This window comes from Eupeodes corollae, chromosome 1, assembly GCF_945859685.1.
Source record: "Eupeodes corollae chromosome 1, idEupCoro1.1, whole genome shotgun sequence".
Classification (NCBI taxonomy): Eukaryota; Metazoa; Arthropoda; class Insecta; order Diptera; family Syrphidae; genus Eupeodes; species Eupeodes corollae.
In genome coordinates, this window is record NC_079147.1 from 154679205 (window position 1) to 154735240 (window position 56036).

A 56036-nucleotide genomic window follows, 5' to 3' on the forward strand; every position below is an offset into this window, starting at 1 on the left:
TGACCACATTGCGATCGACGCACGACACTTCTCCAGTATCCATGATATCCGAACATTCCGAGAGGCCAACATTGACTCGGACCACTATTTCGTTGTAGCCAAGGTACGGCTACGGATATCCCGATCCAAGCCAAAACAAGGAAGTAATGTGAGAAGATTCGACGTTAGACGGCTACAATCGCAAGAGACTGCCATGTCCTTTTCCGATCGAGTCTCTAATAACCTCTTAAGGAGGCCTATGCTTCCTGCATTAAGCGTTGAAAACCAGTGGCAACATTGCCTTGCAGCCATCAGAGATGCCGCCTCTGAAGTACTAGGTTTCACACGGCCACCACAGCGAAACCCCTGGTTTGACGACGAATGCCGGCAAGCTCACGCAGCGAAACAAGAGGCATACAAAACGGCGCTGCACAAAAGGACTAGAGCTGCTCGCGAGCTCTACGAGCAGAAGAGGAGAGAGGAACACCGGCTTCTTAGACGGAAAAAAAGAGAGCATGAGAAGCGCGCGATCGAGGAGATAGAGGGATGTCACAACAGGAATGAGGTTCGTAAATTTTACCAAAAGGAAAAAAAAACCTCCCAAGGGTACCAGCCACGAACCGAAGCCTGTAAAGACGATCAAGGGAACATCGTAGTAGAACCACAGTCGATGCTGAGAATATGGAAAGATCACTTCTCCAAATTATATAACGGCGATGACGAACCGAATTCCGCTGTAAGGGAGATAGAACCACTCAACCTCGGCGACGCAGATCAACAATTCCGCCTACCCGACCTTGACGAAGTGAAGACAACTATATCTAAACTTAAGTCAAACAAAGCTGCTGGAGCTGACGGCATCGCTGCCGAACTATTCAAAGCAGCAGGCGATGACTTTGTAGGGAGCATGCACCAACCCATCTGCAAAATATGGTCGGAAGAAAGCATGCCCGATGAGTGGAATCTCAGAATAGTGTGCCCGATACATAAGAAAGGAGACCCTCTAAACTGCGCCAACTACAGAGGCATCAGTCTCCTTAACATTGCGTATAAGATCCTCTCTGCCGTCTGAAGCCATTCGTCAACAACCTGATTGGTCCTTATCAGTGTGGCTTCAGACCAGGAAAGTCCACTATCGACCAAATATTCACACTACGGCAGATCTTGGAAAAAACAAAGGAGCTTCAAATTGATACCCACCATCTCTTTATCGATTTTAAAGCCACGTATGACAGCATCTATAGGGAAGAGCTCTACCGAGCAATGTCTAGTTTTGGCATCTCTGTCAAACTTATCCGTTTGTGCAGAACGACGATGGAGAATGCACGCTGCTCTATCAAGGTCGGAAAAGATTTTACCGATGCATTTGATGTCGAAAAAGGTTTTAGACAAGGCGATGCACTGTCATGCGACTTCTTCAACATCGTTCTGGAAAGAATTGTGCAAAACTCAACCGTCAACTCTAAAGGCACAATCTTCCAAAGGTCCATCTAATTACTCGGATACGCAGATGATATTGACATAATTAGAAGATCAAAGCGTGATGTCAGTGGAGCGTTTTTGAGCATTGCGACGGAAGCGAAGAAGATGGGTTTAGTGGTCAATGAGGGCAAGACCAAGTATATGCTGCCATCAAAAAAGGACACTGAACGACGACGTCTTGGACAAAACGTCACCATGGACAGCTATAACTTTGAGGTAGTTAAGGACTTTGTCTACCTAGGCACCGCTATTAATGCAGACAACGACACCAGCGCTGAAATCAAACGAAGAATAACTCTTGCAAATCGCTGCTTCTTTGGACTTAGAAGGCAATTGAGAAGTAAAGTCCTCTCTCGAGCATGTAAAATCACCATCTATAAGACACTCATCATCCCGGTTCTCATTTATGGCGCTGAGGCCTGGACCCTGTCAAAGAAAGATGAGAGCGTCTTAGGATGCTTCGAGAGAAAAATTCTTCGGGTGATTTTTGGTCCCGTACGCATAGATGGAGAATGGAGGAGAAGATATAACGACGAACTGTACGGGCTGTACAGCGACACTGACCTAGTTAGCAGAATTAAAGTCCAACGGCTTAGATGGCTAGGTCATGTAGAGCGGATGGACATCAACGCTCCAGCCCGGAAGGTCTTCGAATCCAATCCCGAGGGACGGCGCAGTAGAGGAAGACCGCGACTCAGGTGGCGCACCCAGGTGGGAGAGGACCTCAACCAACCGAGGGACCGAGCTGGCTGGAGACGCTTGTTGGTTGAGGCCCAGGTCCGCCCCGGACTGTAGCGCCACCTTAAGTAAGTAAGTAAGATCCTTTAGTTAATTGCAGAGTATATCGAAAGTTCTGCGGCTCATTTTGAAATGTTTTTTCATCAATACAAAATTTGACAGCCGAAAAGTGTAAAGGTTCGCTGTGAACGATTTTCGGGCTTCGAAAACTTTTTACCGAAAACCCGGTTTTGGGTTTGTTGTGAAAAGCCTATTAGATTTATTTTCAAATAAATACAAAATTCCCTTCCTAAATAAAAGGTTTCCAATTCAAGTTCTCTATGAATATGGGTCTTAATTGGAAACGTAATATACAAGAAAGAGTTTAAAGAGCTACCTTAGCTCTCTTTTTTTGTTTACAAAAAAGCTATTTATAATAAATAGGGCCTGCTACAGCGAATTATAGGCTTTTCAAATCAAACCCATAACCCGGTTTTCGCAAAATTATCGTTTTTGACTGAAAACTCAAGTTTTCCCATACATTATTCGAGTTTTCGTAAGCAACCAGTTTTATATAAAACATCCTTAAAACTTTTAGCAATTCAAAGATGAACTAAACAAACAAACCTTTCGAATCATTCAGCGCTCAAAATAAAAATTTCACTTCGATATTTTGAAATTTTGTTCAAAACAACCACAACTACAGTTTCAATTTAAATAAAATAGTACAGTTAATTAAACTTACAATTTGGCTGTGGTAAGTAAAATTGTTTATAATATTTCTTATAATTAAAATTACAGTTTTTTTCAATTCTTATTTCCAGAGCACAGAAAAATACAAATCAGAAGAAACTAATTTGAAAACAAAATACAAGTTAGTTCATATAGTCTAAAAAAAATCAAAAAATTGTGTTTTTAACATTCAAATTGTGTTCAGCTTTTATTTTATATATTAATATCAATTTCAGATCAGAATACGTTTAATTTATACAAATACTAATTAAAGGATTAAACTTTTACTCACAAATCGATGACAGTCGATGTTGGAAGAGTTGAAATGTCAAACGAAAATGTGTAAGTATTCAGTGTGAACGATTTTCAGGCTTCCTAAAACTTTTTGCCAAAAACTCGGTTTTGTGTTTGATGTGAAAAGCCTATTACGCATTGTTTATACAAATAAAAATAAATTAGATGGGGCAATAGGCCGTAGAGAACTAGGGCCTAGTGACTTACAAGTCGCAGCCAATGCTGTGTGCGAGTAATGTTGTCAGGCATGAAGGTGACCTACAGTTTTAAGCCGAATCAAAACGGCTAATTTGGGAAAGCACTTTTCATGACAAGAATTACTCTTGGATAATTTGTCAAATCCTCGCAAGACGAAGTACCCGTGAAAAAAATTAGATGGCACAGCCAGGGATCCAACTCGAGATCTGGCATGACAGTCTAACGCACTAACCACGGGCACGCACATGCCACGGGTACTACGCATTGTTTATACCCTACGGTAGTTAAACCGATTTTACTGTACAGTGTGTCACTATGGCGAATTGCCTTAGAGAAAGCTATAAATTGTGAAGAGTATATGTATACTTTTTGTTTATAAAATGTTTGTTTACCTTTCTCCATTGTCGATAAATTATTTTTACTCAAGAGTCGGAGCCACCAAATAACAGTTTTGAAAATACGTACTCAAGGGATGTGTTGAAAAAGTATTGTTTTTTTTAATGTAAAGTTGAATACGAGTTCAAGTTAATGTGTACATGCAGGTCCAGTCAGAATAGAGTTTAGTATGAATTGAAAATTGAAATGACATAAAAGTGCCTGTCCACATTAAATTTGTAATGTTAGGCGCAACCAGTGAGACAGGTAGATTATATGTGAGTCAAAAAGAGAGAGATGGGTAGATTACAGCCCAAATGCAAACAATATTCTTGGATTCAACATGAAAGATTTTGTATTGTATGTGTGAAAAATAGATATATTTCAAGGGCGTGAGATAGGGATGTGCAGATTGATTTTCTCTTCATCGTATGTATGTAGACAGGCACTAAAAGCCAAAATAGCCAAAAGAAGGGTGTGAAGGGAGATTTTGTCCTTCCCCGTTAGCCCGTCTTGCCTACAAGCTCCCAGTTGCTGGCAACTCAATTTACCTGTGTGAAAGGGGACAAATTAAAGCGAAACATTCAGCGTCACTATTTAACTTTCTCTTCTCAAAATAAACTTACCTACATTGCTAACTGACGCGAAGCGAATCAGGGCGAATCATTCACAATGATAACAAAAATGACAAATAAAAAAATTCCGCGTCGGCGAATGTGCCACTTTCGCGTTGGTTTAGGAGAGCCTTTAAACCCGACCAATGATGAAAGTTTTGTTTTCGCATCAAATGTTTTACTTTGGTTTTGGGCGAGTCCTAACACACATCACGCGTCAATAAATTTAGAGATAGCACTGTGATTATTGATGATTTTTGGGTGATGTCAAGTAGTCAACGGTTCGAAAATTTACGTTGACAGTCTAATCGTAGATTAATATTTTAAACCAATTTATCTTTATTCTAGTACTACGAACGCATCCCCAAATAATAAAATCCTGCCAAACAAAATATTTCTGGAACTGGATGAAGTGTCATTCTATTCCAAGCATTCCAAAACTTTATCTGCACTATTTATATGCACTATTTTGACTGACTTATTTATCCGCACTATTTATTTGTTGTTGTTTAGTGCGTAAGATGTTGCTGTGCTGCGTATAAATTTACCAATAAAAACGCCTAAAATAAAAAAAGACCAACGTTCAGTATAAGCAGATCGGTTTGTACTACCCCGTCTGCGGCACTGCCGCAAGTTTTGTTTGGGGTGTTAAGATGCTTTCTTGAAACCGTTATAAAAACAACATCCTTAAAGGCAACCACAGGCAATGAGTTATGGAACGCATTTTTTGGCAAAAATTGCTTGAATGCGAATCAAACCGAACGGACGACGCTTATAACACTAAATTTACTTAACCCAATATGACATTTAACCGACGAACAATTTATGTCTAATGAAATTTCTTGGGCAGAATTTGTCAGAAGGGGAATTTATTTTATTCTCTCGTGAGTGCAGTATTGGAACAACAATAATTGGTGACAATTGACAATTGGCAGTTTTGGTCAAAGTTGGGAAAAGACCTAATAACTGTGTGGCCAAAATGTTCACACGACTTGAAGGGGATTTTTTGTATTTATTTTATAGTTGTATGTTTCTAACCAATCAAAATGAGTTGACTTTACTATTGAATGTGTCAAAAAATTGATATAACTTTCAAGTTCAAAAATACAAAGAATTTGGGGTTTTTGACAGTTGACATTATTATTATGTGTAATATTTAATTGCTTAATTTTAATTGCAACTTGTAATTATGTTTAAAAAATTCCCCACATTTTTACGTTGAAATTTAGCCTATTTTAGGCATACGCTTTTATTTTTAGTTTTATTTTTTAAAGCCAACATGAATCTACTTAAAAAAGTTAAACTTGAGTAAACTAACAAAAACTGCACTCATGTAAACGCCGAAAACATCTATTCTTAATTCCGAAATAAATTCACCCTGTATGAGAAAAAACATCCGCTGTAAGCAAACGCTTCAAATCGATTGTTTTCTAAACATTGTTCCGAATGTCACTTTGGCAAAGAAGAAAAAAGCAGAATCAAGCAAAATAACAAGCAAAGCGTCACACAAAAGGGATTTCCATTGCATAATTTGTTTATATTTTTTTAAAAATTCACTCTAAATATTGTCCCATAAACAAACTCCTACCCATTTCTATTGTTATTTCTCAATTGCCGGCAATTGTTTATTAATAAATTAAAAAAACATCCCACGCGGTAAAGCTTGCAGCAAAACCAAAATCAAACTTGAATATGCAATTTTCTTTGTTGATGTGTGAATCGTCGTCGTCAGTTTTATAAATTTGGAGCAAATCGCGAGTATTTTTTTTTTTCGTGTTAAATTTAAACAAGCTTTAAATGAAAACATATGAAATGCATAATCCTGTGATCAAATTGAATCTCCAAATACACACGCTCCCCGAAGAAATGTAAGAAAATCCCTCTAAAGGTTTTATTTTTTGGTGCCGAATTTTGTGTAAGTGGCGGGAGTGCAAATTAAAAAAAAAAAGCTTTGAAGTCATCAGAATTTTACAAAATCCTCTTCGATTGAAAAAGTAACCTGTAATGGCTGGATACAGGTGTGTAAGTTACTTCGACTTGTGCCGGCTGTGCACCTCAAGCGCCGATTCCAAAATAAGCATTTTCTCAATCGAGGGAAAACGCAAAAATTTAAGCAAAAAGATTTCCGAGTGCACCACAATAGATGTAAGTACATATAAAGAGCTTTGCAGTCAGTAACTAGTTGTTGTTATCCTTGTAAATTTTATACTTATAAGAAATAAAAACCCACTTAAATAGACTTTTTAAAAGATTTAAATAATGTTTATCTTTTATGTTTATGGTTTTGTATGCCAGCAACAAATTTTCTAAGTTTTGCAGTTAAATGTGCCTGTGTCGTTTTGAGATTATACTTTAGGTAGTCCGAGAGTGATTTTATTTGATAGAAAGTGGAAAACATATGGGCTAGTTCAGACTCTTAGGTTTTTTGCAAATCTATTATCTCAGGGTGATACGAATAAATTGGAGGGCCTAAGAAACATCGGGTTCTTCGAAATACATAGAGGAGTTGCTTAAAAACTAAGCGTCTCCTTTCATTTGATATGAATAACATTTCAAATTGAGCGCCTCGTCTTCAAAACATGTGATGTTCTCAAAAAAAGGTTTAGAAAGAGCATTTTGGTCGTCCTATTACCCATCAATGAGATATACATTAATACGAGTATGTCGTTGGAAAGCTTAGGTCTAATACATCACTTTTTTGTATGGACACAAAGCTGTGACCCATGAGTCTAGGGCAGCTTGATTTGATGAATAGACCCCAAAATCAAGGAACTTTTATACCAACTCAAATTCGTCTTTGTAAAGGTTTTTCCAATAAGGATTTTAAAATCTTTTTTTGAATAAAAAGAAAACCTTACTAGATATTAAAAAAAAAAATGTATTAAAGAAGAATGACACAATTTTTGCTTTTGCAGCGGTCTATGCGTTGGACCCAATTATCAATGACTTGGTCACACACGGCCGCTATTTTTCGTTCAATATTATCTCTGCACTCTTTAAACTTAAGTAGCCCAAAAAATAGTCTAGAGCACGAAGGAAGCGGTGAATCGACTAGCAAATTTCTTGATAATACGGCCATCGAACATACTCTTCAATAAATGCGATTGTAAGGTGTCATTTGTGGCTTGTTGCACCAAACTGTTGAAACCACATATTCTCCAAGTTAATTTTTTTTCAATTCGGGACAAAAATAATCGGGAATCATGGGGTGATAATGTTGGCTTCGGCGAAAAAATATGAGCGAATAGCGCCGAACGCGGTTAAACCGCAACAAACAGTTATTTTTTGTAGATGAAGTGTTGATTCATGAAGAAAATGTGAATTTTTCCTTATTGACGAACCTATTGAGGCAAAAGTAAAGACAAAATTAACATTGCGATAAAATTCAACATTTAGGCGATTTCTTCGCCAGAACCCAATCGGAGAATATGTATCGTTTTAAGTGGTCCATTGGTCTTAATTTTTGAGTCAAGTTGATCTTCGTTGGGTGTAAATAAAGATTCTTAAGCAAAATTCGTCTCAATGTGGTTTGAGAAAGCCGTGGAATTGACTGATTTTTATCGTTTGCAGTAAATTTTTTTGACACTTTGACACTCCATTTGTTAGCTCTTTAGAGAAAGTAAATCTCTCCGCCAATTCAACGCTGACAGTGAGTGTTATGACTCCACCTATACTTGAGCGAGTTAACGATTCTATGGGGCAAATCTTTTCTGGCACTCGTACTGTGGCAAGAGTCCTAAGAGATCTAAACACACATAAATCCGCTGGTCCGGATGGTATCCCCGCTATTGTTCTGAAGAGGTGTTTTTCAACGCTGGCAAAACCACTGCTTTTTTATCTGTCCTACTCCTAGGTCTCGTTCAGAGGGGATGGAAAACCGCATTTGTCCAGCCTATTCCCAAAAAAGGCGAATCTTTCTCACCCTCTAATTACCGACCGATTGTACTTACGTCCCATCATTCCAAGGTAATGGAAACGCTGATCAATTTTCAGCTTAAGAAATATCTCGAGGATCGAAAGCTTCTTAATGACCGACAATACGGCTTTCGTAGCAATAGGGCCACTGGTGATCTCATGGTTCATCTCAACGAACAGTGGAAAAAATCTTTACATTGTTTTGGAGAAAGTAAGATTATTGCACTTGATATTTCAAAAGTTTTTGATAGGGTTTGGCATCAGGCTCTCTTATAAAAAATGCGTTCTTCCGGTTTTCAGGAACCCCTTTTTCATTGGATTAGTAATTACCTTTCGAATCGTTCAATACAAGTGTATTGGTTGGATTCAAATCTGAAAACCGCAAACTAAATGCTGGTGTGCCCAAGGGCTCTGTTCTATCTCCAAAACTCTTTCTCATTTTCATTTGCAACTTCTAATCCAATACATTGTTTCGCTGACGATAATACTCTTAGCTTTTCATATTCGTTTTCAGATTCACATCCGTCTTCTTCGGATGTGGAACTGAAACGACAAAATATGATGAGCTAAACAGCATTGTACAATGGGGAATAGGAAACCGCGTGGAATTTAATTCTTCGAAAACCCAATGCTGTCTTGTATCGTTAAAGCAAGATATACCCTCTTTGCCATTATCCATAGATGGCATTTGCATCGAGGAGACTGAACATCTCCATATTCTCGGTATGTGTATCACCAACCACCTTTTGTGGAACGATCACATACGCGATGTAGTCAAAAATGCCACAAGATATTTGGATTTTCTAAGTCGATGCCAGAAGTTTTTCTCCCCCTTTGATCTGGCTGTTATCTACAAGACTTATATACGTCCAAGGCTTGAGTATACCTCCCATATCTGGGCTGGTGCTCCTGCAACTTACTTAAGCCTCTTGGACAGTATTGAACGTAGAGCATTTAGATTAATTCGTAATATTACCATCATAAGACCATTTACGTCGCTTTTACAGTTATTTTAATGGTTTATGCTCTAGAAAAATAGCCAGTTCCATTCCTCCCCTTAAACAGATCAACCGTAACACTCGTGCTTCTAGAAATGCTCATTAATATACCCTCGAGCCCAACTTCGGTCGTACTGTCAAGTACAGAGATTCGTTCTTTACCCGTACTATGCGAATGGGGAATGCCTTGCCACACTCTGTCTTTCCCAGCCATTGCAGTATTTAGAAATTCAAAACCAATGTGCACCGACATCTCTTTTCAACCCCTCTCTCCCTTTCCTAGTGCTCACACTGTGTCTACATAATAAGGGTAGGATTATTCCTTTGAGTGTGCGCTTATTATAAAAAACAAACAAAAAAACTCAAATTTGTCATTACCTGTCTACAAGGGCGAGAACTACGATGAACATTTAGGAGTTAACGCACTTAAAGTTGCAGTCCGAATTGTTAGAAAATTTGTATACATTGTAGACGTTAGTCGTTCGTTGACAAAGTCAATTCATCGAAGAGTGAAAAAGTGCTTTCACAAGGTGCTTTAACAAGTTGCTATAAGAAAACCCTTTATATTCAAATGTGCAAAGCATTTTTATTATTTATTATTGCTTACTTAGGTAAGTCTACCAATGAAGCTAAAAATCTTGTTCTGATATTGGAAAAACAATTAAGTTGGAAACCTAATATTCTGGAAAGAGTTAAAAAAGCTACAGTAACTCTTTTCCTTTGCAAGAAAGCCATAGGAAGCAAATGGGGTTTTCAACCTCGCATAACCTATTCGCTACACACATCGGTCATCCGACCAATTCTTATGTACGAGTTTGCAGTATGGTGGACTGCACTGGAGAAAGTGACATACTATGACAAACTCAGCAGAGTCCAACGCACTGCTTGTCTCTGCATAAGCGGGGCATTGAGAACCACACCCTCAGCAGCGTTAGACACTCTTCTCCACCTGACACCCCTCGACATCTTCAACAAACAAAGGGCAGCGAGTACAGCTATAAGACTCAACGCCTCATCTAAATGGACCTGTTTGGTAATATACCATAGACTACACAATTCTAAAACCACAATGTGGAAAAAACTTCCAAGTATTCATTCCATCCAGAAATGAATGGGACGACAAAAAACTCCTAGATGACAAAAGCATCCATTTTTATACAGATGGATCCAAGACAAATGAGGGAGTTGGTAGTGGTGTGTACTCAGAAAAGCTTGATCTAAGCATCTCATTCCGCCTCCATAATCATTGTAGCGTCTTATAGGCGGAAATTTTAGCGAAAAAAAGAGGTTCTCTCCTGGCTAAGAGAAACCGTGATATCAACTTCTGATATTCGCATCTTCTCTAACAGTCAGGCTGCTATTAAATCTCTTGACGGTGTCTCAACCAAATCGTAAACGGCCCTCGATTGTCGATCGTCTCTTATGGAGAGGACGCAGCAATTTAACATTCACCTTTGTTGGGTGCCGGGCCACAGAGACATCACAGGAAATTGTAGAGCCGATGAATTCGCTAAAAATTGAACCGTCATGCCTATTTAACCTGGGTGGAGATAGGTATACCGATAGCTACATGTAAACTTCTGCTAAAAGAAACAGCTTTTGCGATAACACACTCTAGGTGGCACAATTTACCAACATACGCAGCCACAAAACTCATATGGCCTTCACTGGACATAAAGCGCTCTAAAGACTTGTCATCTCAAAGCAGACTTCATATTGGCTCCCTAATAGGTGTCCTTACGTTACACTGTCTTATACACGCAATACGACTAAGTGTAGCCTCAAATGACTGCTGCAGGAGCTGTATGGACGAGGAAGAAGAGGAAACAATCTCTCACCTTCTCTGCACTTGCCCTGCTCTTTCACTAAGACGCAAACTTCATCTGTGAGACTACTCTTTTAATAATCCCAGTGAACTAGCTAAAAAAGATATCAAATATCTTCTTCGCTTTATAAAAAGCTCAAAATAGCACGACTAGTTAGAAGTAATTCTCTAGATTCATGTGGTATCACAATGGGGCTTTTCTTTTGGACTAAGTGCGTGGATTCTGAATCCGCAGCCACTTTAACCTAACCTAACCTAGGTAAGCCAACACCCATTGTTTAAGACAACAAACATTTCTCGTAAATTGGTACACTTCATACTGTGTAATCTTTTTCATATGTCTCGACACAGGTTTCATATATTTATGGCCATTTTGGAAAGGGTTTCAGCCTGAGAACATAGTTCGCTTTAAAAAAAATGATTCTTCTAGCCTGATCAGCGAATTTAGTCTCTATAAATATTCATATGAATTATCTGGAGATACGAGCTCGTAAGAGCACCTCAACCTAAAGATATACTCGTAGCCCTAGTGACACAAGAACGGAATCTCCTTTTTTACGATTTTGGACTTTGTGTGCGACCTTTTCTAAAAAATACCATTCTATATTGTGACAAAAAATTGTACATGTAAGTAAGGTAGTTACCTTATCAGTGTACCAGTTGATGGCATTTGTTTCCAATCTCATACCGGCTCCATTGCAACCTAACTTGTTTTACATTTTTTTTCTGAAGTTACACCTTTTGATTCTGCCATCTGTTAGAATTTACCGCATTAAATTTCTGACGGAATAATTTTGAAGTTTCATCTAGATTATTGTAAACTAAACTTGATAATGTTTATCAGTTCATTACGAAAAACATTCATTAAATGATATTTATTATGATTCGTATTAACAAAATTGGTTTCAAACAATATATTCCGTGGTCTCTGGTTTTGAATTCATAGATTACTTCAGCTTTAAAATGTTCATGTTTCGTTACCACGTAGTCCATCAAAGTATAAGAATTTTGGAAACCTTCTGTTGGTTCCAATGCAATTTGTTCAAAAGAAACATTTGAAAAGATATCACAAATCCGCTTTTTGTACGTACTGATTGAAAACCAAGCAATTTTGAAATCATCCATTATACTACAAAACACAACTCAACAATACCTAGCAATGTTGCTGGATAAAAATTAATACTCCCCCATTACGAGAGGACTATACTTTTTTATCTGACAAAAGTTTCTTAGCTTTATTTAAGAGTCCTTTATGCTTGACGTTAAATGATTTTTTAACACTATCATTTCCAATTGGTTTAAATTTGTTTTCATTCCGCAAAGGAACTTTACCTAAGATATCAATTGCTAATACACATAATTTTATGGCCGGAATAAGAAGATTTTAACGTTTGCTTACTTACTTAAGGTGGCGCTACAGTCCAGGCGGACCTGGGCCTCAACCAACATGCGTCTACAGCCAGCTCGGTCCTTAGCAAGCTGTCTCCAGTTTCAAACCCCAAGTTAGTTGAGGTCTTCACCCATTTGCGTGCGCCACCTAAGTCGCGATCTTCCTCTACTAGAGTGTTGATGTCCATTTGCTCTACATGACCCAGCCATCTAAGCCGTTGGACTTTTCTGTTAACTAGATCATTGTCACTGTACAGCCCGTACAGTTCGTCGTTATATCTTCTACTCCATTCTCCATCTATATAAACGGGACCAAAAATGAACCGAAGAATTTTTCTCTCGAAGCATACTTAGATGCTCTCATCTTTCTGACAGGCTCCATGCCTCAGCGCCATAAATGAGAACCTGGTTGATGACTGTCTTATAAATGTTGATTTTAGATGCTCGAGAGAGGACTTGAGGACTACTCAATTGCCTTCTAAGTCCAAAGAAGCAGCGATTTGCAAGAGTTATTTTTCGTTTGATTTCAACGCTAGTGTCGTTGTCTGTGTTAATGCCTAGGTACAAAAAGTCCTCAACTACCTCAAAGTAAAGCTTTCCATGGTGATGTTTTGTCCAAGACGTCGTTGTACAATGTCCTTTTTTGATGACAACATATACTTGGTCTTGACCTCATTGACCAATAAACCCATCTTCTTCGCTTCCGTCGCAATGCTCAAAAACGCTCCACTGACATCACGCTTTGATCTTCTAATTATGTCAATATCATCTGCGTATCTGAGTAATTAGATGGACCTTTGGAAGATTGTGCCTCTAGTGTTGATGGTTGAGTTTTGCAGAATTCTTTCCAGAACGATATTAAAAACGTCGCATGACAGTGCATCGCTTTGTCTAAAACCTTTTTTGACATCAAATGCATCGGTAAAATCTTTTCCGACCTTCATAGAGCAGCGTGCATTCTGCACAAACGGATAAGTTTGACAGGGATGCCAAAAATAGACATTGCCCTGTAGAGCTCTTCCCTATAGATGCTGTCAAACGCGGCTTTAAAATCGATAAATAGGTGGTGGGTATCGATTTGAAGTTCCTGGTTTTTTTTTCAAGATCTGCCGCAGTATGAATATCTGGTCGATAGCGGACTTTCCTGGTCACATTGATAAGGACCTATCATGTTGTTGACGAACGGCTTCACACGTTCACATAATACGGCAGAGAGGATCTTATATGTAATGTTAAGGAGACTGACTCCTCTGTAGTTGGCGCAATTTAGAGGATCTCCTTTCTTATGTATCGGGCATACTATGCTGAGATTCCACTCATCGGGCATGCTTTCTTCCGACCATATTTTGCAGATGAGTTGGTGCATGTAAAATTTATGAACCTCATTCCTGTTGTGACATCCCTCTATCTCCTCGATCGCGCGCTTCTCATGCTCGCTTTTTTTCCATCTAAGAAGCCGATGTTCCTCTCTCCTCTTCTGCTGGTAGAGCTCGCGAGCAGCTCTAGTCCTTTTGTGCAGCACCGTTTTGTATGCCTCTTATTTCACTGCGTGCGCTTGCCGGCATTCGTCGTCAAACCAGGGGTTTCGCTGTGGTGGCCGAGTGAAACCTAGCACTTCAGAGTCGGCATCTCTGATGGCTGCAAGGCAATGTTGCCACTGGTTTTCAATGCTTAATGCAGGCAGCATAGGACTCCTTAAGAGGTTATTAGAAACTTGATCGGAAAAGGACATGGCAGTCTCTTGCGATTGTAACCGTCTAACGTCGAATCTTCTCACAGTACTTCCTTGTTTTGCCTTCAATCTTGATATCCGTAGACGTACCTTGGCTACAACGAGGTAGTGGTCCGAGTCAATGTTGGCCGCTCGGAATGTTCGGATATCCTGTATACTGGAGAAGTGTCGTGCGTCGATCGCAATGTGGTCAATCTGGTTGACGGTTGATTGATCAGGAAAGATTTCAATGTCCCCTTGTGGATATTGAGGTGTGTAAACTGCGTACTAGCTACCAGAACGTCTCGCTACGCAGCAAAATCGATCAACCTGAATCCGTTGTCGGAGGTGGTGTCGTGCAGGCTGTATCTCCGGATTATGCCACCAAAGATGTCTTCTCTTCCTAGCGTGGCATTAAAATCTCCTAAGACAATTTTAATGTCATAGCCAGGGCACTGCTCATATGTCTTGCCCAAGAGCTCGAAGAATATGTCTTTGGTGTCTTCATTTTCTCCTCTGTTGGGGCATGCGCGCCTATTATATGTTGGCAAATTTAGCCTTGATGCGGATTGTCGTGATGCGCTCGCTCACACTGTTGAAACCTAAGACTTTTTGCCTGAGTCTAGTTCCAACAACAAATCCACACCCAAATAGACGCTGTCTTTGTTCTCGGTAGCAGTCGCCGTAGTATATATCGCAGTCTTTTACTTTGCGTTTGCCTGGTCCATCCCATCGCACTTCTTGGATAGTGGTAATATCTGCCTTGCAGCAGTTTAGGGCTTCCGCTAATTGTTCGGCTGCACGTGGTCTGTTAAGGGACCTAACATTTCACGTACAGATCCAAAGTTCGTTGTCCTTATTTCGTTTGCGTGGGTTGTCAACAGTGAATCCGTCCATATCCGAGGCTTGTTGGTGCTTCGAAACTTAAGGTATTTTTACGTGGCCAGGAAGTCACCCCGACGGCACAACCCCCAACCTGGAGGGCCAGATCCTTAGTATAAGTCCAAGGAAGGGGAGCCGGATAAACCGCTCCTTACAGGCCGAATATGTCGAAGAAGCCCTATAAGGTAAAACCAAAGAAATATTGCATTACATTACATACTACTCAGTACCTAAATGTAGAGAGTAGAGAACACAGCACCATGAGCGACTAGATTATGTAAGGTGATAACAACACAAGACAGAAGGACAGAAGAGAAAGAACAGAAGTCAGAAAGAACACATGACAACAGCACGCAGTAGGTTTCGAGACGGTCGTCCATCTGTCTACTAACCTAACCTACTAATCATTGACTAAGCCGTTGCCTCTAAATAAATATGTATCGAAAGCCAGGCAGCAATCAAAACCATATCCGCCACTGTCACAAATTCAAAACTCGTAAAACAATACCGTATTGAGTTTTGTTTACTCAGCGAAACTAACACGGTTGGGTACCCTTCGTTGGGTCCCACGACCCACGGCACTATGACGGAAATGAAAACTCAGACAAATTAGGCCAAACAAGTTTAAATGCTCATCCTAGCCATATTATACCAATGTTTTACAAGCGACTAGACCAATTAAATGGGCTTGTCGACCAATGATTCATTGAAATTGCAAACAACAGGTGAATGCGAAAGCCTAGCAAAAAATATTTAAAAAATACTTTCTCGGCTTCCTATGCGACGTCTTATCCTTGCACTGTGCACCCTGATTCGTAGCTTTTTAAAAAAAAAGTTCCTTACTTATACCTCGGTAGTTGTTGAAACGATTTATTTGCATATCTTACAAAAAACTATATTTCAAATCATTTGTTATATGTAATAATGTAAAATGTTAATATTTTAATATTGTTTGTATTAATTTTCTTAATAGGTGGATGAAAAGGATCGCCTGCCGAAAGTCGTTTGTACCCCGTGTTTGCATAAACTTGAAACGCTTTCAGATTTTCGAATAACATGTATAAATTCTCAAACTATGTTAAATAATTGCCTTGCATCGGCAACAATAAATAATGGTGGAAAAGTTTATATCAAAGATTCACTAAAAGCTGGACAACAAGTTGCAACTAAGACACCAAAAGAAATTCCCTTAGAACAATTTACACAGGGTGGAACCGATTTTTTAAGTTCTATTATACAGGCCGTTGGAATACAGGTGATATATAAAAGAATTTATTTTTACAAAATGTATTTCAGTTATAATTCATTTTATTTATCTTTTTTTTATGTAGCAAAATGATCAAAATGATGATAATAAAACACAAATACTCCATCAGTATACATTGACATTAGATAAGGGAAGTATGAAGACTGATCAGATTGAGTACAAACTTGAAGAATGCCCAATCATAACCCCACCACAACCGCAGCAGCAACAGCAACAGCCACAACTGCAGCTGCAGCAACAACAACAAACTCACACCGAGAAACAGTCGAAGCATAAGTATGTTTGAATTAAATATTTGATTTCCTTTTTAACTACGACTCACTACAACCAAGAAAATAAATTAATTAGGTGGCGTAACAGTCCATTGACAACTAGGGCCTAATGACTTACAACCCTCAATCATTCCTGTGTACGAGTAATGTTGTCAGGGATGGAGGGGACCTACTGTTTTAAGCCGAACGGCTAATTTGCTAAAGCAATTTTTATGGCAATAATTACTCTTGGAGAATTTGTCAATTCCTCGCAAGAGGCAGTACCCCTGAAAAAAAAAAACAATAATTTAATTTAATTAAACAATTAGTCCACCAACAAAAATCGATATAATTTTTGATAGTCACAAGTTTCAAAATAACTTTTCTTTATATAAAGACGTAGTTTTTCAAATTTTTAAAGGTACGTTTGGGAAAGCAAACAACACAATCAATTCATATTAATGAAGGTACAGACAATATTAACGCAAAATTAAGCGTTCTTAAATAAGAAGGTTCATTTCGATTTATAAAAAATTCAATGGATGTTTATATGTAAAAAGGAAGGTTTACCTTTAACAATGCTGGGCTATATTAAAGAAGTAAGAAAAATTCTAATAAGTTATATGAAAGTGTACAAACCTAACACCTTTCGACTGGTATTGCGTTCCACGAATCACGCACTGCTTCCCACCATTATTTCGAATTCTAGGGTTTTGCTTTATGAACTGCGTTCTTAACATCCCCCACAAATTTATGATGGGGTTAAGGTCGGGGGATTGAGCGGATCACTTCACAACGGATAACTTCTTCTGCGCAAACCATGGTTTTGCCTTTTTTGACGTATGCTTTGGGTCATAGTCTTGTTGGTATACCCAAACAAACGGCATTTTTTCCTCAGAATGTTCACATACTCGGTTGCATCCCTAATATCCCCCATGAGATAAATAGGCCTGATACCGTAATATGAAATGCAAGCTCATATCATAATTTTTCCTCCACCATGATTCACTGTTTTTATAGTGTACCGTGGATAGTATGCTGCATTCTAGAGTCTTCTCACCTATTCCCGACGACCCTTAGACCCAAAAAGGACGATTTTGCCATCGCTTCACAGAACATTCCTCTATTTCTCTTTTGCCCAATCTTTATGCGCTTTAACAAACTTCATTGTATTTGCCACATGCCTTTTCGTCAAGAATGGTACCTTGCGTGGACTTCGGGCCGGTTTTCGTATTGTGACAGCGCTAACAGATAGTTGAAGTCCATTTCTTATTTTCCTAGAAAGGGTTCTGTTTTGCTAACTGAACAATTTTTCTGTCAGTTCTTTAGTAGTCATCCTTTTTGGGCCTCGCGTTTTCGGTTTATTTTGCCATTTAAAGGCGTTACTGATCATTTTTGCTGAGCAGCCTAGGATGTCTTAAATATGGTAGTATAGTACAAATAATTTAATACTTTATATAGTATAATATTTACTTACTGAAAAATACAAAAATTGAATATTTAACACTTTTTAATTATAAAATCAAAAGCTCTACTATTTTTATGAACACTCTATATCCAGAGAGTTTGAAATAATGGGTGTTCACCGGGAAAAGTAGAGTATAACTTCAAGCTTATTATCTTTAGTGATAGATATAACTTCAAAAACATTGTATTGAACTTAAAAAAAGCCTGCTGCTAGGGCTAATTTAGTTAATTTTCTATCATGTAAAAAATCAAATGCTCATTTAAACACTCTATGTAACGTAACTAGATCGCTAGTACTAAGTAAAATTGACTACGGCCTCTTTATTTATGGCAATTCCCCCAAAACAACGATAAACATTATCAAATCCCCATATCACCAGGCAGTACGGAGGAGTTTAAATGCTTTCCCCACCAGTCCAGTACGGAATATGTTGGCTGAGGCAGGACTTCCCTTAGTGGAAGAAACACCAGACTTTCTTTTGTACAAGGTTCCATTATCAACGAAGACTTCAAAACAGATAGACAAACAAAATGTCTCAAGCGTATTCCATCAGCCATATCGATTGCATTAACAACCGCAAATTCAATGGAGCTTCCTATAATAAGTAATGTTAAATACTTCCCAAGTTTCCCACCTTGGTGTATTAAGAAGTCCTCTTTTATTATGGAGATGACCAATTATAACAAAAGCAATACATCCAACAGCATGTACCAATCTTTATTCCATGATATCATAGCTGAACTAAGGTCAAATCACTGGAATATTGTATTCACCGACGGTTCCAAAGACCAAGAAAGCACCTCCTTTACATAAACGTACGAAAACGGTTTCCTAATATCCATAGGGGTATTGGATAATACCGCTTCCAGCTGAGGCGACAGCTATTTTACAAACAGCAAGGATTATCGCCAAACTTCCTGGCAAATTTGTGATTTGCTCTGACAGACAGTCGGTGCTTCATGCAATTCAAAACCCCAATAATACGACAAATATTATCAGTAGATTAAGAGGCCAACTTACAAAATACCCTAACAAGTTAAAACTTATGTGGATACCGGGCCATGTAGGAATTTTGGATAACGAGCATGCTGATAAAGCGGCTAATGATGCTCATCTTTCCCCAGTCAAACTGGTCAAATTGCTGACGAAACGTGATGTATTACGAGAAGTTCAAAACAAAGTTAAAGAACAAAAACTTACTGACTGGAATAACTATTCAAACTCATACAAATTCATCAATCTCACCAAATCCAAACCGATCTACCCAATAACCACCTCGAAGCAGATGAATACCGTTTTTGTCAGATTACGGCTGGGACACACAACACTCACACACCAACTTACTTAAGGTGGCGCTACAGTCCTGTGTGAACTAGGGCCTCAACCAACATGCATCTCCAGCCAGCTCGGTCCCTAGCTAAATGTCTCCAGTTTGGCGCTCCAAGTTGGGTGAGGTCACCTTCCACTTGTGCGCGCCACCTGATCCGCGGTCTTCCTCTACTGCGCTGTCCTGTGGGTGCGGATTCGAAGACTTTCCGGGCCGTTGCATTGGTTTCCATGCGCTCTACGTGACCCAGCCATCTTAGTCGTTGGACTTTTACTCTTCTGGCTAAGTCTACGTCGCTGTACAGCCCGTACAGTTCGTCGTTCCATCTTCTCCTCCACTCCCCTTCGATGCATACGGGACGAAGAACTTTTCTCTCGAAGCGACCCAAGGTGCTTTCATTCGCTTTTGTCATGGTCCATGCTTCTGCACCGTATAGCAGGACGGGGATGATAAGGGTCTTATATAGCAACACTTTGGTCCCTCGAGAGAGGACTTTACCACTTAATTGCTTTCTTAGTCCAAAGAAACAGCGGTTAGCAAGAGTTATTCTGCGTTTGATCTTAGCGCTGGTGTTGTTTTCTACGTTTACAGCGGAGCCTAGGTAGACGAAGTCCTTGAGTACCTGAAAGTTACGTCTGTCGATTGTGACGTTTTGACCAAAACGTCTGTGTTGTATGTCCTTTCTAGACGACAGCATGTACTTAGTTTTGCCCTCATTAACCGTTAAACACATTTTTGCCGCCTCTGCCTCAATACTCACAAAAGCCCTATTGACATCACGCTGAGTTCTTCCGATTATGTCAATGTCATCAGCATATGCCAGTAATTGGACAGACTTTTGAAAGATAGTGCCTCTAGTGTTGACGTGTGAGCTCTGCACTATTCTTTCAAGCACGATGTTAAAAAAATCGCATAACAGCGCATCACCTTGTCTAAAGCCTTTTTTGACATCAAAAGGTTCTGTTAAGTTGCTTCCAACCTTTATGGAGCAGCGTGAATTCTCCATGGTCATCCTGCACAAACGGACGAGTCTGGCAGGGATGCCAAAACTAGACATGGCTCTATACAGCTCGTCCCTGTAGATGCTGTCATATGCGGCGCCGGCCTTGAAATCGATGAAAAGATGGTGGGTGTCGATTTGGTGTTCTTGAGTTTTTTCCAGGATCTGCCGTAATGTGAATATTTGATCAACTGTGGACTTTCCTGGTCTAAAACCACACTGATAAGGACCTATCAGGTTGTTGACGATGGGCTTTAGACGTTCACATATTACGGCAGAGAAGATTTTATAGGCGATGTTAAGTAGGCTTATTCCTCTATAGTTGGTGCAGTTTAGAGGGTCTCCTTTTTTCAGGATCAGGCAAACAATACTGAGGTTCCATTCATCGGGCATGTTTTCTTCCGACCATATCTTACAGATAAGTTGGTGCATGCTCCTAACCAGCTTATCCCCAGCTGCTTTAAAGAGTTCGGTATTCAAGCCAATTCGGTTCGTCGTCGGCGTTATACAATCTGCAGAAGTGGTCCTTCCATATCCTCAGCATTGACTGCGGTTCCACTATGATGTTTCCGCTTTCGTCTTTGCAGCCTTCGGTTCTAGGTTTATGTACCTGTGAATTTCGCTTCACCTGTTCATAAAACTTTCGAACCTCATTCGCGTACTGGCTACCATGACGTTTCGCCCCGCAGCAAAATCTATGAGCCTGAATCCATTGTCGGAAGTGTTGTCGTGCAGGCTGTTCTTCCCGATTATTCCACCAAAGATGTCTTCCCTTCCTAGCTTGGCATTAAAATCGCCCAGGACTATTTTAATATCGTAGCTAGGGCACTGCTCATATGTTTTGTCTAAGAGCTCGAAGAACATATCTTTGGTGTTGTCGTCTTTCACTTCTGTGGCGGCGTGCGCGCATATCAGGCTAATGTTGCCGAATTTAGCCTTGATGTGTATGGTCATGAGGCGCTCATTGATGCACCTATAGCTCAAGACTTCTTGTCTAAGTCTGGCTTATTTATACTTCGTTTAAAATAAAATTTCGCAACTAGTATAGCTTTTTGAATTGCGGGTAATTCTGCAATGTAGCTATCTGCTTATTTAAGTAGTAGTCCTTGCCAGATATCAGAAGTTTAAGAATGATGTTGACTAAAGCATAAGAAGAGTTATCGGCTTTATACGAATGTATAAATAAAATGATCAGGGTTGAAGTTCTCGATCATCTCTTGGCCAATTATGATTACTTCTTCGAGAAATAATACGGTCAGGGATGGAATCGGCATTTTTAATAAATGACAGTCAATAAAGGCGAACTTGATCTATGTAAGGCGATAGTCAAATTTAATGCAAAAAAGCTGTCACAACACAAATGTGATAGTTATTTTCCTGCGAATATGAAGTTTCTGTCACTTACTCTTACTTTTAAAACACTGCAGCATTTTCTCTGTTAAAAAAAAAATATTCGTGTGACCGACAAAACTTTTCGAAAAAAAATTCGAAATATTATCAAAATTTTTAACAATCTCAATGCAGCATGTTAGCTCTACAATATGTGGATACAATGGTTACTTACTTCAAAACACTTAGCTTAGCTTCAGATCTGCATATGATCTTTAAAAAGGAAGATCCTAACCTACCGGATAACTTTAGGGGAATCTCTGTTCTCAACTCTATGCGGCAAATTTTCACTCTATTACTGTACCTAAGGCTTGTTTCCTGGGTTGAAAGGAATAATAAAATAAGTTGTTTCAAAGCTGGGTTCAGAGCAAATCTCTCTACAATTGACCAAATTTTTACTCTAACGAGTGTTTCTAAACGTTTTATTGATAAAAAAAGAACCTCTATGCATTTTTGTAGATTTCAAAGCCGCCTTTGACACTATAAACAGAAGGTTACTACTTTTTAAACTTATAGGTATAGGCTTACAGGTATAGTTGTGAGTCTACAAAGTTCATAAGAATATATGAACAACTAATATCAAATACAAGTTCAGTAGTAAAAATTGGTTTCAGATTGTCAAATCAATTTAAATCTGAAACGGGAGTACAACAGGGTTGCATTTTGAGTCTCTTGATTTTTTCCCTCTTCATTAATGACATTGAAGATCAAATTCGATGTGATTACAAATACCTAGGATTTACTATAACACAAAACTTTAATCTTGTAGCTCATTTTAAAGACAAAGTGAAGGTAGAAAAAGCAGCTATCAATTGCATATGGTCGAACTTCTTCAAAAGTAACTCTATAGATGCGTCGACTAAATCTAAAGTATTTGAAACAACTATCAAGAGTTCTCTCTTATACGCTAATGAAGTCTATGGACACAAGGAATTAGAAGTAATCGAATTAGTCCAACGGTACTTTTTCATACGTATTTTCAGACTCCCTGCTAACACACCAAACTACGCTATTTACATTGAATCTGGCCTGTCCCCAATTTACTTAAAAAACCTGAAAGCTAACGCAGACTATATTGTTAAAGTCATGAGTAGACCTTATAATAATATTTAGAAAAAGATTATTTTGATAGCTCTACGGGGTAGATACTCCCCTTTTAAAGACTGCTTTTATTTGGCATCAGAATATAAAAATCCGTTGTCACTAAGTATTGATAATTTAGAAGTATTTAGAAATTAACTGTATGACCTTATTTCTGTAACAGCTGAAACTTACTTACTTACTTAAGATGGCGCTACAGTCCTGCGTGAACTAGGGCCTCATCCAAAAAACTTCTTCATCTAGCTCGTTCCCTAGCTATAGATGAAACATTGTATCTAAAATTAATAACCCAGGCAAGAGAGTCTGCTACGAGAACAGCTTACTCTAAACTTAACTTATATCTCGGGTATGACAACTATTTTCGAAATGAGTTTACTGCCAATGAGATAAGTCTAATCTTTAAAATGCGAGTTGAAATGCTTGAGCTTAGTTATAGACCTCACAGCAATGATTTGAATCCAAATTGTTCACTATGTAACCTCAATCAGTTTATAATATATATACAGGGTGTCCCACGGGAACCGGACGAAAAGTAGGGGGCCCTTTCTCCTTACTGGTGCGGTCGAGCGAGGTGGATATGGGCTCGTTTCAAACCTCATGAAGTGCCGTTTAGTTACCTCAATGGATCGCACTAGAGGAATTTATTAAAAACAATGAATCGGTGGTGGCAGTGCAGCGGGCTTCCCGAATCAGATTCAACATTGGACGTCACGGTACTGTTCCTTCAAGAAACACAATTATGAGATGGGTTACTTCTTTTCGGAGTACGGGCAGTGTAATGAAAAAAAACCACCTGGTCCCGTACAGACAGCTGCAACTGAACAAAACGTTGACCGAGTGAGGGTAGCTGTTCTCCAGAGCCCTGGCTGTTCCGTGCGCAAGCGAGCCCAGTCACTGCACATTTCATCCTCTTCAGTGAGTCGAATTATCAAGCATAATTTAAAGTGTCATGCGTACAAGTTGGCAATCGTTCAGAAGTTGCAACATACTGATTACGCACAGCGTTCTTCATTCGCATTGAAGATGCTCTCGTTGTTTGAAGTGAATGACGATATGTTGCTGCTCATGAGCGATGAGCCGCACTTCCATCTCAATAGGTCTGTTAATCGACAGAACTGTCGCTATTATGTCCCTGAGAACCCTCAACGCCTCCATGAATGACCACTGCATAGCCCTAAAGTACCTGTGTGGTGTGCAATGTCAAGAAAATTTATCATCGGTCAATTGAACAAGGCCTACTGGAGCGCGTCCACCGAAACTTCTTGGACCAACTTGCCACCGTTACGAACAAGATGGGCAACCATTTGTCCGACGTTATTTTTAAAACTTGAAATGACATTTAATTCCCTACCTTCTGATATTAATTAAAACAATTTAAGACTGTAACTTTTGAAGCTACATTCATTTGTTTTTGATACGGTTCCCGTGGGACACCCTGTATATGGAATAATATGTCAATATACAAAATGAAACCTCTTATTGTAAACCCTTTTCCTTAAATTGACCTCAATTATCGTTGTCTTCTCGTTTTTTTTACATCTCTCGATTACAGATTCAGGCTTCTTTTTTATTATTAATTGAACAGTTTCCACATTCCTACTTTTGCAGCCTTGTCACAATCTCTACTTGTATTGTAATACATTTCAACACTTATCATCTTAGTTACTGTTTCATTTACTAACAATTAAAAATGTGTTCTTTAATTGCGTATTGAGCAAAATTGTTTGTGAACTTTTGAGTTTCATTGGATTTTTTTTGTCGTTTAAAAAACAGTAATAAAATCGTCATGTCGAAAAAGTTATGGAATGCCATGTAAAAAACGACACCACAGAAATGAAACAGTAACTAAGATGATAAGTGGTGTCGTTTTTTACATGGCATTCCATAACTTTTTCGACATGACGATTTTATTACTGTTTTTTAAACGACAAAAAAAATCCAATGAAACTCAAAAGTTCACAAACAATTTTGCTCAATACGCAATTAAAGAACACATTTTTAATTGTTAGTAAATGAAACAGTAACTAAGATGATAAGTGTTGAAATGTATTACAATACAAGTAGAGATTGTGACAAGGCTGCAAAAGTAGGAATGTGGAAACTGTTCAATTAATAATAAAAAAGAAGCCTGAATCTGTAATAAATTGGATGAATTCGTCAAGGGATTTGAAAGCAAATAACGATAAGATTGAGTTCATAATTGGGTTTAACCACTTTTTATAGCTTAGAAAATAGGGGTGATTCTTTTGAGTTATTTATGTATTGATTATTCATTGCCAAACTGATTTATTTTATTTGATATTAATTGATTAAAAAAAAAACAGCTGTACATCAAGATTGACTTATAAATAGTACAGGATATAATACAATATTTATTAAGGATAATGCAAGTATGCAAACACTATGTTTAAAGCAATTGTAGCAAACTATTAATAATTTATTCAATAACAATCAATTAAAAACAAAATTAAAAACTAATTTGCAATTTAAAAGTTGACGAGCCTGAAACGAAACGTGATCGTATCTTCGGAGGTTGAAAACAAACCGAGCAATGGCATTGAATGCTACCTTTAGCTTACGAAGCGAGTTGGAGTCAGGATCTGCAAATATCTCACACCCATACGTTACTGGTATGATAAGTGATTTAACCAGCTTTAATTTAACTTGAGGAGGCAGAATTGATCTAGTAACAGTTAGTCTTGGAGTGAAGCATACATTTTGGCGATAACAGTATCGATATGGGTGTCCCACGTTAGCCTACTGTTGAAAGTTATACCTAGGTTTTTTGCATTTGTGACATATTCGATTTGGCAGGCATTCAAGTAAAGGGGTGGAAAATTTACAAGGTGGGGTTTATTTTTACATATTGGAATAGCTTTTGTTTTTTCTGGATTAAGTTGCGAGTTGACCAATCGATTATTGAGCATAAATCAATGTTCATTTTTTTGATCGCATCTTCAATCATACCGATAGGAAAGCTTATATATAATTGTACATCATCAGCGTAGATGTGAAACTGGCAGTAAGATAAAACAGATGGCAAATCATTAATAAACATAGAGAACAGTAAAGGACCAAGGATAGATCCTTGAGGAACACCTATATTGACAGGAAGAAACGAAGACATTTTACCTTTATACTATACGGCTTGCATGCGATTAGTTAAATACGAATAAATATGATTTTTGGTTGTGTCATAAAAATTGAAATAAGTCGTCAGTTTATCACAGAGAAGGCTAGAGTGAACACAATCGAATGCTTTGGAAAAGTCAAGTAGGGTTATCACAGTTGTATAATAAGAGTCTAAATCGTGTCTTATATCTTCAGAAACTTTTAAAAGGGCTGAGATGCAGCTGTATCCAGATCTAAATCCCGACTGGAGAGGGTTAAGAAGACGTGAATCTTCAATATAATTTTTGATCTGGTTACTTAAGATAGTTTCAAAAGCCTTAGATAAAAAGGAAGGAAAGCTATTGGTCTGTATTCCATTTTCTTTCCTCGTTAGGAATGGGTATAACTATAGATTTTTTCCAGGAGGTGGGATAGATGGTCATTATGATGGTGTTGAAAATGTGGGTTATGTGAGGAAGTATGTAAGGAAGAAAGATTTTTAAAAAGTCTGGGTGTATGTTGTCAAGTCCAATTGATTTGGATTTAATAGAAAATATTGCTTTACCTACTTGATATTTATCTACTGAACAAAAAGAAAAAGCATCGACTCTATCGTTTTCCGAAACACTAGATTGTTGGGAATTGGGTTGGGGGAATAGAGAACTTTCAATTCAACTCCTCTAAATCAATATTATCATTTGAAATAGAAGAATCTCCTCTTAAACCAATGCTCTTGACTTCTTTCCAAAAATACTAGGAGGAACGGTTTGAGTTGAACCAAATTCATCTTTAAAAAAGTATACTTCTCTTTTTCTCAAAATATTTCAAATTAATTTAACAATTTCAGAAGCTATTTCTATAACCGAGAATCATCCTATTTTAAGTATGAAAAAACTAACTACAGCAAAACTTTCAGAGATTCTAGTTCAATAAAATTAGCTTAATCCAAAATTTAAAAAAATGTGGGTTTACAAGAAGCAGTACTCGCTTTTTCATCTATTATACTCTTCAGGTCTTGTCCCTAGTAAAACAGTATTTTTCTAGCCCATGTGAAAAGAAGACGAAGCATCCCTTCTTTTCAAAGTCATAGAAACGCTGATTAACTATCAGCTCAAAAAAGGTCAAGTCCGAATGCTTCTTAATGACCGGAAGTAATGCTTTTGCTGCAATAGGTGCACTGGCAATCATCAAGATTCATGTCACCGAACAGTGGAATTTCAAAATCATATTAAAGCTAGTCAAAATCCTTTAAATGTGTTCTAATTACATTTTAAAAAAAAAACATAGTTCGAAACTTTTTGATTTTCTCGTCTATAAACTTTTTGTCCATGAAAAGAAGTTAGAAAACATTGCATCAAAACTTTGTGAATCTATTTATGTGATATGATGTTAAATAATTAAAAAAAAAATTATCTGTGTACTTAATTATAATAATTTAATTAAAAAAAATACAAATAAATTTAATAAATTGCAATCTATTATTTCTTTTAATTTCAACTCCAACAGTGCATTAGAAGAGTTTCTCAAAATGAAGCCAAACATACGCGTTACACCTATCAGAAAAAAAGACAACCAGCAACAACAACAACAGCAACAACAGCAGCAACTGCAACAACAACAGCAACAGCAGCAGCAACAACAACAACAGCAGCAGCAGCAACAACAGCAGCAGCAACAACAACAGCAACTACAACAACAGGCTCAACAACAAGCTCAGCAACAGGCTCAACAGCAAGCTCAACAACAACAACAACAGCTGCAACAACAACAACAAATACAACTTCAGCAATTACAACTCCAGCAGCAGCAACAACAGCAGGTTAACGCTCAGTTCATTGCCCAACTACAGCAACAACAACTTCAACAGCAAATCACTATCAATCAGGATGGAAACTCGAAAAATAAAAAACAAAAGCTTAACTTTGTGATTTCGTCGCCCACTGGACAAATTCAGCAGCATCCTCAAATTCAGCTGCAGCCTCAACAAAAAGCTATAACCTTACCCACGCTAACACCAATAAATCAACATGGCCAAATTCAAGAAATTTTGTCGCCGAACAAGTGTTACCTGCCTATCACTATAAAAGATGAGAATTCCGATCAACAGATAGTAGCTCATATCGATACAAAGAACTTTGTATTACCCACCACGTATCAGCTGCAAATGAAGGTGAGCTCGTTTTGTGTTGATTTAATTTGTTTGATTCCCATGTTATGGTATTTCTCTTCAGTTACAGCCTCAAATTGCAACGGTGGATGGGCAACCGATAATGCAATTAACTCCAACCTCCATTCCAGCAACGCTACAGCTTGCACCACAGGCCCTCGCAAATACCGCCTTTCAAAGCACACAAAATCAGTTGACCACTAATCAGATCATATCAGCTGCAAGTGGAATTGATGCAGCCACATCAACTAACGACCAAGAAGATTTTATTCAACATCCGAAGTTTAGGATAACCACAGTTCGAGGTGGTAACTCTATTTCTTTGGCACCCACGAATCAACCTCAGCAACAACAACAACAGCAGCAAACTATAGTAACCCAAAAACCAGTGCTGCAACAGCAGCAGACTCAACAGCTGGGTGGTATAACGGTTCAACGTATTAATCAACCGAATGTTATGAAAAAGCAGTCCCCACCGGTAACCAATCGTCTGCCCGTACTCAACAAGTCGAACGTAACTATCAGCAGAATATCACAGCAGCAGCCGCAACAAACGCGTTCTCAGCAGCAGCAACAACAACAGCAACAACAACAGCAGCAACAGCAACTCCAGCAACAACAACAGCAGCAGCAGCAACAGCAGCAACAACAACAGCAGCAGCAGCAACAACAACAGCAGCAGCAACAACAACAGCAGCAGCAACAACAACTACAGCAACAACAGCAACTACAGCAGCAACAACAACAACAACTCCAGCAACAACAACAGCAGCAGCAGCTTCAACAACCGAAAGTAGAGGTTCAACAAACCATTACTCAAGTTGTGACAATCCCAGCCAAAAAGAACGCAGTCAAAGTAGAGAACAGCAGCAGTACGATATCAGAAAGCGGAAGCAGTCAAGTCAGTACTCCTGTGACTGCTAATAAATTAGAATGTTCGGTTTGCGGAAGACAGTTCAAGAAAAAAGAACACTTAGCGCAGCATGTAAAACTCCACGCTGGCATACGACCTTTCAAATGTTCCGAGGATGGATGCAATAAGGCTTTTAGCCGAAAAGAACATCTTATGCGACACATTGTCTCTCATACCGGCATGAAGATGTTTAGCTGTGATCAGTGCCAGAAACTGTTCTCACGCAAAGACAATCTCAATAAACACAAAAGGTTTGTACTACCAAAGCAATTAGCCTAAAAAAAAAGATGAAATTCATTTAAAATTCTTCATTTTTGTAGAACGCATTCGGAGCAAGCAAATTCATCTAATTTCGTCTGTGAAATATGTAATAAGAGCTTCGCCGTCAAAATGTATTACATTCAGCATAAGTTGATGCATGAAAAGAATATAAGCGAAGCAGCTGGGACTGCTTTAAAGGTAAGAAATTATTTTGGAAATCTTTAACCTTTTGAAAACTTTAATTCTGTATAAGCTCTCTGGAAAAGTGATGAATTGATTTTTGAACGGATATCTGAATAGCCGTTTGAGGTTCTACTCGATGACTTATTTGACAAATGTTAATTTTGCATTTAATGATAGAGTAGAGTAACCTTGCGGTGAATGTTTAAAAAATATCACATTATTCTGATTTCCAAAGTGTGAAATTTTCATATGTATTGTATGAATGACTTTAGTTAGGTTTTCTATTCACATGATAGATAAGAAAATGATTCAACAAAATTTTAAAGAGCAATGAAAATGGTAGTGTGATAGTAAAAAGTCAATTTTTCAAAAAGCTACGATATTTTTTAAATTGAAGCGTTTAGATGAAGAAGGGTTTTTCGTTTTTTTTTGGAAATATGAGGATGCCTTGCGAAAACTTAAATTTCTGTGCAACGCTTTTATTTTTGGTATAAAAGGGTTACTAACAACTAAAAATCGTATAATATGAGTGGAAGAATGGGCTAACAGCACTTAACTTCATTTTGGGTAAAATAAAAAAAATTAAAAAAATGTATTTTGCATGAAGGGGTCAAGTGCTTACTTACCTCCTTCTTGCAGACAAATTAAAACCCATATTTAAAGTGGTTATAGTACCGATGAAGGTTCTAAGATGATGGTCTTTCTGAAGAAAGTGATCATGGGCTTGATTTTTCTGCGAGCGATGGTGATGAATACCTTCCAGACAATTCAACGCTCAGCGAAGACGCAGAAGAGCCACACCAGAGCTGTCACCAACAACAGAGACTCCGGAAATAGCTTCGGAACTTGTTTAAATCAAGAACCTTCTAACACGCAAGTTCCGTCACATGATAGAAGTGTAAGTCACCAAAAAAAATTGAAAATCCATTCTCCATTTTGCATGAAGGGGTCAAGTGCTTACTTACCTCCTTCTTGCAGAAAAATTAAAACTCATATTTAAAGTGGTTATAGTAACAATGAAGGTTCTAAGATGATGGTCTTTCTGAAGAAAGTGATCATGGGCTTGATTTTTCTGCGAGCGATGGTGATGAATACCTTCCAGACAATTCAACGCTCAGCGAAGACGCAGAAGAGCCACACCAAAGCTGTTACCAACAACAGAGACTCCGGAAATAGCTTCGGAAGTTGTTTACATCAAGAACCTTCTAACACGCAAGTTCCCTCACATGATAGAAGTGGTCACCAAACAAAAATTTAAAATCCATTCAAATGGAATGCTTAGAGAACAGGGAAAAGAATACATCACAGCAAAAGGAGGTATTTAAAAAAAAAAGGAACCTATTTCTGGAAACTTGTGCGGAAGTGATAATTGGCGTTATTCTTGTTCCGAAAAAATAAATTTTGATCGAAGAATGGCACTTTTATCAAGTTTTTATTCACTCGACATTAATGCCAAGAAAGTTCTACTGTTTAAAAGCATAACAAGAAAATCAACAGGTCGAGTTTAGAAAAATACCCTTAAGCAAAGAAACTTTGCATAAGAATACCATGTTACAGCCGACACAAATTGCATATGAGTTTGCAAAAGTGCAATGTGTTCCTTATTTCAAAGTGGATAGAAAAAAAATGGACGTTCTTCAAAGCAAAATGAAAATATGTGAGTTCGCTCCACCTTCGGATAAAAGAGGTCAGCATTTCAACCGACCAAACAAAATATCCGATCATGTAGTCGACTACATTTTGGAGCATATTAACGAATTTCCAGTCGAAGAATCGCACTACTCAGGAACAAAAACCCAAATAACCTCTATCTCTCACCTTTTTTAAATATATCTAAATTATATAGCCTTTACATTGAAAAATGCACCGAGCAAGAGAAAAATGTCCAATATTTTGCTAGCCAACATTTTTACCCACAGATTTTCAACACGAAATTCAATCTGTCATTCCGCCTACCAAGAAGTGACACTTGTAGCATTTGTGACTCTGGCAAAAACTCAGCTAAACACCAAAACAGCTGTAAGTCCAGATTCCAAAGTCAAAAAATTGACCGCGAAAAAGCTCGGCCCGATCCTAACGTCTTATATATTACATTTGACCTCCAGCAAACAATGCCCTTAGCAAAATTAACCACGTCTAAGGCATTTTACTTGAGGCAGATGTGGTTTTATAATTTAGGAATCCACGTCATTACTTCCGATGTGGAGATGTCGTATATGTTAACCTGGACCGAAGATGTTGCACACAGAGGAAGCACCGAGGTAATGAGTGCACTCTATACATTCTTCTAAGAATGTAAAATTCCCAAAAAGAGGAAGCATTTGATTGCATGGACCGATTCTTGCCCTGGACAAAATCAAAAACTTCTTTTTATTGTGTCCGTACCATGTTCTTTTTTTGACGGAATATTTTGATCTGATTGACCACAAATTTCCTGAAGTTGGCCATACTTATCTTCACAGTGACAGGGAGAATCAAAAAAGAGTTACGAAAAAACGAAACCATTTACACTGCTGGGCTATACCGACATATAATAAAAAGTGCCAGCAAAAAAACCGTTATAATTGACATGGAGAACCACTTTCGATCATTAAAAAACATTCCAGCTAAATTAAACATTAAAAATGTTACAAAAAACATATCGAATGAAAAAATCAATTTCCGTGATAGCGTCAAATGGCATAGAATAAACAAATGTGGATCATATTTTTATAAAGAATGCTACGAGGAAGATGCTTTATTCAATGAAGCTGTTATAGCAAACAACATCCGAATAGTTTCAGACAAAAACCAAGACTATTTCGCCCGAGAAAAAAAGGTAAAGCAGCTTTCTGATGAGAAAATACAAAAATTAAAGAAACAAATGGTGTTCATACCAAGGGAACACCACTTTTATGAAAAAGCTTTATTGGAACCATGCGAACAGAAAACAACTTTTCAAAATAAAGAGAACAAAAAATGAATTTTGTTACTTAACCCCTTTGTACTCTTAAAAATTAAAAATACTAATAAGCTTTTTGTGCAAGAAAGAGTTAAGTGCTCTTTTTCTGATTTTTTTTTTTTTTAAATATACCAAGCTACTGTAATTGGACATTGTTAAAAAGCTATTATTTTTCTTGTTTTATTAGTTTGTTCCATTTTATTTAGATTGGAATACGAAAAAAGTTTTCAACAAAAAACTTCAAGTCCTTATGTCTCGAAATGTTGCAAATGTCATTTACACCCTTCTTCATCCAAACGCTTCAATTATTAACATGACCAAGATTTTTGATGACAGCTTTATAACGCCTTTTTCATTGAATCTATAATATCTTTACATCAATCAATGGCACAGTCTGCCATTGGTACCTTGCGTTTAATTCATAATCTCGAATTCTAAATGATAAAGAAGCCTTTGACAATATAACCACCAGACTTATATTCTTTAAGCTTTCTACTCTTGCCCGATTTTGTAATAATAGCATTTTTCCCGCGTATTCTACATTAGTTTCAGGTGAGCTCTCTCCTATGCGTTACTTGCTACCTCTGGCGTAGCATTATAGATAGCCACTTAAGTCCTCTTCTTTTTATCCTTATGATATAGAGTTGATTTTTAAATATTCCTCTTCCACAATTTTTGTTAAGTCTCTAACGTCGATGCATAATCGTTACCTTATTCAACCAGACCTCGACAGTTTCTCACTGTGGTGTTAAAACAACAGCTTAGATCTAAATACATACAAATTTAAGTCATTTAATTTTTTCACGAAAGCGAGTAAAAACTTTACGCCGTGAATACTTTCTCCATAACCAACCCATGTCCTCTGTTGAGGTTATTCCTGAATTTTGAGCTCTTATGTGACGAGAGCCAAATTTCCATGCTAATATAGATAATATAATACTCAAAGCCAATTTAGCATCTGGTTTATTAAAATTTCACCTTTGTCCGTCCCCTCCTTGAATACGCCACTTAATAATGGGGCCCCTAACAACAAATACATATTTCGAGAATTTAAAACGTTCAAAGACGTTTCCTGTCTACACATCAAGAACGCCTTCAATGAATTACTCTGGAAGAACGTAGACAGATAGCTGGCATCTTGATTTTTGAATCCATTGTCCAAATCTTTAAAACTCCATCTTCCTTAACAATCCTCGTATATTAAGAGATACTTATCTATTTGATCTTCCCACCCACCGCACTGCGTTTTGATTTCAATATTAGCACTTCTTGCTGAAGACATTGTCCACAAAACTGTCGCTTTAACCAGCCTCAGCCTCTTTAAATATAAGTTACATAATTTTTAGGTTAGACTTATAAAATCTGTAGCGTGAATTAAGCTATGCTTTACATTTTGAACTCTCTCGATAATAACGAAAGCAAATTGTAATTTTTAAAAATCGCTGAAAGTCCTTAATAATTAAAATAAAAGAAAAATAATATGCCCTTTTCTTGAGATCGTTCTCACGATGTTTTTTTAATTAGATTTATCGAAATTTACCTATTTTTTTATTTGAATTAAACACAAACAATATTGTATAATTTATTTGAGGTTCGTGATCGCAATGTCCCTGGAATAATTCTTTCTTACAAATAGGTTCAACAATTTTGGTTAAAACCTTTCTTAACCGCTGAAAACCATGAATACATAAATAAATTAGGTGGTGCAAAAGTCCGTTCAGAACTAGGGCCTTGTGACTTACAACTCTCAACCCTTCCTGTGTGCGAGTAATGTTATCAAGAATGAAGGAGACCCACAGTTTTTAAACCGAATCCGAATGGCTAATTTGGGAAAACACTTTTCATGGAAAGAGGTAGAACCCGTGAAAAAAACTTAAGATGGCACAAGCAGGGATTGAACCCAAGTCCTCTGGAATGACAGTCCAACGCACTAACCATCAAGCCACGAGTACTACTGAGAATCATGATTTTTCAAAAAAAAAAATCTTAGAAGTTATGTCTAAAAAAAACAGAAAGATTTTCCAGTATATGGATGAAGTTATTTCTTAAACCAACGTTCAAGAAAGGTAACAAATCGGACATAGCCAAATATAGGCCCATTGAAAAAGCATTTGCATTTCTAAACTTTTTTACAAGTTGTTTGTGAGAGTGTAGCCTTTTCCATTTGAAAACAGCAACACGGTTTCGTGAAAGAAAGTTCAATCATCATTAAAGGCTTTAGAACAAGGTTATAAAGTTGACTGTATACGATAACTTTTCTAAAGCTTTTGACCATCTTATCCAAGGAATTAATTTATTCAAACTTAAAGCTCTTGGTTTTACACTATTTTTCTTAGCTTTTGATGAAATCTTACCTAACCTTAACCTCATTCGAACCTTTTGATGCTCAATCTGGTGTTCCCTAGCGAAGCCATCTTGGCCCTTTTTTCTTCATCCTGTCTATTAACGACGTAACCTCATATATGCGCTCAAGTTATTTCTCATTTTGCTGATAAAGATTTTTAAAATAATATAGTACACCTATGATCGTATTCTTTTACAAGCCGACATTGTCCCTTTTACATTTTGATATAGGATAAATAGCCTTTATCTCAACCCTTTAAAACGCAAGTTGATAACTTTTACTAACAAACGGATCGGAAGTGTATTGGCTTATTGTATTGGGTGGGTCGTAGTTACTTCCTTATCTGAAACTCTTGCAACTGAGCGGCTTTTAATAGTAGAGCGTTAGTTTATGGCTTGTTCAAAAGCACGTTATCTAAGGTTTTCGTTATGACTAGTCAGTGTCAACAATGCAATGGACAAAGCAAGAGCGCGCGTTTGCCGTGGAGGCCTACTTTTCGTTCAGCCGTTCGATCATCGCAATTCAGCGTGCTTTCAGACACCATTTCAATATTGCACCTGCAGGTCGTGTGCCTGCTCGGAAATCGATTTGCGGGTGGACACGATCAGGGATACCAGTTGTGTGCAGAAGAAACATAATGGACCTTCTAGAACAATCAGGACGCCAGAAAACATCGAAAGGTTAACGGTTAAATCCCCTAAGCGATCTGCACACAAACATTCGGCTGATTAAGGGATTTCTAGTCGCACATTGAGACGAATTCTTCATGAGGAACTTAATTTTCACCCATACAAATTGGCAGTGGTGCAACACCTTAATCCACGCGATTATGTTGCTCGAAAAAATGCATGTGTAGCCTTCCTCAAAAACCTGCCTCAGGACGCCCTTGTTTTCTTTAGTGACGAGGCACATTTCCATATTTCAGGATAAGTGAACAAACAAAACATGCGATATTGGAGCCCCACTATCCCGAGAGAACTTCATGAGCAGTCTTTGCATACAGAACGTGTGACTGTTTGGTGTGCAATGTCCAGAATCGGCATTATTGGCCCATGGTTCTTTGAAGAGAACGAGAGACCTGTTATGGTCAATTCTGAACGTTATGTCAACATGATTGTCGATTTTTTTTGCCCAAACTTGAAGAAATGAATATAGGGGACGAGTGATTTCAACAGGATGGCACCATAGCTCACACGGCAAGAAGGTCATTGAATATTTTTCGTAAACACTTCCCTCATCTCTCTAAGTGGCGATCTTCAGTGACCAGCACGATCGACAGATTTATCCCCATGTGATTTTTCCCGTGGGGCTACCTTAAATCGTTGGTATACACTGATCGTCCATAGACCCTTCGTCATATTAAAAATAATATTCGTGCTGCTTTTGCCGACATAAGCACAAATATGCTGGAAAAAGTGGAAAACAATTTTAAATTCAGATTATCTCAGTGCATTGATGAAAACGGTGGCTACCTTCGAAATGTCGTTTTTAAAACCAAACAAAATAAAACTTTATATGTACTTCTATACAAAAATCAAAAATGAAATCAATTTTGCCAACACCTTTTTGTTAGGATTTTTTAAAATAAGGAAGTAACCACGCTCTTTCCTATATTTCTAACAAAAACTGTGTCGCGCCTTGAATTTTTAAAAAGGTGTTATTTTCAGTTCCAACGTAGAATTTACACATCACATTAATTTCATTGTCAATAGAGCAAGTTCTGCGCTTGGTGTTGTAAAACACTGGACAAAGGAGTTCGATGATCCCTATTTTATTCTTTTTTATACAATAGCCATGTTCGTCTTCATCTTGAATATGCTTCACAAATATGGACTCCCTATTATGAAGTTCATAGAAAACGTTTTGAATCAATTCAATAAAATTTCATTCGCTTTGCCTTTAAGGGTCTTCCTTGGGATGAGGTTTATGATCTTACTTACTTACTTAAGGTGGCTCTACAGCCCTGTGTAAACTAGGGCCTCACCCAACAAACTTCTCCATCTAGCTAGATGTGTCCAGTTTCGCGCTCCAAGTTGGGTGAGGTCACCTTCCACTTGTGTGGGTGTGGATTCTAAGACTTTCCGGGCCGGAGCATTGGTTTCCATGCGCTCTACGTGACCCAGCCATCTTAATCGTTGGGCTTTTAACCTTCTGGCTAAGTCTACGTTGCTGTACAGCCCGTACAGCTCGTCGTTCCATCTTCTCCTCCACTCCCCTTCGATGCATACGGGACCGTAGATCACACGAAGAATTTTTCTCTCGAAGCGACCCAAGGTGCTTTCATCCGCTTTTGTCATAGTCCATGCTTCTGCACTGTATAGCAGGACGGATATGATAAGGGTCTTATATAGCAGCACTTTGGTCCCTCGAGAGAGGACTTTACCGCTCAATTGCTTTCTTAGTCCAATGAAACAGCGGTTAGCAAGAGTTATTCTGCGTTTGATCTCAGCGCTGGTAATGTTTTCTGCGTTCACAGCGGAGCCTAGGTAGACGAAGTCCTTGACTACCTGTCGATTGTGACGTTTGGACCAAGACGTCGGTGTTGTATGTCCTTTCTTGACGACAGCATGTACTTTGTTTTGCCCTCATTAACCGTTAAACCCATTTTTGCCGCCTCTGCCTCAATGCTCACAAAAGCTTCATTGACATCACGCTGAGTTCTTCCGATTATGTCAATCTCATCAGCATATGCCAGTAATTGGACAGACTTTGAAAGATAGTGCCTCTAGTGTTGACGTGTGAGCTCTGCTCTATTCTTTCAAGCACGATGTTAAAAAAATCACATGACAGCGCATTTCCTTGTCTAAAACTTTTTTGACATCGAAAGGTTCTGTTAAGTTGTTTCCAACCTTTATGGAGCAGCGTGAATTCTCCATGGTCATCCTGCACAAACGGACGAGTTTGGCAGGGATGCCAAAAACTAGACATGATATTTATGATCTGCCTCTCTATTAACATCGTATTCAGCTTCTTCAATCTCTACATCAAAGGCTTGTTAATAATGACTTAATAATTCTTCATCAACTCATTAATGGTGAGATTGATGCATCTTATTTATTATCTTTTATGCATTTAAATTAACGAGGCGGAGCTCATAACCTGCGTATATTTGATTTTATACAGATTGACTTCCATAGAACTAACTGAAGCAAGAATGATGCTCTAAGTCGAATGAGCATTCCATATAACCTAAACTGTTCATCGATCGATTTGAAGCTGGTCGTAGTGTAACGTTTGATATAAGGTAACTACTTTCTGAAAATTCCGAAGTGTAGGCGTCTTGGAAGGTTATAGTAGGCCTATTACTGAATACGGTATTTGACAAATTACACTCCGCTACCCTGGGGCACTACTCTGTAATGCGTTTCGAAAGCAAACATTTTCGAAAACGAATATTTTGTACTCTCTATTTCTAATGCGCATAAGAAATCCATTACTTATGGAATGAGAAAGGCGCATTCGGATTAGCTTTCGAAAACGAAAATCTTGTTTCTATACCAAGAGAAGTAACGAATTGCAATACGAATCTCATAAGAAATACTTTGAGACTCGGCAAATATACTAGATGATTGTTTTATTCGATTCGAACACTTTACAGAGTACGAGTTCATAAACGAATCGAATATCAGATTAGAATCGGATTGGCTTTCGAAACGCATTACAGAGTAGGGCCCCTGATTGTTTGACCAATTGTTCGTTTTACAATTGATACCACTTGGCTTTGTTGCTATAATTTTTCCATGCGACGTGACGACGACGACCACGACTACGACCACGACAATCCCGAACAAAACCACTACGAAGACTAGGACCTAGAACGTAAAGAAGGTCGTAGAAAAATTTAGCACATTCAGCACGTATGATGCTGATATCTCCGGCCACTCAGCTTAGGGTGGGTTCAGCAAATAAATTGATATCCTATTTGAGATGATATCGTAGGTGATCAATTAAATTGATCAGAATATAAAAATGTCGGTGACCACAGGGGTGTCTATCCTGAAATTGAGAAATAGAGCGCCAGCAATTTTTTTTTAAATTAAGGAAATTGCAAACCTTCGGAGCGCAACCGACTGTGAAAGATGTTTCAATAAAAGATTAAGTCTTAGAATTAATTTTCAAAATATTTATTATAAAGTAAATTGCCTGGGAAACCTTGCAATCAAGTAGGGCTAAAACCCAGGATCTTTTAAACAATGAAACAAATCGTTATTCAAGAAAAGATAAGATGGACCGGTAACGTTTAGTCCCGAAAAAAAAAAATTATACTTAGCTTATTTCTCCTTCCAGATTTCACTTCCTTCCTTAACCAATTTTCCTTCTTTTCCTCTCCTGTATCTCAAAGAGTATATTCCACCAAATCTCCAAAATTATTCTCCTTTTTTTTTAATTTTCAAAACACTTCTTCAAATTAATTTTTTTCCAATCAAATTTCTATCTTCCAAAATTACATTTCTTTTGATCTATTCGATTTCGTAGCTTACAAAAAAGTGAGCTCCCAGGCTTTTTCCAAGCCTGGATGAACCCTTTTTCTTCAAAAACCCAGTGCTTTCACCAACTCAGTGACTTGGGTTTCGGTCGCGTCATTTTTTCAGCAACGCTCAGCCTGTTTGCGTGAGTATGCCAACGCAGTAGCAAACTTTAATCTCCCCAGCTTAATGCAAGTCACTCCTGAATTCGCCGCGCTCTACTCTGACTTGTAGAGTGCGGGAATGCAGTGGGGCCATTCAGCCACCTAACATCCCCGATTCATTTTTGAATGAAAGAAAAACCTTGGAACTCAAGAAATTTGATTGTTCACACTTTGCATTTTTCCCCACCGATATTTCCCAGCAAAACAAATATAATTGTGGAAACTTGATGAAAATTAGTAAGTTTCGATTAATAACAATTGTGGGAAGAGAAATGTGGCAGAAGTTCGCTACTCGCGTTTTAAAGTTATTTCGTTTGACTTCGATTTGGGGAAATAGGGACTTACGTTATCGTTTTCATCGTTTAAGTATAATGAGGGTGTAAAAGTTGGGCTTGAAGCCATTCTCCCATGGAGTAACTTCGGCATTCGTCAGACCATCCGTCTGACACTTATGGTGGTAATTATGCTCATTCTTTGGGGACTGGCTGTCACCCGTTCGTAGTATTTGACAAGACCGCCCGTCTGTTACTTTAGTTAAAGTGGAAAGCTTATCCACTTTATGTATGTAAAATCGACATCAATGATTATGTTTCTTTCCAAAGTACTGAGAGAGTGAACCGATGGCTGATGGACCATGGTTGCCCCTCTCTCTCTCAGTAGATTGTAGGAAACACCTGTAGGAATGGAGGAGGGAGGAACAAGTATTTAGATGACGGAGAGAATGGTTCTTGTCGCGGTAGTTTTTACCGTGACAGCTTGTTATATAAATATTGCTAATGGTCAATTTGCTTAGCAGTGCAGTGTTTTGCTAACCTATGACATCTTTTCCTTCTATAAACTTTTCTCTTATTTCTTGAACGTTTGTATGCTATTTGTTTTCAAAAATAAAATATAAAACAGTTTTATAAACAGTTATAAAATATTCTTCAGTTCACATATATTTTAAAAAATGTACAGTTGTTCGAAATGTTTGTAAAGTCATTCTGCAATATCACTCTAAATCTAATTATTTAAAAATCTCCCTTTTTTGACTTGCAAATGTGAATGTTTACTATTTTATTTATATCATTTTTTTAGGATGATTCGGAAGAAATAAGTGATGACAACGTGTCTGAAACCACCCAACAACAGCAGCAAGACCAACAACAACAACAGCAGCAGCAACAACAACAGCAGCAGCAACAACAACAACAACAGCAGCAGCAACAACAACAACAACAGCAGCAGCAGCAACAACAGCACCAACAACAACAATTAGTACAGCAACATCAAATAATTCAACATCCTCATCAGCAAATAATGCAATTACATCTACCGGTAGTATCATCTCATGACCTAAATGGTCAAACTATTACAATAACTCAGGCCAACGATCCCAATCAAACGGCCACTCTTAAAGCGTTAGGAAGTCACGATGCAACCGTCCTTAATTTACCAACAAGTCTGGCGAATTTTGTCTCAATCGGTTCGGGTCAGTTTGTCCAAGCGAGCATAGGAGACATAATGGGACACATCAAAATTGAAAAGTAAACTAAAAATTTACTTTACTTTTTTTTTTATACAACATACATAAGTGTAGAGCGTATCTTGCCAAGTATATCTGTTTTATTTTTGTGCATATATAGGTTAATATATTTAATAATAAGCTTTGGTTATTAACCACTTTTAGTTCAAAGTAAAAAAAAAAAAACAGATTGTTTTTTTAATTTTTAAACATTTTTATCGATATTAGTAAATTAAATTAAAATACACACAATTTTCAAGAGACATATTTTTAACATTATACATATATTTTATGGTGGGCTTGGCGTAAGTTGTTCTTAAAGTTTAAACATTCTTTCCACAGATACGGAATACAATTCCGATTTCTCAGGAATAATTATTTTCATTCTTTATCAAAGTTTTATAAAACTCTTAAAAAGTGTATAAAAAAGATCTTATTTACTTTAAAGTAACCTCCAACCTCCAGTAGCAGGGATAATCTAATTGAACTTACGTTGAGCCTGCCCTTTGTGTACAGTTTATTTACACATAATCGGAACAAATTTCAAAAATAGCTAAGTGTAATTCAAAACATCATTTCCATCATCCTTAATTTTGTATATAATACATAATATAAAAATTAACCATAGACATAAGACCAAGACGAAAAACAAAACATTAGATCTCTATGTATGTATCTATAGCACTAAACGTATTTTTTCATTGAATTCGCATGAAACTAGTCTTTCCATTACGTTGTTTTTTTTTTTTTTAAGTTGTTGTTTTGGACTCCATTTTAGTACATTCTTTTTAGTTTATTTAAAAATTGGGAAAAATCCTCGAAATTGATCAAATTTAAAAAAAGAAAATAAGCTCATTTTAATATTTTATTTTTATTTTATTAATATAACATTACATACATACATTTATTCATTTATTCATAGAATTTGAATTCAGACTTAAAATAAAATCATTTGTAATTTTATAATACACATAGTTTTTCTTTTTCAAGTTTTATTTCGGTCTCAATTAAATTATAAATTTAGTTTTAAATAAATTACTATCTGTATAAACTACCTTTTAAGATATCATAATAATATATATTTCTGAATCGAATGAAAGGCGTAATATTTAAGTAAGTTCTAAGTCTATTTTTTGTAATAAACTGTCATTAATGTGTAAAAAAAAAAAAAATATAAACATTGTAATAAAATGAACGTTGCTCCAGTGCGAATTTATTTTATTTGTAATGTTTCTAAAACAAATAAATTTAATGAATATAGTAAAACAAAATTGTTTTCCTCTACAAACATATTTTTTTCAATGGTTATAAGCAGTGACGGATTTAGGCTTGCTGCCGCCCTAGGCCCCGTTCGATGTGCCTCCCTTTTTGATAAATTAAATTTCATTAATTTTGATCCAATATTTTTATTTTAAAATAACTTTATTGATTGAAATATAATTTTTTAAATATAAATACTAAAAATGACAGATAAATAAGTTATAAATTTAAAACAGAGAAATCATAAATATTTTTTTCAATATTAATTAATTTTAAAATTTCTTTTTCCTGGCATTGGTCCGCGCAAAAAACGTCGATTATATCGTCATAATTAATTTCTTGGACTAGTTGAGCTTCAATTGACAGTAACGCAAGAGCATTAAGGCCCGTTTGCTGATACGACTCATAACTATTTAAGTTCCACATAAGTTACTAAGTTGTGCTTAATGGTTTGCACAGAACTCAAAATTTGACATAAATGAACCTAAGTGAAACTTATTTTATGGGGAAGACATAGTAGGGCATAAAATCTTAAGTTTCACTTAGGAGATTATGTTGTGTGTTGACATTTCAGTAAATTGTAGTGCCAACAAAGTAGTTCTTTGTTCAAACTAAAATAAAATAATAACAATGAATTTTGAATTGGCCGATTTGCTGGAAGATGATGTGGAGGTCCTTGAATTGATTGAAGTTGGTGTCCCCCGTCAGGTTTACGATAGGAATGAGTACTTTTTTAGTTTCGATGATTTGGCCTTCTACAAAAGATTTCGTTTGACTAAAAAGATGGCTATCCATGTATTAGAACAAATCGAGAAGGATCTAGAACGACCTTATAACAGGTTTGATACATGACTTTTATAACAAATCGTTGAACAAAATTTTCCGTCTTCCAGAATAATTCAATTCCACCCATAAACCAGCTTTTGGTAGCTCTACGATTCTTTGCTACAGGCAATCATCTTTTAAGTATTGCTGATTTTGGAGGGATGCATGTTTCAACTGTTTCAAGAATAGTTTCAAGAGTTGCCACAGGAATTGCAAAGCTGTATAGGAAATATATTAAAATCTACATCATCAGAAGTTTCACAGGTTAAAAAGGATTTTTTTGATATATAATAAATAAATAATAAAATACATGCAATTCATGCACAAAACAAAAACATAAATTTCATTTTAAAACAAAATAAAATTTAAAGAAATATGAATTATGTACCCTTGAAATTACATATCCATAGGTATAAGAATTTTTTTTGAGAATGTAGTATTAAAATGTTTATTATTTGGGATTAAGGTTTAACAAGTCCTTAAGGATACTACATGTCTCACACATTCTGAACGAATCACTTTTGATTTTTTTAAGAAATTCTGTCTTTATTTCTATATCCAATTCCAAAGAACGTTTTCTTAACTCGTGTTCAATAGAGGCTGTATATTTTTTTTGAGTCGCTTCCTCTTTTTGGGTATCATATTGAAGCTTAGCAAGCTCAATTTTTATTTCCGATAGCTGTGAGTATTGCTCGGTTATTTTGCTGCTAGGTAATGTTGAAGCAACGGGTTTGCGCCCTCCACACCAGTTACTTTAATTTTCTGTTTTTGTGGTTGAATTGTCAAACTGCTTTTTAAATCCTTTGGACATAAGAATGCTAGTTTTTGGGCTATTGTCATCAATATTTTCATAAATAACTTCCTGCTCATCAGATATATTCCCATGACTTCTCTTTAATTTTGGATGTATCGGGTTTCTCAATTGACTAGGTTTGTATTTTCCCCAATCCTTAATTGGTTCATCATCCTGCCTTTCTTCAATCTGTAAATTCAAAAAATACATACATAATACAGTTAATAAAAACCAACAAAATATTCTTCTTACAATGTTTGTACTGGTTCCGGGTTCATTTTCGAACAACTCATCTGCACCATCCAGTATCCAGTTATTGTTTTTGGATTCATAATGGATATGGCAAGATCAAAGTTTTCATCGCGTACATTTATGGCCTTGCCACCTCCAGTCTGAATTCTGGACATTTTTTCGTCTGCGGCCACCTTCCTAATTTCTTTTTTATAGCCTTGGTAAATTTGTTTGAGTGCTTTAACGGTCCTGTAGCATGCTGAATCCGAATGGGAATTAAAATTCGATGCTATTCTCTCCCAAGCTGTTTCTTTTTCCTTCCACGTAACTCCATCTGTTTTTTTATTTTCAATTATTGCTTTTTCTTCATAAGCACATTCTAAAAGTGTTCGCTTTTCTTTTAGAGAAAAATTGGGATTTCTTGTCCTTTTTTTGTCAGCCATTATTAATAACTTTTGAACAAACACAAAGCGTCTTACAATCTATTTATAAATTTAACGTTTTTGAAATACCACACATACGTTTACACAATTTGAATTTTTTGACATTTTTACGTGTTTTAGAGTTGAAAAAGATCCATTTCCTGAACAATTTGTAGCCGGAATACTCAAAAAAAATACGGAGAGCAATGTCCACATTCGGATAAACATCTCGAAGACTCCGTGAATGCATTACATTGCATATTTTTTTGAAGAGCGCTCATCTTCCGTATTTGCTAAGAAATCTTTCAGTTGAAAATGGAAATGAAAACATTCATTGCCTAACGTCTCTTCCAAATCGTCAGGATACTTACTGACTAGTTTATTGGCAAGATTTTTCAATTCGTTTGTATCTATTTCGGATAAATCATCAAAACAATTAAAATGTTCGTAAGGCTTTTCATATGCACTTTTACGCACCGCCAATTGTACACTCAGAGTGTCTAGAATAGGGTAATAAACATTTGTGCGAAAATGTTCTTGTCCAGAAAAAGGTGTTCTTTCATTTACCCGTGAATTATGTGGTTGAATTCTTCTGGTTTTTTTGCGATGGTTTTTATGTGATGATCATAACGATAATAGAGCCAGAGAGTTATAGATCTGAACAACGGATGATAAATCAGCTTGAGATTCTTGAAGCTTCTTACTAGCACCATTAAAACGATCTAAAATTACATAGCTTCAGCTCGCGTAATCGGTTTCTTATCCCTGCTTTCGGAAATAAATTCCAGTGCATCAATTATTGTAGACCACACTTTTTCTAATGCGTAACATGTATCATGTCGATCAGACCTACGATGTGTGGATATAGTAAAGAAATTGTATAGTTCTTGCAAAGTAGAAGAGAAGTCGATTGCTTCTCTTACCGATTCAACTGCACATGATCCTACCAAATTTAAAGAATGAGCTGCAGAAGGAACGTAACCTGCTAAATGATTAATTGTTTTGATTCGTGTCTGAAGGCCTGAATATATACCTGACATATTGCTTGCATTATCATAAGATTGACGACAGTTTATTATGTCTAAACCATAATTTTCGAGGGATTTAAACAAAGCATCCTCAATATCTTTAGCTTCATGGCCGATATCTGATAATTATAGTAAGCTGATCAACATGTGCAATGTCAGGCGTAGAGTCTAGAATTATAATATATTCTATAAACTAAAAACTAATCTGAACCAATTTTTAAAATTGATTGTCTCTTTACTGTTTTTCGCCTCTAAAATTTTGGCATTTTAAAAATTTGGCCACCACTTAAATTATGCCGCCCTAGGCCCGGGCCTCACGGGCCTAGGCGTAAATCCATCACTGGTTATAAGCCTTGAACAAATCGCACCCAGCTGCGTTAACCTCATATCTCACCTGAGTTATAGTCTTTACACAGTTTAATTGTACTTGAAATGTTTTGTTGACTGACGAAACAACGATAAACTTGTTTGGAAGTGATGGCAGACAAACTTTTCAAAGAGCTCAGAACGGTTAAGCATTAAGGCGGTATTATTCTTTTTTTAGGTTCTTTTTCTTGGTATGGCGTAGACCGAATGCATCTGATGGCAGGCAACATAGATTAGGTATTGTACGTTTTCATTATAAGGAACACGTTGCTGCCTTATGTTGAAAAGAATATACCTCTCAGATGGGTCCTACAACGGCATAACGAACCAAATATTCATGAAAATTTGCTGAAACCTACTTCAAGGAAATCAAAATCACTGTTATGAATGGGCCTTCCCAATCGCCTTATTTAATTCAAATAAAATATTTGTGGCGTGCTTTAAAGAGGGCGGTTGTGAAGCATTATACCTAGAACAAAGCCGAATTGAGGAGGATTGTTCAACATGATTGATCTCAAATTTTAATCGAAAAATGCCGCTGATTAGTTGACTCAATGCCCAACAGAACGGGTCTAAAGCCGTTATTAAAAGTAAAGGTCGAGCATCAAAATATTAATATGTTCTTAAATTGTTTCTATGTTAGTGTCCAAAAAATTTGTTACTTTTTTAATTTATGTCAGTAAACAAAGAGAGGAACACCGGCTTCTAAGATGGAAAAAAAAGAGAGCATGAGAAGCACGCGATCGAGAAGATAGAGGGATGTCACAACAGGAATGAGGTTCGTAAATTTTACCAAAAGGTAAAAAAAACCTCCCAAGAGTACCAGCCACAAACCGAAGCCTGTAAAGACGATCAGGGGAAAATCGTAGTAGAACTGCAGTCGATGTTGAGAATATGGAAACACCACTTCTCAAATTATATAACGACGATGACGAACTGAATTCCGCTGTAAGGAAGATAGAACCACTCAACCTCGGCGACGCAAATCAACAATTTCACCTACCCGACCTCGACGAAGTGAAGATAGCTATATCTAAACTGAAGTCAAACAAAGCTGCTGGAGCTGACGGCATTGCTGCCGAACTATTCAAAGCAGCAGGCGATGACTTGGTAGAGATCATGCGAAAAACTCATCTGCAAAATATGGTCGGAAGAAAGCATGCCCGATGAGTGGAATCTCAGCATAGTGTGCCCGATACATAAGAAAGGAGACCTTTTAAACTGCGCCAACTACAGAGGCATCAGTCTCCTTAACATTGCGTATAAGATCCTCTCTACCGTATTATGTGAACGTCTGAAGCCGTTCGTCAACAACATGATAGGTCCTTATCAATGTGACCAGGAAAGTCCGCTATCGACCAGATATTCATACTGCGGCAGATCTTGAAAAAAAACCCAGGAACTTCAAACCCACCACCTCTTTATCAATTTGAAAGCCGCGTTTGACATCTATAGGGAAGAAATCTACAAAGCAATGTCTTGTTTTGGCATCCCTGTCAAACTTATCCGTTTGAGCAAAATGACGACGGAGAATGCACACAGCTCTATCAAGGTCGAAAAAGATCTCACCGATGCATTTGGTGTCCAAAAAGGTTTTAGACAAGACGATGCACTGTCATGCGACTACTTCAACATCGTTCTGGAAAGAATTGTGCAAAACTCAACCGTCAACAATAGAGGTACAATCTTCCAAAGGTCCATCCAACTACTCGGATACGCAGATGATATTGACATAATTGGAAGATCAAAGCGTGATGTCAGTGGAGCGTTTTTGAGCGCTGTCATCAAAAAAGGACATTAACCAACGACGTCTTGGACACAACTTCATCATGGACAGCTATAACTTTGAGGTAGTTGAGGACTTTGTGTACCTAGACATCACTATAAACTCAGACAACGACACTAGCTTTGAAATCAAACGAAGAATAATTCTTGCAAATCGCTGCTTCTTTGGACTTAGAAGGCAATTGAGAAGTAGAGTCCTCTCTCGAGCATCTTAAATCACCATCTATAAGGCACTCATCTCGGTTCTCATTTATGGCGCTGAGGCCTGGACCCTGTCAAAGAAAGATGAGAGCGTCTTAGGATGCTTCGAGAGAAACATTCTTCGGGTGATTTTTGGTCCCGTACGCATAGATGAATGGAGAATGGAGGAGAAGATATAACGACGAACTGTACGGGCTGTACAGCGACACTGACCTAGTTAACAGAATTAAAGTCCAACGGCTTAGATGGCTGGGTCATGTAGAGCGAATGGACATCAACGCTCCAGCCCGGAAGGTCTTCGAATCCAATCCCGAGGGACGGCGCAGTAGAGGAAGACAGTGATTCAGGTGGCGCACGCAGGTGGGAGAGGACCTCAACCAATTTGGCGTGCAAAACTGGAGATAGCTAGCTAGGGACCGATCTGGCTGGAGACGCATGTTAGTTGAGGCTCAGGTAAACCCCGGATTGTAGCGGCACCTCAAGTAAGTAAGAGTGTTTTTCCTTTTTAGTTTATACAAAATTGAATTCTTAAGACTTTTTTAGTGTATCACACTAAATCCATACCAATTTGGCAATTGTAAGCTTATAACAGTTTTTATCCGTTAAATGATTGTGTGCTTCGGGCTGTATGTTCAACATTTGCCTATTGAAGAGAAGGTTTGGTTATAAAATGGAAGTTGATGCGGACGTGCATTAATAGTTCTGTAACATGCATTTTATTTAAGACGAAGTTCATGCATACAAACTTCGGACCACATAATTATATAAATTTAAGACGCACTTTTCAAATCCGAGGAGTGTGTAGCACTTCATTTGATTTTACAAATGTTTGTACGATCTTGAAGAAAGGAAGCCAATCATCAACAACTTTAGATTAGTTTTACGTTAGGCCACAAAAGTCTATTGTCTTGGCATTCATGCGAATCTGAGAATTCACGCTTTTTTATCAAGGTCAGAAGCGACTTAACCTTAGATTAGATTTCTAAAAAGAAGAGTTCAGAAGAGATCTTTAAAACACATTTACCATAATGGGTCCCATCGGGAATCTCCCGGAGAATTTGATTTCCTACGGATCTCTAAAAACCTTTTATTTAGATTCTTCGGACCTTGTTATATCGAGAAATGTCACAACCTTCTTTTCTAGAAAAACTCGGACCATAACCTTGTGATTTGAATAGTATTAGACATTTCGTAAAATCCTGTATTTCTGACTTTTTATTTATGACGTTGGCCTAATTAATAATCCAAGTTTACGATTTCGAGCGAAGAACGCAAGGTGCCAAAAGATCAAAGGAGTATTGTTTAAAATGTTCCCTCTGTCCAGTTTATCAGACAAAAATTATTTTACATCTCAAACGATAGGCATTGGGCAGGTTCAGCGACATAAGAGACTTGAAAGTAAGGAAAGTTTTTAGTATCTGATTTGCCAGCTGCCAAAAAAATACCTTCCAATTAAGGCAAATTTATTGGAAAGTTGTCTGGAAAGTTAGTCAAGAAAAATCTCCCTAACTATCAAGTCAAGTCAACTTATGTCAAAATGACAACTGATCATGTTTTTTCATTGGACTTTATTTGATTTATTTATTTTTTAAACAATTTCATTTAATATTTTGTAAAAACAGGTTGCTTGTATTTATAATTAGAAAAGAAAAAAGAGTCTGGGATGCGACCCACAGTGATAACTTCCCATCCCGTCTGTCGATTTGTCTTGGTTAAAAGTTTGTCTATATGTAGTCGTATCAATTTTTACCAAATTTGCGTATTATTTTTTGTAGATTTTATTTTGTATGAAAAAACGGATTGTTGGATTTTTATATAAAAATTACTGAATATCGAAAACAATATTTTCTGTGAAATAAAATAAGTTTGAGGCCAATATTTCAAATGTTTGAAAAGATATTTGAGTCGAAAATCATTTTTTACTAACTTTTGTTAATTTTTTAGGTTTTTATTTTTTTGCACGAAAACTGTCAATTCGATTTTTTTTTTCAAAATTTTACTGAATTTTAACAACAACATTTTTTGAAAGATAAAAGAAGTTTAAAGCCAATATCTACAATTTTTGAAAAGATATTTGAGTCGAAAATCAATTTTTACCAACTTTAATACATTTTTTTGTAGGTTTTTATTTTTTATAAAAAAACTGTCAATTCGATTTTTCTAACAATTTGTCCTAATGTTAAAAACAATATTTCTTATAAGTAAAAATTATTTAGAAGCTATTATTTCAAATTTTTGAAAATATATTTGAGTCGAAAATCAATTTTTACTAACTTTTGTTAATTTTTTTAGGTTTTTATTTTTTTGCACAAAAACTGTCTTTTCGATTTTTCAAAATTTTACTGACTGTTGACAACAATATTTTTTGAAAGATAAAAGTAAATTAAAGCCAATATCTCAAAGTTTTGAAAAGATATTTGAGTCGAAAATCAATTTTTACCAACTTTTATTCAATTTTTTGTAAAAAAAAACTGTCAATTTGATTTTTCTCGACATTTTTCCGAATGTTGAAACCAACCTTACAAGATAAAATAAGTTTGAAGCCTAAATTTCAAGTTCTGGAAAAGATATTTGAATCGATATTTAATTTTTACCAACATTGAGTAATGTTTTTTAGATTTTTATTTTTTATAAAAAAACCGTCTATTCGATTTTTCTCAAAATATTATCAGATGTCAAAAACATTATTTTTCGTTGCACAAAATTGTTTTGGAGATGAAATCATATTTAAGTCTTAAAATTTTGGAGGTGACAAATTCTTTTTTTTAATTTTTTTGATTTATAAAAAAAAAAATTATTTGAAATCGATATCTCTTCTAGTTCTTGAGCTATGGACGTTCGGACGCACGGACGTACGAACGTGCGTACACACGCACGCACAGACATCTTTCTTAAAATCTTTCGACTCTAGGGACCTTGAAACGTCGAGAAATGTCAAAATTTTCAATTTGACGAATCATACCCATTACAATAACTTCCTATGGGAAGCTAATAAGTAACATTTCTTTAAAATACCACAAAAACAAAACCAAATCATGGCCAGGTTTAAGAACAAGCTCCCTAACTATCAAGTCAATTAAACTTATGTCACAATGACAATTGATGATGTTTTTTAATTCAACTGAAAGCTCAACTTTATTACTCCATGAATTATTCATTTTCCGCACAATTCCATTTAATCTTTTTTGTAAAAAGGTTTCTTGTCAAATTGGAATCGAAATAAGTAATATTTATCTACAATACAAAATACAAATTGTGATGGATTTGTACCTTGTCGGAGGAGTGTTTTGTAGACAATTATGTTTTTGATAGTTTTAGTACTGAAGGTAGAGATCAGTGAAATAAAGTTCCAAGTTTGAAGATTATGACAGTTAAAAACTAACTAGTTGACTTGGTCAAAATGTACGTTCAGAGAATGCAGTTGACTGCAAATGAAGGCCCTAATATTGTCTGAACCTGCCCAATATACGGGAATATATTTGCAGTCAACTGCATTTTTTAATGATCATTTTGACCAAGTGAGCTTTAAAAAGTGTTATACATTTCAAACTCAGAACCATACTTCACAAACCTCTGCATTTTGTTGATCGTACAAAAACTACCGAAAACATTATAGTCTACAAAACACTTCTTAAACAAGCTACAAGTCCATCATGATTTTTTTGTGTTGTAAAGAAATATTACTTATTTTTTTTCTAATAATAAATACAAGGAATGAATGAAAAACATGATAAGCTGTCATTTTGACATAAATGATAGTTAGTGAGATTTTTTTTGACTTACTTTCCAGTCAACTTTACAATAAAGGTGCCTTCATTGGAAGGCAAGTTTTTGTCAGCTGGCCAATCAGATACTAGAAACTTGCATTAATTTCAAGTACCTTATATCGTCTGAATCTGTTCAATTGCATGTAAAACTGTTAAAAATAATTATTGTATAAGAAAGCTAAATCAAAAATATACAGTTAAATGGTAAACTAACTCCTAACATCTTCATTATTAAAAACAAAGATTTTTGTTTATACTGGGTGTGAACTCAAGGGGTTATGAATACCCTTATAATAATTGAGGCGCTCAGCGCCAAAACGGCCTAACCCTCATTTTGAAAAAATCAAACTGAGTATGCAGATCGAACGGGAATCTTTTGAAATATATAAAAATATTTCCCTGTGATATCGTATAAAACTAGGTGAAATTTTATTGGAAAAACTGTTTTTCGTCTCTATGAAATTCAAAAATTGTTTTATGCCAAAACGGCTTAAGCTGCGTAGGCCACATTGAATTCTAGAATTTAAACATTTGTGTGGGTTAAACCAAAAACGCATCCTACATTTTAAGAGTAGGTATATTTTTTGAAAATAAATAATGTTAGCCAGTAGGTACTTAAAAGTATGCAAATAGTGCATCACAAATCGAAACGATTGAGTAGGCAATGACATTTTTGTTTATTTGAAAATAATTTATTGCATATGTCTTTGCCTCTCCGCTTTTAGTTCATTCAATTCTTGTTTTGATGTAGACACAATTGATAAAATTAATTTTTAAATAAATCCACTTGTTAGTTAAAGGTAAGTTCGTAAAATGTATTGAAGGATCTTTATTCAAATTGAAAATGTGTTAGCTAGACAAAGAAATTGTAAAGGGTGATTTTTTTGAGGTTAGGATTTTCATGCATTAGTATTTGACAGATCACGCGGGATTTCAGACATGGTGTCAAAGAGAAAGATGCTCAGTATGCTTTGACATTTCATCATGAATAGACTTACTAACGAGCAACGCTTGCAAATTATTGAATTTTATTACCAAAATCAGTGTTCTGTTCGAAATGTGTGTCTACATAATCGACCAAGTGAGCAAACAATTAATGCGATTGTGACCAAGTTTCGCACTCAGTTTACTTTATTGGCCATTAAACCAACCACACGAATGCGTACAGTGCGTACAGAAGAGAATATTGCGTCTGTTTCTGAGAGTGTTGCTGAAGACCGTGAAATGTCGATTCGTCGCCGTTCGCAGCAATTGGGTTTGTGTTATTGGACCACAAGGAAGATTTTACGCAAAGATCTTGGTGTAAAACCGTATAAAATACAGCTCGTGCAAGAACTGAAGCCGAACGATCTGCCACAACGTCGAATTTTCAGTGAATGGGCCCTAGAAAAGTTGGCAGAAAATCCGCTTTTTTATCGACAAATTTTGTTCAGCGATGAGGCTCATTTCTGGTTGAATGGCTACGTAAATAAGCAAAATTGCCGCATTTGGAGTGAAGAGCAACCAGAAGCCGTTCAAGAACTGCCCATGCAACCCGAAAAATGCACTGTTTGGTGTGGTTTGTACGCTGGTGGAATCATTGGACCGTATTTTTTCAAAGATGCTGTTGGACGCAACGTTACGGTGAATGGCGATCGCTATCGTTCAATGCTAACAAACTTTTTGTTGCCAAAAATGGAAGAAGTGAACTTGGTTGACATGTGGTTTCAACAAGATGGCGCTACATGCCACACAGCTCGCGATTCTATGGCCATTTTGAGGGAAAACTTCGGAGAACAATTCATCTCAAGGAATGGACCGGTAAGTTGGCCACCAAGATCATGCGATTTGACGCCTTTAGACTATTTTTTGTGGGGCTACGTCAAGTCTAAAGTCTACACAAATAAGCCAGCAACTATTCCAGCTTTGGAAGACAACATTTCCGAAGAAATTCGGACTATTCCGGCCGAAATGCTCGAAAAAGTTAGCCAAAATTGGACTTTCTGAATGGACCTTCTTTAAATGAAATTATCTTCAAAAAGTAAATGTCATGGACCAATATAACGTTTCAAATACAGAATCGATGAGATTTTGCAAATTTTATGCGTTTTTTTTTTAAAAGAAGTTCTCAAGCTCTTAAAAAATCACCGTTTATAAGTAAAGATTTATTAGTAATTTAACGACATTCACCAAAAAGTGGTTTGCTGTCAAAAACAACTCAAATTTTGATTTTCGCTCAATTTAGAACTAGAAAAAACTTTAGTCATGCTTTAAATTATTTTCATAAAAATTGGTTCTGAAAAAAAGAGAAAATATTCAGGTTCTTAAGAAGAAACCTTGAATAAGAGATCATCAATTATATATTAAGTTGCCTTTGAATTCCTTAAACTAGCCTTCAATTTTATTATTACATTTTTTTGACATACATAAATAGTGATTATTTATTTCAAACTAGAGTTTTTAATCAAATATGATATTACGACGGTAGAGAAGTCGAAAAAAGTGGGTACCTCGATTCCTTCCGTCTGCCCATCTTTCCTGGCCCCTACAGTCCAAACAATTGTGTTGATTGAATTTAAGATTTTCAGATGATTAGTGTAAGGAGTTTTTATCATTTTATTAGTACAAAGAATAACAGCAGTCCCAACACACATTTTTTTGGTCAAACATGTGATTTTTCTAAAACTTTTTCAAAATTGTGTGTTCTTAATTTGGCTTCTTTCTACAAGAAAAACATATTTTCGTATTGCTCCAGAAGGGTACACCACAAAAAAATCTTTTGTTTTGTTCTCAAGAACTAATGGAACGATTTCAAAATTCTTCTTTTTCTGTGCAAGCTCTTGTCAATTATCAAATTGATGATGATTTGTTATGCTCAAAAATGTATTTTTTTTATTTTTTAATAAAATACTAATTTTGTTTAGAAAACTCGATATCTCAGAAAGGGGACAACATTTTTTTACGAAATTTAAATGTAAAATTTTCATATATTTATAAGCTCTTTATTTAGTGCCTATACCGCAAATATTTTTAACACAAAATTTAAAATGTTTTTTGAAAAAAAATAGGTTAATCTAGATTTTTCGACCAGAAAATGGCATTTAAATTTTTGAGAAGAACTTATTTTGGAGGTACATTTTTAAATCTTAAAATATAGGCAATATTTTTAAACAGACTTTTTGGAAGAAATTATCAAGCTCTTGCGACACAGTCTTGCATTTCATTTTTTTTAAAATTGGTTTTCTGTTGAATACAAAAGATCTTAAAAAATTAAATAAATATACTTTTGAAGTTAATTTGCTTTGGATGCTCTAGAACTGAGATTTAAATACGAATTTCAATAATACAAATGTCCCAAAAAATCAAGTCTCACTTTTGTTAAACTGATAGCAAAGTGAAAAACATAATAAACGTTTCATATCTATTGATATAAAAGCTTTGAAACGTGTAATTTGTGATTACTATAAAACGTTTAAGTTTTGTTGACGCCTTTATAAGATCCAAATACGTGTAAGCTGATTGATAACGATAATAATAAGAGACTCCCGGAAATTGAGTTCAAAAAAACTACGTCAAAAAAAGCCCGACATTTTTACATATCAGATCCTCTCTCATTTTCTGGATTTTATAATTTTTGCAGATTTCTTCGCATTTATAGAAATGAAAACAAGTAAAGTGTGTTTTGTTTTTGGAAAAAAGCAACGTTTCAAAACAATTTCCTACATTTCTGCGCGAAATGCACCAAAACATTCTAAGCTATTTTGTTATTATTGTATTTAAGCTCTTAAATATGGCATATTTAGACAACTGTTCGAATCTTGGAATGTTTTCATATAAGTCATCCAAATTAAATAGTTAGACCAAAACTTGCCGGACAACAGTGTTCTAAATAATTTGATACTAAAGTTGTCATTTTAGCAATTATTAAATTTTGTTAGCATCCTTTACAAAACATTAAATAACATTTTTAATCGGTGTGTAAAAACTCATCTAAGTGTGACCCCCCCCCCTGACGAAAATTCTGGATCCGCCCTTGCTTGTATTCCTATTGAATTGTTTGCTGATTATGAATATAATGGAATAATTATAGGCACGGGACCTTTCGGCGGTGATCAAGAGTAACAAATGTTTCAGTAAGAAGACGAATGTATACATATAAGTTTTAAAGAACTCTTTTTAAATTTATCCAAAGTAGTGCAACAGCCTAAATATCACAATTTTAAAGGTGGTTTTCAGGAAGAAATAAAACGGATATGATTTAATGTAAAGTTTCAAAACTGATTTCGGGCAAGTGGGCACCGCAGCTGGCTTATATAAATTCGAGCTTATGGTCCCATTTTTCTAAAATTTTTTAGAAATAATGGCCGTCAGCAATAACGCTTCGAAAATTCTCTTCAATATTCTCGGGTTT

The 56036-nt window shown here is 36.6% G+C and overlaps 1 protein-coding gene across 2 annotated transcripts; it reads left to right on the forward strand.

Annotated features, from left to right (window-relative positions):
* Positions 1-5862: 5862 nt before the first annotated feature.
* Positions 5863-42194, forward strand: LOC129941032 (putative mediator of RNA polymerase II transcription subunit 26). Of its 2 annotated transcripts, none has more exons than XM_056049575.1 (7): positions 5863-6536; positions 16085-16366; positions 16443-16654; positions 27532-28195; positions 28263-29356; positions 29426-29564; positions 40542-42194. In XM_056049575.1, the coding sequence occupies exons 1-7, from the start codon at positions 6396-6398 to the stop codon at positions 40992-40994; spliced, it is 2985 nt and encodes a 994-aa protein (XP_055905550.1). In that variant the 5' UTR covers positions 5863-6395; the 3' UTR covers positions 40995-42194. The 2 variants fall into 2 exon arrangements, with proteins under 2 accessions (XP_055905550.1, XP_055905549.1); XM_056049574.1 differs by having other exon boundaries at positions 28257-29356; positions 40542-42193.
* Positions 42195-56036: the final 13842 nt, after the last annotated feature.

Excerpts from the sequence above, each read along its gene's own strand:
- LOC129941032 (XM_056049574.1), top strand. The coding sequence starts at position 6,396 with ATGGCTGGATACAGGTGTGTAAGTTACTTCGACTTGTGCCGGCTGTGC. Across the intron at positions 16,367-16,442 it reads TACAGGCCGTTGGAATACAG|CAAAATGATCAAAATGATGA; the intron begins GTGATATATAAA and ends TTTTTTATGTAG. Across the intron at positions 29,565-40,541 it reads CAGCTGGGACTGCTTTAAAG|GATGATTCGGAAGAAATAAG; the intron begins GTAAGAAATTAT and ends TCATTTTTTTAG.